Consider the following 72,089-nt stretch of genomic DNA (forward strand, 5'->3'; position numbering starts at 1 on the left):
ACAAGGAGCCCAGTCTGTTATTCTCTGTCCCTCTTGCCCTTGTGTTTTCTGCTCAAATTTCTTCTCCCTCATTCTCTGAGTTCCAAGGGGCCTCGTCTGTCTGGCTTTCAACAGTCCGCAATGGATAACCTCTTGTCTTTATTCATAAACTGTCCCATTAAATGCTCAGTTCATCTTCTGTTTATTGATATGGTTGAAGGCGGGGGAATCAGGGGGGTTTCTAACCTAAAGGCACGCAAGTCCCCGTTCCCATGGTACCCCACCGGCTCCACATTGGGACCGAGGCATGCCATTATTCTCCCCCTGTCGAAATGTGCCGCTTCTTCTGACTCGGGTTATTGTGGAGCACACAAGTGGCCCTCAGAAGAAAATAGCATTGCAAAGAAAGGCTTAGGTCAAGGGTCACATTAGAGCCTTCCCATCGCGAACTGCGTTTTTGTGATCAAATTTGTTGGCTACACAAAAAGGAGCCACAGTCGTATCTCAAATACAGCTCAGACTAAGAGAGTAGAGTCTCAACTCTATTAAACTCCACAGCCTCCGAACAGAAGCTGCTGGTTTGCTTTGGCTTTTCAACCAGCTGTAAGAACGTCCAGGCAGCAGAACTCCCTCTCCTTTGCTCTACTCGACTCCTTCACTACTGCACGGGCTGTTGAGGGATCAACACTCTGGTGAGTCTCTCATAGACCTAATTCTTTTATAAACTTCATACTTTCTCTCAGTGTCTGCTGCTTAGTTCAGTTTTTTTTTATAGAATGACTATAATGTTTTCCTAGTTGAAGTGCAAGCCATTTAAACTATTTATTTGATGCACTTTTTTTTTAAATGGTTTTTATTACTATTTTTATAGAATTATTATATTGTGCTTTTCCAGTCTAAGTGCATGCCATTTAAATGATTTATTTATTTTTGTTAATGTATTTTATATTTTTATAGAATTACGGTTTTCCTAGTTTAAATGTATGCCAGGAACTTTTTTTTTTTTTTTGAGAGAGAGAGAAGTAGATAGATTCATAGTAGACTTAATCAAGGCAATTTTATTTATTCTAAGGTAAGTTTATTTTGGTTAGAGGGTATAAAGTCCCTAAAAGGTCATTAAAAACAGTCAAAATCACTTCAGAGGATCAGATAAAAAAATGTAATATGAAATGTACTGCATTTGCTTTCATGTGCTCATATTTCATGTGGTTGTGTAATACTGTAATCACGTAATATTGTAAAAAAAAAAAAAAAAAAAAGAAGGGTTTACTATAGCTGTGTTTCACCTTGAGTTTCTGTAAGCATGTTGGTCCACACTGAGTTGCAGTTTAGCTTTAGTTAATCTGCAGTGCGCCTCATGCCTGTGATTACTTCTGCTTCTTTTGTGGATGTAGTATAGGAGTATTAGTGTCACATTGCAACCCCAGCCTGACCCCCACTTATTTCTTTAACACAAAAGTGATTTTGTATTGTTGGCAGCCTGTGGAGGTGCCTTGTTCTGCAGGGCTTTCGGTTTTGGAGCATGTTTTCCAAGACAACCACGGAACACTTGGCTGGTGCTGCTGGACTACATTTTTTCATTAGAAATTCTCATATTTTATAAATGTGTTTTTCCTGGACCACACAGTATAGTTTTAAACCACACACCAGAAAACTACCAGAGCCATCTATTAACATCTGGATTTCTCAATCGCAATCACGCCTTTTTGTCTCTAAGCTCTAGTTTAGGACAACTTTTTGTTTTGTAGTACTGTAGTACTTTTATCTGTTTAAATTATTTGAGGGTTTGGCATGTTCTGGGACTTGAGGATTCTCCTCCCCCTCAGTTACAAATGCACTTTCCTATAGCAAGATCTTGAGACAATCCTTTGTACTATACACACCCACTTCGTGTTTGTCTGTACTGATCTGAAAATATTGATAAAGTGTCTCCCTATTATTATTAACTCAAGTGAGAGGTTATTGTGAAATGTTTTGGGAGCTGATTTTTTTTTTTGTACATCATTGAAATGGAAAAAAGATCAATTTAAGAGTTCCACAGGGTGTGGAACTCAAGTATAATATAAAATTGTTTTCCTTTCAGTAAAATATTTCCGGTATTTATAAATTAAATAGGTCCACTCTATATTTTAAATATTATCTTTAATACTGATAAAGAACAATTTATCGTTATAATCATTTTCTCTTTTTGTTTTTTCAAATTTTTATTTGGAAGACAATAGTTTTTCAGATTTTTTTTTTTTTTTTTTTAGCAGTACAGCAGATTTGTTCAAATATTGTTCTCAGAATTTTTCTCAAGGATGTCCTAATAAGGCTTATTTTCTTAATTGTGATATTAAGACAATTGTGACCTTATGCACCCCAATTAATTTTAATTCAGAAATTAAAAACATCATTGAACATGTGTATTAAAGTGTTAGTTCACCCAAAAATGATCGATCATGTCGTTCCAAACCCTTAAAACTTTCGTTCATCTTCAGAATGCAAATCTTTTTGATGAAATCTGAGATCTTTCTGTCCCTCCAGACTGCTACATAACTACCAATGTGATGCTTCAAAAAGTTCATAAAGAGATCGCAAAACTAATCCATATGAATTGAGTGGTTTAGTCCAAATTTTCTGAAGAGACATGATCGCTTTTTATGATGAACAGATTTAGGCCATGTCCACACTTAGACAGCATTTTTGTCAAGTGTGGATGTTGAAAATGGAGGTATTTGAAAACAATGATGCATGTTTAGTCATGTGACATATATTGTATGGATATCTATAAACCGAGCCTGCATTTTTGTGGCTGCTATTTACTGTAACAGTGCTCCTTTATAGAACTCCGTATTACATTCCCGCAAAAATGACAGAATTTACTAACATGCACTGCAAAACATGATGACAGCTGCGCTTTAAACCTTGCGAGTTTGGGTGTAACCTGGACACAACAGTGAATTATGTGATCATATGCTGATAAAATGATTGTGTCAGAAGAATAGCATGTAAACTTTATTATATCTGCCCTTTTTCCATCATCTCGTGAGCTTTTAGTATGTTTTACACATGCGCAGTAAGGGGATTTAAGCGTTTCAGTGTGGATGAGCAACTTTTGAAAAACGCTTGAAAACGCTTGTGTGGATGGGCAGCGTTTTCAAATGTCTCCGGATTAATGTTGGCGTAGCCTTAATTTAGGCTATTACTCACATAAACATTGTTCAGTGAACATAAAAAGCTCAACCGAACCTGAATGATGCGCGAAAGCAAACTTCTTCTGGAAGCTCAAACGTGCTGTGTAACCAATGAGGTTCATTCTCGCGTGTTTGAGCTTCCAGAAGAGGTTTGTTCTCGCGGTGAGTAATTAATTATAGAATTTTAATTTTAACTAACCCTTTAAGTCATTGTAAGTCATCGTATGAAATGCATTTTTAAATAGATCCTGACAAAAAACAAGCATAATGTCATTCACCCTCTTTAAATGTATTGAAAAATCAACCATATGCAATATTCATACTCAACAAGATTAAAAAAAAAATCCATATTGCCAGTTATAGCTCATGTAGTAACCTATACGTTGAACCTTTCTTAAAAAGGTCTTCATCACATCCATGCAGATGCTTCATTTGGCCTGATTATTAATAGAGCAACTGTTTGAAATTGCTCATTGAATGTGAAGCAAGCTGCCCTATGTACCCGCCAGTGATTTGACAAACAAGAATGCCATGAGGACAGCTGGGTCAGACTGAAAGCAGATAGCTGGGAGTGACTCTGGGGTCTCATGACAAAGGTGTGGCCACCGGATGCACTAGCACCTTCATGCCGCGTGTGCGGAGGTGCAACTGCCCTGCAGGGACATCTGCTCCTGACTCCAAGACACACAAATATCCAAGTAGCTGAATTGCTGCCAAACAGCCAGACAGCTGTAACACTCCCTCCCTCACTACTCAAAATAATTGGAGGATAAATATTTACTGCAGCCGTACTAAAAAGTATTACTTGGTGTATCACTGGTGTGTCCTTTGCTCCATTTTCGTAAACATATTTTAAAGACAGGGGAGTTTGAACACATATTCCCAAAGGCAGATTTAAACTGCTCTTTTCTCAGTTTTTAATACATTTAGATTTCTTATAGCAAAAATGAAAAGCTAAAATGTGCCATATGTTGAGTTAGATGTGAGATGGAAGTGTGCGCCAAAGTGCATTTTCGTTGATCTGTCAGTTTTTGATGTTTCTTGTAGAAATCATAAGTACACACTAGGGCTGGGCGATGTATCGAATGCTTTTGTCACGCGCATTTCTTCAGTAGAGCCGTAGTTCACTGATAAGACACGCAATATAGCGTTCAATATCGACGGCGATACATATCGATATTGAACGCGATATTGCGTGTCTTATCAGTGAACTACGGCTCTGTCTATTGAATGCCGCTTCATTTGAAAGCAGGTGATGGCGATTTAGCGGTAATCAGGGAACCGGCTTTACTGAAGAAATGCGCGTGACAAAAGCATTCGATACATCGCCCAGCCCTAGTACACACTATTTTTCAAGTTCAAGTCCACCGACGTTAATCTACCATGGCTGAATCCCTAATGGCACCCTAAACCCTCACAGTCTTCCTCTGAGTCCGCACATTTGCCGGGTAAAGTCCTCTGCGTAGCTCACAAACTTGCGGGCTCAGCTGACGTGCACATCAGGGGCGCTCGCGAGAACTCTTCTGAAACCTAAGATGATGAATGGGACACTCATGGTCTCATGGACTTAACGGACACGTGCACGTGGCAGCCATTGTCCACAAGACTGAAAGTGTGTGCCATTTGGGATTCAGCATAACTCCCTTGACTGCTTTGTCGGACAAAATGGCAGATTCGGTGTTATGATTGGTTAGATCGCCTGTCAATCAAACTCCTGGTGAAGGGTCAATTGGCGTATAAATATGAAATTCAGATTTGAAATGCTCCACTAGAGCAGAAGACATTATTTATTTAAGTTCAAGTTCAAGTTTGGTTTATTTCTAAAGCACATTTTAAAACAGCCAGGGCCGACCAAAGTGCTGTACAGCAATGAGAGGAGTAGAGTACATAAAATATGCAAGAAACCGTTCAATACACATATATACATACATATATACACATACAACTTACATACAATATACACACACACACATGTATAAACATATACACATACATATATACACATGCATATACAGAAATACCTACATATTACATACAAAATGCAAGAGAGAAAAGATGAGTTTTATTTAATTATATAGATAAGTTTTATTTAATTTTATATTTTATATTGACCTACCGTTCAAAATGATTTTGAAAGAATTGATCAAATATGCAGTAAACATTTTAAAATATTAAAATGTAATGAAAATTCAAAGCTGAATTTTCATCATTGTTACTCCAGACTTAAAGGGATAGTTAACCCAAAAATGAAAATCATTTACTTACCCTCAAGTTGTACCAAGCAGATCTCGCCCCCCATTGACTACCATGGTATTTTTTTTTTTTTTTCTTACTATGGTAGTCAACAGGGGGCGAGATCTGCTTGGTTACAAACGTTCTTACAAATATCTTCCTTTGTGTTCAGCAGAACAAAGAAATGTATACAGGTTTGGAATAACTTGAGGGGGAGTAAATGACACAATTTTCATTTTTGGGTGATCTGTCCCTTTAAGTGTCACATGATCCTTCAGAAATCATTCTAATAATATTTTTTGAACTACTGTTCAAAATGCTTTTGAAAGCAGCCTCACCAAGGCTGCATTTATTTGATTAAAAATGCAGTAAAAAAAAAGAACAAAAGAAAGAAAAAAAAAAGTAAAATTATGAATTATTACAATTTAAAATAACTGGACAAAGATATCTGTGCATTCGTGGAATAGTGAAGTAACATCTCATAGCAAGAACTTAAAGTTAGATAGATAGATAGATAGATAGATAGATAGATAGATAGATAGATAGATAGATAGATAGATAGATAGATAGATAGATAGATAGATAGATAGATAGATAGATAGATAGATAGATAGATAGATAGATAGATAGATTGATTGATTTAGACGGATATTGTTCAGGTACTCATTATTACATTTCTGTTCATCAAATGTCTGAAATTTGTTCAGTTACATAAAAAAGTTATGTTATTTTATACAAATGAATTAAAAGTGAAATAAATTTTTCTTTTCCTGTTTTTACAGTTACAAAGATGGAGTTCCCCATTACAGAACTTCCCACCTTGCTGCCCAATCGATCCATGGAGAGCTGTCCGCCTGTGGACAATACAGTGGAGAATATGATCTTTGGATTATACTACATCATAGTTTTCCTTCTTGCGCTGAACGGCAATAGCCTTGCCCTGTGGATCTTCGCCCGCCAGAGAGGCAACTCTTCTCCAGCCAATGTCTTCCTGCTCCATCTCGCTGTGGCTGACCTGTTTTACATCTTCGTTTTACCACTCAGGGCCACTTATCATTTAACCGGGGGGCATTGGCCTTTTGGCGAAATCCCCTGCCGTCTCGCAGGCTTCTTCTTTTATGTCAACATGTATGCCAGTTTGTACTTCCTGGCCTGTGTTGCAGGCGACAGATACCTTGCTGTGGTACACGCCGTACGTTCCCTCAAGATCAGACACCCTCGTTACGCTCACATCGCCAGTTTTGCGCTTTGGGCCTTGGTGATAGTGTCTATGGCGCCCCTACTGGTCACCAAGCAGACAGCAGAAGTCAATGGCTCTACCGTATGCTTGCAGCTGTACAGAGAAAAGGCCTCACGACGTGCTCTCGTCTCCCTCGCTGTAGCCTTCATGCCGCCTTTCATTGCCACTCTTTCTTGCTACCTGCTAATTGTGCATAGTCTGCGAAAAGGTTCGAGGCTAGAGCCGGTGCTGAAACTCCGAGCTCTACGCACGATCGGTCTGGTCATGCTCATCTACATAGTGTGCTTTTTGCCCTATCACTTAAGCCGTGCAACCTTCATCTTGGGTTACGGACACCCAGACCTATCCTGCCAAATCAAAAGAGGGCTAGCCCTGGCTAACCGTCTTACTTCCTCTTTAACCTGCCTGAATGGGGCTTTGGATCCACTGGTCTACCTGTTCGCAGCTGAGAAGTTCAGGGGAAGTGTTCGCAGGCTTTTCTGCAGAGACAAATCAGGGGGGTCCGGCGCTACAAGCGGGGACCTGAAAGGTACACATGAGAGCTCTATGAGTGCGAAGTCTGAGTTCTGAGCAAACAATTGAATATTTTTCATCAGTTTAGGTGATTCAGCCCACACTTCCTGGTCATGTATGGTCAATTAAAGGTCAGGAACTTCAAACAGCCTCATGTATCACCAAGCATGTTATTTGGGCATGTTAAAGTAAAAGTTATTTGGGACGGTACTGGTCACTGTTATGTATCAGTCAGTTGTCAAATCACAACTGAGATAAGACTCCATCAAGTTTTAAGAAGGCATAACTTATGTATAAGACTGTGTGCTGCCTTTTAAAAATTAATGTTGTCTTCATTAGCATATTACCTGTTTGCTAATGACATGCTTTGACTCGTTCTTTGTAAACTGAAAGCACTTTCTTAGTGCACATTCTTAATGAAATCAGTGTGAAGCTAATGAATTTCATACTTGGTATCAAAACGAGACTTATAAGTAAGCAATAAGGTACAAGAGGCTTCGCTTCACATCATGCCTGACAACACCCTTCAGCCATGACTTATTCATGATTACAGCACTAGCCTTGAGTACCTTGTTGCTTTTATTAAACGGTTACCACACAATACAAATATTAAAGCCAGAAATATGTATCAATGCAACTTTCATGAAGTAAACTTTTTCTAAAAGTCTTCCTTCTGCCGGAAAAAAGTCCCTAGACTGTGAACAGCAACAGAAGTTACATTTACACGCCATTAGATGGCGGCAAAGATGAGTCTTTATGAGTGTGTCAGTCATTAGCGAAGACTTTTACATTGAAAAGACTGAATTGTTGTGAACACGGAACAAGACGCAACTGACAAATGCTTTGACTAGCGCTGTCAGTCATGGGAAAACCCCTTAACTGTTAAAAGGACAAGATAATTCATCGGACATTTAAACTGATTTTTTATTATGAACATGGGACTGACCTGAAGGAAAATGCTAAATCTGAATGCAGGTAATAAACTCGTTCAATCGATCTCTTTCTCTCAATACTCTTCTACATAATACAGTAAGCTTCAATGAACAATATAAAATTGAGAACAGTTTACGTGGTTAAGAGTGGTTGCTAAGGGTGTTGTGTAGTGATACACAGAACCGTTCATAGCGGTCATAGCCTTGTTTTATCGTGAAGAAAACACAGCTGTCGACCATCAAAATCAAGGATAGGAACTAACCGTTTTATAATAAATTTTAACGGTCCTCGGGGGGATTTTCTGCATGGTTATAGCACTCTCAAGCTGTGGTAAGAATGTGCGAAGGGTAACAAACCAGAGAGGAGTTGAAATGAATACTACTATTTACATTCCTTGACAGCTACTTGTTACTTTGACTATTTAGATACTTGTGCACTTCATACTATATAGTCATTTAATTTTCTAAATGTACCTTTTAATGTTTTAAGGTATTTACATATTTTTGGATGGCATAAAAATACTTGTTTTGTTTTCACTTGTTCAAATGAAGTTGATATGCATTCTTATTTATATGATTTTAATTTCTGTAACCAATGGTAATGGTAAATATATATTATATTTTTGTGGTTATTATACTTATATCATTAATTTTTCTGTATTTCTTAAGTAAAATTCACCCATGAACCAATTTGTAAATGCATTTAAGTCAACTCAATAAATGTAAATAAATTTAACCTCAAATGGTTATCAGTTTTTTTATATCTATATATAGGCATCAGATAGATTTTGGTGATTACACTTACAACACACCCCTCCCCCCATTCTCACCATCACTGCCACCAAAGTAACAAAGAACATTGTCACATCTCATACAGCTCCAATTAGTCTTTATAACTCTTGACATTTGAGTATCATCTCATGTGACAGCTGCTACTGACAATAGGCAGAGTCTTGTAAAAACGTACTTTATCTATTATATGCATCGCACACGCTCTGTCCCACCACACTGTGGCCGTCACTGCTGAGCTCTTATTGGCAGTAGAATATAACCGCATGTGAGTGTGCATATGTGAGAAAGACACAAGATGGAAACCACCAGGCTGAAGTGACTGTGGCACTATTCAGGTTCTCTTTTCACATCATGTGACTCATAAACTGTGAGCTGTCAGCAGATTATTTTCTCTCTCTCTCTCTCTGTCTGACTTTCTCACTTTCTGTCTCTCTCTGTCTTTGCTTCTCTTTCCTCATTTTTGTGCAAGGTTTCCTGTCCATTAACGTAACATGGCATCTTCAGTGAGTGAGAGAGAGAGAGGAAGGGGAGGACTGTAATGTGTGTGCAGTGTATATTACTCAGGATTACTCAAGAGTACCTGGAAGTATGTTCCCCAAAACAACACATAACAAAACAAACATAAACAAAACAAAATGAAACAAAAACATTTCAATTTGAAAACTTTCTTTCAAAAGAAGTTTAGCAGGAAGTTTAATACCTGGCAGTACGATCACAAAACAGAACCTTTTCACTTTATTTTAAGGTGTCCTTATTATAGTGTAATTATACATTTAAGTACCGAGTAATATTAATTAACTACATGTACTTACTATAGGGTTAGGATTAAGTTTGATTTAGGGTTAGTTGCATGTAATGATGCATATTTTTTTTAGTTATTACTAAGATGGTAACTACATGTAACATTAAAGGACACAAAGTGAAAAGGACACTTAAAATAAAGTGTAACAAACAAAACAGAACTTAGTTACACTTTATTTTATGGTGTCCGAGTTACAGTGTAAGTATGCATTTAAGTACTGGGTTGGGGAATTGGTTTAGGGTTAGTTGCATTTAATTATGCATAATTTATAGTTATTACTAACTATGTAACGTGTAACAAGGACACCATAAAATAAAGTGTTACCCAAAACTTTTCCACTTCCGAAGCTATGCAAATTTATGCTATGCAAAATTTAAGACATTATTTACTGATAATCTCTTTCCCCATGCAGCTTTCAAACCTCATTCAAGTTTATGTATATTCAAACATGGCAAGTCATTTTATTTTATTCTCATGTATCTTGCATTTGCATGGAAAATTGCAGCTTGAACATCTAGCCTAATGTCTCTTTTTTGTTGTTCGACAAAGGATTTGAAACAATATGATGAAATGACGTAATTTTCATATTGGAGCAACGGTCCCTTTGAATAATGCAAATATTGTGCCTTCAAGGGTACAACAGCATGTCACTGGAGAAGTAACCTTAAAAGGACACCTTTGTACCTTACCTTCCCCTGAAAGGTACAATTAGTACCTTAGAGTAGTAATAAGTATCCTTACAGTACTACCAAAGACTATAGAATAACACAAGACACCTCACTCGTATCTTTTTGAATGGGAGAAAGTGCAATGCTCAATATGGCGGAATAAGTCCCGCCTTCTAAATAAGAGCCAATCGACGATTGGTAAAGTCATTGAGTCACTGCAGCGGCCGTTAGAAGCTCCGGTTCCTATAGAAACAGTCAGATGCGCACTTCCTATAGAGATGCGCACTTACGACTGCGCATGCGCATTAGCTTGATCCAGCCTGAAAAATACAGTACAGTTGCGTCCCAAATGACGCACTATACACTACGCGAATTGGGACGCACCTAGAGTTTTTTGTCATAATTCAAGCATTTAGAAACAAAATTTATGAGACAGTTGATGCCAGATTTCACTGGTGATTTCAAATATGAAATTTAATCGAAAGTCTGGCAAACAACTTTTGAGAATTTGATGTTTCCCCATTAAAAGAGATAGGAGCTGCAGTTACATGCCCAAGAGGCTTTTCAAAGATGGCCACCGAGTGAAATGACTTGTCTTAAAGGGACTTGGCTACTACTATGAATCTTTTAGGGGTAAATAAGGTATACAGATGCCCATTTAAGTGTACTGCCACAAGGACAAGCTGTTGTACCCTTAAAAGTACAATTTATTTTTGGAGAGTGTATTACTGTATTCAACATACACCTGCATTAAAAGGGAATTTGCTCTTTTGCATCATGTTGAATTTTTTCCATATACATCTAATATAAATGATAGGCCTATAGATATAGATAGCACCCAAATGCAGTGTGACAAGTGTGCTCCACAAGTCCCTTTTTCTTTCAGGACCAGTGGTTTGGTCAAAAAGATAAACTCATAATCAGAGCCTTGTACACTCTAAATGTTTATCTGCATTTCTCTACTTTGCATAATGGCCATTAGGAAAACGCTTGCATGGGTTGTCCTCGTTTTGGTTAGCAGGCTTAATCATTGACTTTGTATGAAAGAACACACTGTCAAATTCCTAATACCACATACATCTTTTTCATCTCTTTTGTGTTAAAAAAGAGGTGTTGGAGCCTTGTGTACGTGTGAGAAGCCATCTGTTCGGCCTCCTCTCTTGCACACTCTCTTTGAGTTTTTAAACTCTGTGTGCACAGAATGAGGAAGTTCACCCTTGTGTTTGTGGCAGCTTCCTTTTTGCAGCTTTCGCCCCTCTAACAGGAAGAGAGAGAAGCAGTGAGCCTACAGCCAGACAGAGCAGGAGCGGCTATTAGTTCTAACAACGCCATGAAACAGACCGTGAGACTCTAAAGCTGGCCTCATGTTGATGTCCTCTTGAAAACTGCCGGGGCCAAAATAACCTGGGTGTCTTCAGACTGAGGAAGGGAGAAGTCTTTGGAAAGGATGTTTTCCCACCAGCCATGGTACCATGGCAATATCACTCGGTCTACAGCAGAGGACCTCCTCTCCAAAGCAGGCAAGGATGGGAGCTTCCTCCTGCGGGACAGCGAATCCATACAGGGAGCTTATGCTCTCTGTGTTCTGTGAGTATTGCTGCTGTACATCTCAGGTGGAAGGCCGCATATGTTGTCAGCAATATTAGATGTAACGTGAAAGTTTTGGATGTTTGAGTGCGCTTGAGTTGGAATGTTGTTTAAATGTGACATTTGTAGTGAGTTTGCATGAGGTGACAATTGAGTCTGCCATAAATATAAAACATGCTTGGTTTTGTAGCACTGGCCCTGCAACCTTGTTATATATATATATATATGTTATATATATATATATATATATATATATATATATATATATATATATATATATATATATATATATATATATATATATATATATATATATATATACATAATGGTTTTTTAAACATTTCAGAAATGGCTTCCTACTTCCTACTCTGGGGGCTTATTGTCAGTTTAATGATATCAAATGTCAACTCCATATAAACTTATTCCAAAAATGATTATCATCGTTGGAATCAGTATACAAAACAGTGGCTCATTTGTTTGCAAACTGATCTCAGTTTCCCTGTTTCCTTGCAAATTGTACAGTTTGTGTAGTTCTATTGAATTGTGCTTTGTGAATGTAAGTCCAATATGATTCTTTGTACAGTGAATTATCAAACAGTGCTGACTGAGAGTGAAGGAAGTTGGTGAGGGGTTTCCCATTATTACTGCTTTCAGCAGAATGGCCCAAAATGGTTTCACTGTTTGTTTAAATTGTGACACATTACATGGAATTTGTTTTAATATGCATTATTTATGTTGCAGTTATGCAAATGAATGTTTTGTTCTTCTTAATGTTTTGCAGGTTCCAGAACTGTGTGTATACCTACAGAATATTACCAAATGAAGACAAAAAACTATCAGTCCAGGTAAGAATTTCCCAAATTTGTACCTGGTAGTGGTTACTGACCTCTGGTGAGAATATTTTGTATTGATTTCTTTGGCTTGAAGCTTCCTGCAATGGCTCTGCTTTCGTACTCGCACAGACAGGTGTTGCGTGTGCTGGGGGACTATTTTGAGATGTGCACTGAAACACTTCTCCTTGTGACATCAAGACTTAAAAGTCACCAGAATTGTGTTTTTTGTTGTTGCTTTAGTGAAAATAAAGCTTTTGGTGGACCCCAACAGTATTTGGACTCTTTGGACGTGTAAAACACACTTAAAATCGCATTCATTAGGAACAAAATATCAAACAGCGGCATCTGCGAACATCTATTCATTTTCACGAAACTTACTTCACTTTTCGCCCATTGTTCCTCTCAATTTCACAGGAGAACCACAAGTGTAGCTCATCACATTAACTATGTTCTACTCAAGTTTGACAACTGGAAAATGTTCAAACACTTTTTTGTCTCCAGTGTATTTAATTATTAAATATAATTTATAATTTTTTAAAATGTAATTTTAAACCTTTTTCTGTGAAAAGTGTTTGTACTTTATTTTGCGATATTTCGTTATCCATTGAAATGAAATCCGTCGAATTTTTGATCACACTGTATGTATTATAATATTCATGTGTTTTAATCATTTTATTCTGTCTACAACACCATGGTGCACTAAAATGGTGGTCAAGTGAAAAAATAATAAAATAATAAAAAAACGAAAAGTAGTGGCAAATATACTCAATCCTCTGCTAATTCCGTGTTGCGCTCATAGTCTGCTGGTCACTTGACAAAACACTGTCCATTTTTATGACTAGTTGCACTCAACATCTGGCATCCAACAAACCATTTACTATCTTGTGCTTGGTAATGAATGTGTGACCTTGTGACAGTTGGTTCTTCAGCTGCTGAAGACTCTCTGAGACCGTTGTGTGGGTGTCTTGTCTTTCAAACTAGTATCTATTATGTCCTCTGCATTAAAGCAAGCATTGGTCTACCAGCGTGACAGTGCAGCTGCAAAACCAGTTGGTGGTTTTATTCAAGCTATACAAAACTCTTATCCTCGTGACAAACAAAATAATGGAAGCAAATCAGTGACCTTTGATTATAATTTGCATTGTTCTCTCTTGCCGTTACATTTCAAAGTAACCTGCACTCAAGGGACGAGGCTAAACCAAAAACTGTTGTACAATGCCCGTCAATGTTTCTCTACCACAGCTCTTCCTCTTTCAAGCCTGCGTTGCAGCACAGCCTCGGTTTTAATTTATCCATCAGCGTGGGTGTTAAGCAAGCCACAGGGTTCCTCTTGCACCCCGCCTTGAATGGAAAGTTTCAAAAAGTGTTCATGTCAAATAATTTTATTAGATTAGCAAAATTCAATTAAAAGTCATAGTTTGTGCTGACCTTAAACCATTGTAGGAGAATGTGGGAGGTTTTTCATGCAATGATTATGCTTGTTTCCTATTGCCAGTCGGACATCTTGTGATTTCCAGGCTAAGATGCATGACGTGTTGAGATGATTTTGTGTGCAATGCTAAAAACGTTGCCATTTTCCTTACCCAGCAAGCAATAGCCGCCATTTCACTGTCTCGGTTGACTATAGACCCGCTATTCCGGCTATGAGTAACCATTACATTTTGTTACATGTAGTTTTTGCCAAAATAACTTGGCGATGTATGATGTATGATATTGAGATGTATGATATTCCATTAGGCTATGTAAGCATGTAAGTCAACAGTGATTACAAGGTGTTTGGTTTCATTTCTTTGACATGTTCTATGCTATTCATAGCCCACTTATTGTCAAAACTGATTCATTGTAGTTTTTGGCCATGCAGCACATTTAGATTGTTGATATCCCATCATGTTCGCAATGTCAATAATATCTACAAGATGTAAGTGTCATTTCATGACATCTGTGGTCACGATTTAGCTATTAAACAGACATATTTTAAATGCAAATTGCTTGCTGGGTAAGTTTCTCCATAGCCAAAAATATAAAGACTGTTTCATTTTAAAATTAGGGGCTATACATTTTGGTTGGTTGACGGAGGACAAAGTGTACTGTACAGTATGTGTGCTGAATTTTTCTGAATACAGTGTGCTTTTCTACATCCAATACCAAATCAAATCATTATAATTAGTTTTAAATTTATTTGATTTTTTTTTTCTTTTTTTTTTTTTTTAGATCTTTGTATAGTATTGCATATAATTGGGTTAAAATATTTGCTCAGCATCAAGACATAAGTCAGATCAGGTGACTAAGAGCTTATACTCCAAATTCCTTTGGAAAAAGTAGCTTATAAACCCTTTGTGGCACCGAGTGAGTACATTTTTAAGGAAACCATGCTAAATTAAGAAATGCAATGTACTGCTATTGGTTTTGGATAAAGGAAGAACAACTAAGAGAGTCACTGGAAGTATTGCTGGTAGTGTGGAGCATATTTATGCAAATAATTATTTTGTATATCGTAAAATGCCATAAATATTGTTCAGAATAGCAGATCTTTCTTGTTTATCTGGTTTCTTTGCTTTGTAGGCATCAGAGGGGGTGCCTATTCGGTTCTTCTCTTTGCTGCCAGACCTGGTGGAGGCATATTATAAAGAGAACATGGGTCTGGTGACACACCTTCAGTATGCTGTGCAGAAGGAGGAGGAGCCGGAGGAGGAACCAGGTAAGTGAATTACAGTAAGCACTTTGATGGTTGCTGTTATGATGGTAATGTACAAAACCACTAGAGGAAATATTCATTTTTTTTTTGTTTTCTCTTTTTTTTGTTACAAATTCTATCACTGTATTATATTCGTAGATTATACTATTTGATTTTATTACATAGAATATTATTAGCTAACAATATGAGTGAAAAGCTTGATTAAAGGTGCCCTAGAACCAGTTTTTACAAGATGTAATATAAGTCTAAGGTGTCCCCTGAATGTGTCTGTGAAGTTTCAGCTCAAAATACCCCATAGATTTTTTTTAATTCATTTTTTTAACTTCCTATTTTGGGGCATCATTAACTATGCACCAATTCAGCGCGCGACCCCTTTAAATCACGTGCTCCCTGCCCCCCGAGCTCTCGACTAAAATACAGTGCATTTACAAAGTTCACACAGCTAATATATCCCTCAAAATGGATCTTTACAAAGTGTTCGTCATGCAGCATGTCTAATCGCGTAAGTATAGTATTTATTTAGATGTTTACATTTGATTCTGAATTAGTTTGAGGCTATGCTCCATGGCTAAAGCTAACATTACACACTGTTGGAGAGATTTATAAAGAATGAAGTTGTCTTTATACATTATACAGACTGCAAGTGTTTAAAAATGAAAATAACGACAGTCTTGTCTCTGTGAATACAGTAAGAAACGATGGTAACTTTAACCACATTTAACAGTACATTAGCAACATGGTAACGAAACATTTATAAAGACAATTTACAAATATCACTAAAACTATCATGTTATCATGGATCATGTCAGTTATTATTGCTCCATCTGCCATTTTTCGCTACTGTTCTTGCTTGCTTACCTAGTCTGATGATTCAGCTGTGCACAGATCCAGACGTTAATACTGGCTGCCCTTGTGTAATGCCTCGATCATGAGCTGGCATATGCAAATATTGGGGGCGTACATATTAATGATCCCGACTGTTACGTAACAGTCGGTGTTATGTTGAGAGTCTTTTAAAAAAATGAAATTTACATAAGAAGGAGGAAGCAATGGAGTTTGAAACTCAATGTATGTCATTTCCATGTACTGAACTCTTGTTATTCAACTATGCCAAGGTAAATTCAATTTTTGATTTTAGGGCACCTTTAAAGCATTGGTTCCCAAACTCGGATTTATAAAAAGGGGTGCACGGTCAGGTTAAATAAGTAATTAAACAAAAAATATTATTTTGTCATATTTTAGGCTATTACCTGTAGTTTAGATGACACACAGTATACACTTGAGCAGTTTGTTATCAGTGGTCATACTTTCCTTATTGTATAGTTGCATACGCACAAAAGCTAGATTCTGCGTACGCACAAAAGTTTTAAGATGTATAAAATCATGCGTATGCCAGAACCTGCAAAATTCCCTTTATAAAACCCTGTCTGCAGAAGATTGTGCGAACATGCTGCATCTCCTCCCGTCTCCTCCCTGAAATAACCATATATGAAGCTTACAACACCTAGTCTACTATGCATAATGTCATCTGCATATGATTTCCATGTATATTCCCATCCACGTGATACCATGTTTAAAGGGATAGTTCACCCAAAATAAAAAATTCTGTCATCATTTCCTCACCCTCAAGTTGTTCCAAACCTGTATAAATTGTTTTGATTTGCTGTACACAAAAGGAGATATTTGTAAGAATGTCAGTAACCAATTAGATCTCTCCCTTTATTGACTACCATAGTATTTTTTCCCCTACTATTGTATTCAGTGGGGTGTGAGAGCTGCTTGCATTTTTGCAAACTAGACCTTTAAAGGTACAAGACATTAGGAAAATATGTGATAGGCTACAGACTATGTTCCACCACATTATATTGCTAAAAATCAGTAAAAAAAAATCAGTATCTTTGCCTTGTTTTAAAATAAATAAATCAAAATTGTATAAAACACTGTTCAGAGAAAGTTGTTCTCATTCTTTTCCACTGGCCAAATAGTATTTTGTTTTAAACAAATCAAATTCATGCAATTTTGCCTAGCTATAAGGTAAACATATATTTTAGGATGTTTATATATTTGTAATGGAAACAGATAGGCCTTATTTTTGCATTGTAAATTAGGCTTTTGTCTGAGTTAGCGTGTCACTGACAAAATATATAAAAAAAAAAAAAAAAAGTGCATATCTAACCCGTTTACTGCGAAATCTATAATTCAAATACAATGGTATTTTTCATAATATTGGGAAGACCACGAAACGGGTTATTTTTGGTGTGCACGACTCCAACAGCAAACCTGCGTTCAGCAGATGTTGTACAGTAGCTACTCGTCGGACGACCATAGATTGATTTCTTGTCCGTCATTATGCCATTATGTTGCTAAGCCAACTGCTTAAACAGTAAGTGCATCATTGGTCATTATTCATATTTCTATGCAATTTAAAGAGAGCTATCATGCGGCAAGCAATCCTTGCTGTATAAACCATTAAAACATAACATGCCACAGGAAAAGTGTTCAAAAGCAGCGCATCCCCTACACATATTTCTATTTAAATTAATATAAAAATATTGTAACTTCTAGATAATGATTTCATGTAATTTCAGTTCAGCTTAACTCCATTAATGAGATGTGAAAATGGAAATGTTCAAATGTAAAAGAGTAAAAGAGTGCATGCGCGCGGTCACATTTATGCTAAGTTTATTTTTTTATAAATCCCGATATGCGCATTGAAAATTGAGTACGCTAGCGCGAGACATCACTGCCGTTGTCAGAGCATGATCAGACCTCACTAACCGAGTTGGACATAGTGGTGTTTTAGAGGTAAAAAATAATATAAATACTGTTCGTTTTCTCGCACAAACCGATCGTTACGTGTCTTAGGACATCAATGTGTCGTCACAAGCCGCAGGGTTTAATTTGGAATTGTCTGTGCACGTTTTTTCAACTCTTATTAATAGAGTTCCCATTGACTCGCATTATTTGACGAGTCAATGCGACGGTTGCAGTTAAAAATCATCATTTGTGTTCTACTGAAGAAACAAAGTCACCTACATCTTGGATGCACTGGGGGTAAGCAGATAAACATCAAATTTTCATTTTTGGGTGAACTATCCCTTTAAAGGTGCTCTAAGCGATGTCACGTGTTTTTAGGCCAAAACATTTTTTGTCACATACAGCAAACATCTCCTCACTATCTGCTAGCTGCCTGTCCCCTGAACACACTGTAAAAAAACGCGGTCTCTGTAGTCGCCACAAGCTCCGAAAACGGCAAATAAAAACAAACTGGTGCAGCCTGGACCACAAAACATAATAAACACGCTCCAGCCAATAACCGACAAGAATAATTTTAAATGCGCGTTCATGACTGTTTCAAGGAAGCACGGAGGGGAGGGGGAGGAGGAGGAGGAGGGAGGGTCTAGCTAGCCTCTGTTTTGTTTGACAACACTTCGAACCTCAACAGGAAGTTACTCCGCCCAGGATCACCAAATCAAGTTGACACGTTTGTTAACTATAGGATTTTGCAAGCAAGGTCATGTCTTAAAGTGTCTTTATGTGGGTGTTGGGCTTAAAAATATTTTTAAATATTTTTCTCTACAAAAGGGGGGCAGAAAAAATTTGGGAACCACTGTTTGTTTGTTTTTTCTTTGCTTTTTCATCATTATTTTCAATGTGTTCTCAGACTTTTTGTGACACTAAATGTAAGCTTTAATATTAATGGTTTTATTCAAAAACACTATTTGGTCAAATCTCCATTTCCACAGAACAATTCAGTTTGCCGCCTCAGTTACCACCCAGGAATATCGCAAGTAATGAAGGTAAAGAATGCCACAGTGATTCATCCAGAGGAACTGATAGAGGAACTGAGCTTGCCCGTCCCTCCATCTCAGACACCTATCTCCAGCGTTTGCAGCAAATCGACACAACAAAGTACAATTTAATACAATACAAGATTTATCTGTCCTACTTGGATCAGTACAATTTCTTGTTAAACACATTATGATTTAATTCTGTCTGATGTAATATTTTTTTTGACTGTGTCAGTTTAGAGTCATTGTACTGAGTAGCTTTGTTCTGGTGTGCTAATGATTCTGATGTTCGATATCCAGTCTACCAGAGGACCATCAGAAGTCCATTCAGGAATATTTCCGCACATCTGTGTGTCTGGATGCAGAACAGGTGCAGAATGGGAACCCAACTCTGCCCCACTTTAAAAAGCTCACACAGAGTATCTGCAAAAACCTAAACAGGTACAATTGTTCTGAAAAATGTGTGAATTCTGAAACCTTATCACACTTATATGACCTTATTTTGATATTGACAGTTTATTCATTGTGCATTTAACTGACATTCCTATTTGTTCGTAGTGAAATAGCTCGCACACTTCCGAGTCTTGAGGCACTGCAGAAAGTTTTGGATCAACCGCTGTCTCCTGGAGCTGGGAGACTAAGGAGTCAGGTAAGTAAGCATGAATCAAGCCAGGAAGTGTTGTTCCTGATTTTAAATGTCTACCACTCTTATGAGGTGACATTAGGAGGTGTAAGTCTCTGTCTAATAAATATAAAAACTAATTTAATGCAAGAAAATAAAATTGATTTCATATTAAACATAAGAAAATTCAAATTAAAAAGACCAAAACTCACTAGGTATAGTGATAGCTTATAACAGCAGTACTCTTTGTAGCTGACTTTTTACTCATTTACATAATTTAGGGGTTAAATAGTAGATTTTAAATTATTACATTAGAATATAACAATCAATCTTGAGACACATTGCACAATAAACCGCTAAGTTACAGATGTTAGAACCAAAATAATGTTGCAACACTTTGCTGTTTCCCCTACAGACAAGAAATGAAATGAGAAACAACAATAATATTTACAAAAAAAGTGGTTTGTTAAGGTGCTTTTACAAAACTTCTAAACTTATAAGCTTGATTTTACTCTTTTCCAGCTGTCTGGAGATGCAAATCAGTCTGTGGCTTTCAGACTGGAGCAACTGACTAAGCTTATATATTCAATAGAAGACAAGGTACCTCTGTTCTATATTTATGGATGACGGCAAACAGAGAAATAAAATGCTTACCTGGGAATTTTATTGTAGACTAACATAACCTCTTATTTACAGACCAAGAATGCTGTGTTTGAATTTGTCGGATATGATGGAGGGCACAGAAAGTCACTTATTCCTCCGGTTTTGTTTGAAGTAAGAAATTCAGTTCAACAATAATTATACCATTTTTAGTAACACTTTACAATAAGTTTTCATTTGTTTATTTCAACTAACACTACATTAGTTAACAAGAACAATACTACTACAACATATTAACCCCTTTTAAGATCAAAAGTTGTATCTATTAAGTTTAGTTAATGGATCACTGTGAACTGAACATGGGCATTTTTATTAACTAAATAAATGCTGTAAAAACAGTTTGTTTATTGTTAGTTCATTGTAACGTGTTACCTTTTTTTTTTTTATTACTTAGATTAGTACAAGTATATAAATTCCTGTTGTTTGATTACTGTATATATATCCGAAGTGAAAGTCATAACCTGTAACCTTCTTCCTGCTTGTAATGATGTCATAATGATGAAAGCATGAATGTTTGCGACTGCTCTGCTATCCAAAACCACATGCAAATTAGTGTTATGTTTGCCTATGTGGCGACAGGCGATGGCATTTGGTTGGTTGCCTCTGCACACAGCTATCGTAGATAACCTTTGTAACTATTTTAGGCACAGAAATGCTGAACTTAATTTTACTTTATTGTCCTTTTCTGTGTTAACAGGTAAAATTTGACTCCCTCGGTATTTCAAACAAAATGTACCTCAAAGTAGATGTGGAAGGCGGGAAGGTTTACTTCAAGAAGTCCAAAGATGGACCTGAGGATAAATATTTTGTGCACAATAAAAGTATGCTGAACTTCATCACTTACATAACCACATACATTTGAATGTGACAACAGTGTTTCAAGTCAGCAGGCCTTCATTGCAAAATAAACCTTGATAGGATGATCAGGACCCAGATGCAAAGCGGCCTTCCTCCTGAAGGGTTGCGAAAATGTGCATTATCCTGCTTACTTTGACTTATTTTTATTATGTTAAAGAAATGAAAAAGAAACACTGGTTTCAAGAGACGTCGGTTGTGGTCAAATATACAGTACAGTGGTGGTCATTATACTAAATATTTGACCACAGAATTTTGTGTTGGACCCAAGAGCCGTGTAACCAAAATGTGTGAAATTACCTATTAACCAGTAAATAATGGGAACATGCCAACCATGCTTAATTTTCAGTCTTGCAGTTGGTGAAGTCACAGAAGATGCATAACAGACTAGCATTGGTGGTAGAGACAGAAAAGGAAAAAACTCAGCGCAAAGAATTTGTCTTTGATGACACAAAGGTAAAAATCCCACTGTGTTACAGCAGCGATGAAAAGTTTTTGGATGGAGTTTTTAGGAAGTCACATAAATGAACAATGTGAACAATAATATACAGTGTGTTTTTAATGTCCCTGTGTGTAAATGTGTATATCAAAACACATTTTCAGAAAAGAGAAGGATTCTGCCAGCTTCTACAGCAGATGAAGAACAAGCACTCAGGAAAACCTGAGCCGGATATGATCACCATCTTTGTTGGCACCTGGAACATGGGTAATATGCATTTAGCATTTAGCCTATTAGCATTTTTTATTTTTTTTTGTCCAAAAAAGCTTCTGAGGGTCTCCTTAATTCAAATATTTTTGGAGCTGAAGCACAAAATATTGTGATATAAGAGCTGTACATGTTTTTTTTTTGTTTGTTTTTTTATAATGACAATAGCTTACTTATGAAAAAAAGAAGTTCACTGTAGCATATTATTTAAAAAAGAGAACTCAATACAGAAGTAATATACTTTAAAAGAATATACTTAAGTGTGAACTGAATGTAATGTTTCAAACACTTAATGAAAATGTATAATGGTTAAAATTTATATGAATTGCAATTATTTAAGTGTTTTCTTTACCCACTTTCGAATACTTATATGTTAAATTATATGTTATTTCATAATTCTGTTGTCTTTGAAATACGGTTAAAGTGTACTGACAAATATACAGATACGTGTACAGTATATGGTAAACTAAAATACATTTCAATGTTTTTTTATGTTATATCATTTATACAAGTACACATTTGTAATGATTAAATTACAATTTAGTACATTTAAAATATATTTAAATGTAATGTCAAATAACACTATACAGTTCAAATTATAATCAGATACTTGCACTTTAGTATGTTTAAGACTTATTAAAGGCTTAGTTCACGCAATAATGAAAATAATGTCATTTATTACTCAACCCTCATGCAGTTTCCCCCCTGTAAGACCTTTGTTCATCTTTGGAACACAAATTGAGACATTTTTGTTGAAGTCCGATGGCTCAGTGAGGCCTCTATTGCCAGCAATGACATTTCCTCTCTCAAGATCCATTAATGTACTAAAAACATATTTAAATCAGTTCATGTGAGTACAGTGGGTCCATATTAATATTATAAAGCGACAAGAATATTTTTGGTGCGCCAAAAAAAACAAAATAACGACTTATATAGTGATGGCCGATTTCAAAACACTGCTTCACGAGCATTATGAATCAGTGTATCGAATCATGTGTCAAAACCGCCAAACTGCTGAAATCACGTGACTTTGGCGCTCTGAACCACTGATTTGGCACGCTGATTCATAATGCTCCGAAGCTTCATGAAGAAATCTTTTAATTTGACATTAGTTACACAGTCATGAAAGTTTGCTCTCTTTAAGTGCATATAAGTGGCTATTGATTTAAATAATATTGTATTATCTGTAAGTACAGTTTCTGGTATAAGAGATTAAATGTACATTAACTAGAGATGAAGTGAACTTGTTCTGTCCATTCAGGAAATGCGAATCCACCACAAAACATCACCTCCTGGTTGCAGTCAAAGGGTCAGGGAAAAACCCATGATGACACAGCCAATCAAATCCCACATGATATCTATGTAATTGGGACACAGGAGGACCCGCTGGGAGAGAAGGAGTGGATAGAAACCGTTAGGGGAGCCCTTAGGGACATAACTAACATTAGCTTCAAGCAAGTAAGTGACACAAAACCCAACAAGAAGGTTTTTTTGCATATTATGTCAGCTCAATGATGACAGCTGTGTGTTTGGTTTTTAACAGATAGCCACTCAGACACTGTGGAGTATAAGAATTGTGGTTCTAGCCAAGCCGGAACATGAGAACCGCTTCTCTCACGTCTTCTCTGATAGTGTTAAGACTGGCATAGCTAATGCTCTAGGTTTGTTTATAGCTTTTTTTTCCAAAAACATTTAATAGGAAATGTAAAGCAAGCTGTATATCCTACTTTGTTGTATGTAAAAAGCTAATTATGTGTGTATATGTGTGTTTAAAGGGAATAAAGGAGCAGTGGGGGTGTCTTTTATGTTTAATAGAACCTCCTTTGGGTTTGTCAACAGTCACCTGACCTCAGGAAGTGAAAAGAAACTGAGGTAAGCCACAACCCAAAAACCTGCCGGTGTGACAAAAAACATTGACGTAAATACACATGAACAATAATAATAAATAGTAAAATTTAGTAACTGATTACTCTACCTTTTCCAGGCGAAACCAGAACTACATCAGTATTCTGCGTTTTCTGAATCTCGGAGATAAGAAACTTAATCCTTTTGACATCAACCATCGCTTCACACACCTCTTCTGGCTGGGGGATCTGAATTATAGGGTTGACCTTCCATCACAGGTAAGTTCACATTATGTATCAAACATATAACAGTGTTATATATTTTAAATAGAACTCTTCATGCTGATCAGATAAAAAAAATCAAAAGTGTCTATGGACACATTATGCATCAGTTACCCACATTATGATACCTTGAGGCATGAACTGCCTTTGTGGTTGTACATACTTGTATTCAGAGCAGGTAGTTCCTCTATTAAGACAAGAGCTGTCACGTACTGCAGCTCCTGACATCAACTGACAGGAAAAGACAGAACTTTTGCATAGTTGTTTGCTCTTTGCAGGAAGCTGAGAACATTGTGATGAAGATCAAACAGCAGCAGTACCAGGAACTGCTGGCCAGAGATCAGCTGAACATAGAGAGGGAAGAGAAAAAGGTCTTTTTAGACTACGGTGAGTTTTGTGCTCATAGAATAGGAACATGTACAATGATAAAAATGTTATCATTATTTTTAGTTACTTGTCTCATTATTGGTTATTAACTATTATTGGTGAGGTAGCACTTGTTTATAATTTACTTATAATTTTTAAATAACTGATTATTTAACTACAAAGTTACTCAATGTCCATCCCTAGTCCAAACAGGTAGTCCAAAACACCTAGTTGAGCCATTGTTGCTACAAATAGAGCAAACAATGTTGAAATAGCCACAGTGTTTACACTTCCACCTACGAATGGCTCACTTATAGTTTCTCTACACAGATGAGATGGGATATGAGAGTATTTAAAGTTTTTTTTATCAAAAAAAAAATCACACACATCAACTTTGAATCAAATAGAAATGCAGGACCTTATGCTGTTAACTGGAGGTTTACCAACTTTAATCCAAAACAGGTGTTTTAGGATTTTCTTTTGATAGTTTGTATTATCATTTTTGCATTTCCAGTGGGTTTTAGCCTACTAACATCATACTACTATATAAGGTAAATTTAGAAGAAACACAGACACTACTGTTCAAAAGTTTGGGGTTGGTAAGATTTTTTTATGTTTTAGATAAAGGTCTCTCATGCTCACAAAGACTGCATTTATTTACAAAAAATACATTGAAATATTATTACAATTTTAAAAACTCTATTTCTATTTTATTATTTTTAAAATGTTTTTTCTTGTGATGGCAAAGCTAAATTTTCCAGCCATTACTCCAGTCTTCAGTGTCACATGATCCTTCAGAAATCATTCTAATATGCTGATTTGGTGCTTAAGAAACATTTCTTATTATTGTCAATGTTAAAAACAGCTGTGCTGTTTAATGTTTTTTAGTGGAAACCATGATACGTTTATCAGGATTCTTTGATAATTACTGTCTCTTTTAAGATTAATTTAATGCATACTAAATAAAAGTATTATTTTATTTTTCAATCAATCAATCAATCAATCAATCAATCAATCAATCAATCAATCAATCAATCAATCAATCAGTCAGTCAGTCAGTCAGTCAGTCAGTCAGTCAGTCAGTCAGTCAGTCAGTCAGTCAAACAATCAATCAATCAATCCTGCTGACCCAAACTTTTGCACTGTGGTGTATGAACATACATATATATGGTATATATGTCATTGAGGTATATTATGCCACAGTTGTTGAGGAATAGAGGCATGCTTAGTATCGGATTCCATTCATATGTTTTATTTTACAGTGGAGGAGGAGATTACATTTGCCCCCACGTATCGTTTTGAGAGAGACACACGGGAGAAATATGCCTACACTAAAGCCAAAGCCACAGGGGTATAGCTTGAAAGCCACCATACATCTGAACAACCTTTGCTATGGAGCAGATATATTATAAAATTTAATTTAATGATAAAAATCCTCTTTACATAAAAATTTTATCTCACTAACAGACAAAATACAACTTGCCTTCATGGTGTGATCGTGTACTTCGCAAGTCCTACCCTATGGTGCATGTGGTTTGCAACTCCTATGGTTAGTTCATTACATTTTAAATGCATGTTTTAAATTCTATAAGAAGTTCAATGCAGACGTCTTTAACCAATATTACTCTTTGATTTTTTTTTTTAGGATGCACCAATGATATCATGACAAGTGACCATTCCCCTGTATTTGCCACATTTGATGTTGGCGTGACTTCTCAGTTTGTCTCAAAAAATGGTAAGATGTTGTAAATATTTCACTATGGCAACAATCCCCTTTGCATCCCGGCCAGCTGTCTTGTGCATTGTGCCGATGCACTAATTATTAACTATTTTGCTCTTTACAGATCTGTCAACGGATGCTCAGGGTGCTATAAAGATCATGAATTGTGTGGCTGTTCTTTCCACTAAATCAAAGACCAAGTTCTTCATTGAGTATCACTCAAGCTGCTTGGAGAGTGAGGAGCTATATCCATTATACTTTCACTTAAATCTTAAATGATCACAAATCATTTGAATCCCACATTTTTTTTTCTTTGTAAGTTCACATAAGCTACTGCAAAAAGAGAAAAGTAAAGTTAAATACTTCAAATACTTTTTCTAGAGTTTGTGAAGGGTCCTGAAGGAGAAAACCAAGAGAACTCAGAGGGCTCGATAAAAGTTCGATTTGGGGGACAAGTTGAGGTAAAAACTCTATTTGGTAAAACATTATGAATAAAAACATACATTGAAAGCTCAGCCGTCATGTTTACATTATCTTTGTGAAATCGCTTTGCAGCTTACGCCCATCATTGCAGACCCAGAATACCTCCTTGATCAGCACATCCTCATCTGCGTTAAATCTACAGATTGTGATGAGTCATATGGTAAGGTTACCTAAAATGTGTGAAAGTTCACTAGCACTCACATGCCCGTAATTTAGCTGGCTTAGTAGTTTATTGACCCTGTTTGCAAGTACTTCATTTTCTGATTTCATTTTTAATGTTCATAGTTAAAAGGTGGAAAACTATGCACCACAACTATTGGAATATTCCTGTAAACATGAAATCGGAATATTCCAAATGTTATAAAGAATGTTCAGTCATGGTGACTCAAAATTCTGAATAATATAGGCATTATGGCATTTGGTTTTAGATTTCTAAAAACTGGAATATTAGCTTTATCTGGTTATATCATGTGTTTATGTGATGCTTATATAATCAGAATAAGCCATATTCTGATTAGTACTGGAATATTCATATGCATGTGTAAACAGTCCTGCTGCACTCTCTCTGTAGGTGAAGGCTGTGTTGCTCTGCGTTCTGCTGAAAACTCTTACTATGAGTTCTCTATCGAACTCACCCATCATGGTGAGCACACAGGCCTGCTAACAGGTGGCATTCAACTCCCCAAATCTGAAGGAAAACAGACAGAGAAGCTGTATGGTGAGTGAACTGTACAGCAATGCCTGATATAAAGCATTCCAGAATTGTGATATAATGTTTTCCTTCCTGAGTAACGAGGCTATGTTCCTTTCCTTAAGATTATTTTTCTTTATTCCAGATTTCATTAAAGTCGGAGATGACACAGGAGCTGGTAAAGGCAGATCAGGAGATAATACCAAAATGTAAAATATTCCCATTTTCCCTCTTTGCTGTTTACATTTATTCATTTAGCAGATGCTTATATCCATAGTGATATGTTATTATGTTGTGATGTTTTATTACATTTTTCAATCAAAAAGACATATTTTCTTATTCACTTTGACATTCTTCACAAAGATTATATTCGGTTATTTTTGTACAACTAAATAACTTGGACATTCTTTGACAGATCTTCTTCAGTCCTCGCCGCCACTGATATAAGTAACCCCAGTTATATGGGTGTAGGCTACAAGAGCAGTAACCAGGCAGACAGGGGCCCCGGCAACATGTCCCCAAGATCTGGGCCATCATCAAAGGACATGACGCATGGCAATCTCTCCCCAAAAAAGAGTAGTTATGACCATGCTACATCTAGCCCAACTGCAAAGACATCAAACCCTATGTACGTATATTTTGACATATTTTTATCTCCTTTATCTCATCAATAAATCCATCATGTCATCTGACAAATGTCTTTGATTTAGTCAAAGATAACAAAGGTTTTTACATTTAGACCATATTTACTGTCATGCAACAAACAAAGTTAATCACTATTAGTTTAATAACACTGTTAAAGCTGCAGTCCGTAACTTTTTTTGGGGTTAAAAATGATCCAAAATCAATTTTTGAGCATGTACATAACCAGCCAGTGTTCAAAACTATCTCCTTACCTTAGCCCGATTCACAACGGTAAGCTTTTAATAATGTTTTCTAATAAAATCAGTATTGGTGGGTTTCCGTGGGAAATCCTAGTATGCAGCCGTTCGTCTTTGCGTCATTACGTCATGTCTGTTTACATAAGAACGAGTCCCAGCTAGTAGGCTATATGTGAGGATGTCACGCAATGTTGATGTAGTTAACATTAACATTTGAGAAAAAAAGTATAACAATAATAATAATTTGCACAGTTTGACGTGATCCGAGCTAAGCGATCGTTAGATTTAATCACCATAGGCAGCACAAGTTATTGTAATGCTTTTTTTTTTCTCAGCTGGTCAGAACAAAAGTGGCAGACATGTTACTTACTTGTTCAGATGACATTTTCCGGTGAAAATTCTTATTTTGGTCATACTTCCAAGACATGTAATCTGCTATTCCGAAGTACAGTATCCACACCGATGCATGACTGACAGCAAACATTAGATTCATCCACGCTGAGGAGCCATGCCGATACACAACCCACATAAAGATGATAATTCCACAAATAACTGCAATTGCAGGTTTCAAACAGAGATGGCGACAAAGAGGCAAAACTTATGGACTGCAGCATTAAAGGGTTAGTTCACCCAAAAATGAAAATAATGTCATTTATTACTCATCCTCATGACGTTTTACACCCGTAAGGCCTTCGTTCATCTTCGGAACACAAATTAAGAAATTTTTGATTAAATCCGATGGCTCAGTGAGGCCTCTGTCACTGAACCTCTCAAGATCTATTAAGGTATGTGGTACCTTCAGTGGTTCAGTGGTTCTACCTTAATATTATAAAGTGACAAGAATACTTTTTGTGCGCCAAAAAAACCAAAATAACGACTTTAAAAACAACTTTCCGAAGATGAACGAAGGTCTTACGGGTGTAGAACGACACAAGGGTGAGTAATAAATGACATTATTTTCATTTTTGGGTGAACTAACCTTTTAAATATAGCAAATCTCATTTTTCATATTGTATATTATATGGTATTTTGTGATGTGCATATTCACTTTTAGCATTTAAACAATAATTTTAGTTTTTAGTGTTTTATTTTTTAGACTTTAGACAAGATAGCATAGATTTTTAACATCTGCAATTTATTGTCAGCCATCATTAGAAAAATGATCAGCTTATGGTTTAAGCCACATTTTTAATCATTATGCATCTCTAATATTTTTGATACATTTAAAATAATGTTTAGACAATTTTCTTATTTTTCAATTTTGCTCTGTTACTGAGACTAATATTATTTTTGATTACTAAAACAAAAAACTGTCTACAAACGACCAATTCTTGTTACATCTGTTCCAAATTATTCTACTAAATTAAGCTTTGCATGTTTTATTTTTGTTACAGATCTGAGGATGGGCAACCACCGGAAATGTTTGACAATCCCCTTTATGGCTCAATGAGTGGATCACGAGGAGGGAAAAATCATCTATCTCCTTCAGATCCTCACTTCTCCTTTCCCAAAACAGACCTTGATGTCGACCGTCAGCCCCCTGTTCCGACTCCTCGCTATCGCTCCTTCACCTGTTCAGAAACCAAACCTCAGTCATCATCAGCCGCAAACACCAGCGGTCTACAACCCCAGAGCATCACCAAGAAGCCTGTGGTGCCTTCTCGCTCTGAAGGGGGCATGATTGGGCCTAACAGACCTCCGGTACCTGTGAAGTCTCGCTCTGGTCAGCCACAAGAGCTTCAGCCAAAGCCCAGAGACTACAGAGACAGCTCAGAGCTCCCATCCAAGATAAGACCACCAACCAGACCAGGCCAATCCAAAGATGGTAAGATAACTGTATGCTCCACATTCCTTCCTTGCGGAAGACTGTAGATCAGGGCTCTCACGTTGACAGCTCCATTCCTTCAGAAATCAATTTAATATGCTGATTTGGTGCAAAAACCCCTCAATTTCTTATTATCAATGTTGAAAACAGTTGTGCTGCTTGATTTTTTTGTATAATAATATTAATATTAGGCTACTATTTTTACTATATTTTTAATAAAATAAATCCAGCTTTAGAGACATCTTTCAAAAACATAAAAAAAAAAAAAAAATCATAATTATTCCAAACTTTTGACTGGTAGTGTAACTAATACAAAGCTTAGTTTAAAGGTGCTCAAAAATTGAATTTACCTCAGCATAGTTGAATAACAAGAGTTCATTACATGGAAATGACATAAAGTGAGTCTCAAACTCCATTGTTTACTCGTTCTTATATAAATCTCATTTGTTTAAAAGACCTCCGAAAAACAGGCGAATCTCAACATAACACAGACTGTTACGTAACAGTCGGAATCATTAATATGTACGCCCAAAATATTTGCATTTGCCAGTTCATGTTCAAGGCATTACAAAAGGGCAGCCAGTATTAACGTCTGGATGTGCACAGCAGAATCATCAGACTAGGTAAGCAAGCAAGAACAATAGTGAAAAATGGCAGATGGAGCGATAATAACTGACATGATCCATGATATCATGATATTTTTAGTGATATTTGTGAATTGTCTTTCTAAATGTTTAGTTAGCATGTTGCTAATGTACTGTTAAATGTGGTTAAAGTTACCATCGTTTCTTACTGTATTCACGGAGATGAGAACCGTCACTATTTTCATTTTTAAACACTTGCAGTCTGTATAATTCATAAACACATCTTCATTATTTATAAATCTCTCCAACAGTGTGTAATGTTAGCTTTAGCCCGTTAGCCACGGAACACTATCAAACTCATTCAGAATCAAATGTAAACATCCAAATAAATACTATACTCACATGATCCGACGCATACATGCAGTATGCATTACAAACACCTTGTAAAGATCCATTTGAGGGTTATATTAGCTGTGTGAACTTTGTAAATGCACTGTATTTTAGTCGAGAGCTCGGGGGCAGGGAGTGCGCTATTTAAAGGGGCCGTGCGCTAAATCAGTGCATAGTTAATGATGCCCCAAAACAGGCAGTTAAAAAAATTAATTTAAAAAAAAATCTATGAGGTATTTTGAGCTGAAACTTAGCAGACACATTCAGGGGACACCTTAGACTTATATTACTCTTGTAAAAACTGGTTCTAGGGCACCTTTAAGAATTAGATATCTGATACTACAAAGCATGTATTTGTTTATATAATTGTAATTCATATTTAATTATTCAACATTTATTTAAATAATTTCCCCTTCTTTTTCATTTGCAACATCTGTCCTCAGTGCATCATGAGACGTCACAACCTCTGAAGATGAGTCGGCCTTTAAAATGATTTTCTATTGGTGTTCCATGGCAAGAGACCTTTCAGCGCTGGTGTGATCTTCATGTCTGATACTTGAGACTCTGCACTGGACAAAAACCATAAGCTTCTCAATCTCTGAGTACTCAAATGAATAAGTGCATAAACAATAAAAGGAACTTGGATATTGATTTTAAAATGATGATGAATGTTTCAGTTTGAATGTTACTGCATATAGTCATAAATAGAGCAATCATTTCATCAACCTGTTTCACCATTTCTTCTTGCTTGAAATATTTTATTAAATAGAGAAAAGTGAAAAGTTTTAATCTTCTAATAAAACCAAGTGTTGTACAGTCATTGTTTTCTCTCTTTTTTTGGTCTGGAAACATGCATGTTATAATGACTCAGTTTTAGCATTTAGGTCACCAATAGTTGTTGTTCTTAGGAATCCAAGCAGTGTAACACTCTGCAAAACGTTTTTACAGAATATGGCATTGCAGAGCCAATATTGTTAGTGCAATGCTTACCTCGTTTGATAAATAACAAGGAACAGTTCATAGAAGAGTATGGGAAATCCTGACACAAGATAGACTGTGCTTTTTAATTATTTGCCTCCATCTGCTGGTGAGAGAGGGAATATACCAGAGATTCTCTTATTAAATAAAGGAGGGGCAATAAGCTTGCTAGTAAAAGTTGAGCTTCTGGCATAAATTTAATTATGTTTTAAAATATTTTATTTAAAAATAACAATCATTCGTTCATAACATTCAATCGACGATTTATTTATTCCATGTTTGTGAGGGATTTACCGAGATGCGTATAGATGACGCAAAATCCCTCCACCAATGGGACAGTTACGTCTTCATTCGTTTAGCCAATAGAAGCACGAAGAGAAAAAAACCCGGCAGCTTATTGATGACGTATGTGAACTGAAGCACAAAACCGCGTTAAAATGGTAAGTGTTGTTATTTAGCAATAACATATCATGGTTACCTTTAAAAGGTGTACAAATTTTGCAGCGACCAAATAAATCATTTTGTAATATTTAACATGTTTTATTGGTTACTGTTCGCCACTGTTGGTGAGGAATAAACAATCACCGCAGCCTGCTAACGGCTAGCTCTCTGGATAGCCCAATACGTCTGTTTAATAGCAAACAAATTATTATTATCATGTTAATTAAATTCCCATTAGAAACAACTATTATGTACATCGGATATTATTACATTAATGTATTTTATGTGGTCTAATAATAGTGTTCGGTCATTTAGAGCCAGTGTAATTTATCAGTGTATTGATGGATTCTCTCATCGTCTAAAATTTCACAGATTTAATCACATTTTAATATACTTTAAGCAATTATTGTTCTCCTATCAGAACATAATTTGAACGTAACATATTCAAACATTTAATTCCTCAGCTCTTCTACTCGTTTTTCAAGTCATTGGTCGGCAAAGATGTTGTGGTGGAGCTCAAGAATGACTTGAGGTAAGCACTTTATATATATGACGTATATATATGTGTATATCACATACATTTAAAATATAATATGTGCACAGTGTAATGTGTGTGGAAACTCATAACATTCTGAATATCAACTTTGCAGCATATGTGGAACATTACACTCAGTTGATCAGGTAAGGCAGCAGATTCTTCTTTATTAAAATAGAAGCAAATATTGTGTACTTTTCTTTTTAAAAACTGAACTTGTTCTCTCTTCACAGTATTTGAACATCAAACTGACAGATATCAGTGTCACTGATCCAGAGAAATATCCGCACATGGTGAGAACTAGTCAAGTGTGTTGTTTGTTATAGATTAGGAAGTGTTGTGTGGATGTGCAAAATATTTAAACCACATAATCAGTCAACAGATTGTAAAGAGAAGTAATTAAATGGCAGAAATCTTGTCTGTGGCTAGAACCTCAGGCAGTTGAATTTCTGAAATGTTATGTTGAGCTTAAGCAGGTGCTCAACAGATTTTCAAAACCGTATCTATACAAATGACTCTTTAATATTTGGTTTTTGTTTTAGTTGTCGGTGAAGAACTGCTTTATCCGTGGATCGGTGGTGCGGTATGTACAGCTGCCTGCGGATGAAGTGGACACACAGCTACTACAGGATGCTGCACGCAAAGAAGCTATGCAACAGAAACAATAATGCGTTTACATTTGAGAAAAGGTTTTGTTGGACTGTTCACACGCACCATCTGTGGAGTTTTGTAGATTTAAATATATCATTTTCTTAACTGAAACTTTATGTAAAGTTTGGATTTTTTTGGGAATTTTTCCTTTTTCCTCTGTTGTCATGAGGCCCATTGTTGAGAGGGTGTGACATTTTTTCAGTTAGTGGTTGTGTGCTTTTTAATGAATGTTTTGGTTTGGTTCAAGGTTCTGTACTGCATCCAAATGCTTTGTTTTAGTTAAGTTCTTCAGACCTACTGATACAGTAATAAAGTATTTTTCCATCACCACCTTTTTGATGAAAAAGCTTGTGTTTGTTGTTTTTTTAGTTCAGCCATTGACAAACTGTACATTGCACAGCATTAAATGTTAAGGTGTAGGCATGAGTCTCTATGATTTATGATTTGTTGAATATGGGTAATGTGGGCTGCATATGTTTTTGTATTTATTATTTCTCTATAGGGTGGTAAAGATTTGTAGCTATTTAAAATGGTAGGAGCCTAAGTCATTTGGCATATGACAAGTCATATGATTTTTTAATAATTTATTAAAATGATTTATTCTTATGTTCCACTATGCAACTTATTTTACAAATTTTTCAAATGGAATCCCTGCAAATACAGATGAGATAGGCTACATAAAACTGTTCTCTTAATTTTTATGGCCTTTCTTATGATTAAATAGCTTCCATCTAAATCTCTTAATCATTATGTACTATAACATTCTAACAAGTAAATAATGCATATATTACAGCATTTGGCTATAGCAGTGGGAGTGCATTGCTTCATTGTAAAGTTTTAAGTCTAAATGTATGTAGAAGTAATATCACAAGATTTTTTTAGGAATATACTATATTTTATAGTCTCAAACTGACTATTTTAGCAGTCTTATTGCTAATGTTCTGAATACTCTTGAAAGTCACCATGGGATAAAATGTTTGTATGGAATATTGCAGTATTTATTATAAATGATTTACCCGTGCACATTATTATTAATTTTTATTTATTTATTTATTTATGTATTTTAAATTCATGTATTAGTAATCTTGAATCGAAATAACTCCCCTTCCTACTTCCAGTGACAACTTTGAGGTGTTTCCTGGCGCGAGGGCGGAACAACCTGTCACTCACTAGCAGCAATAGTCAATGACAACGATGGACAAAATCAAGTCACGCCTTACATTTTGTCTTGTTCGAGAAGCCGTGCCACTCAGATGTATGTTCCGTTTGATGAGTTCCGAAGGATTTGCTAATTAGCTAACTAATGAACTTGAAATCTGTTAATTTTATTGAACCTTGTGAACCACTAATTAAGACAAATTGCTATCAGCCGTTTGTTAATTTTCCATTTTAGGCCTTACTGACACGCTTGCAGATTACTCTTAAATTACACAAAGAGTTTAATGAGAATGGTAGGTGTGTTTTTTTCTCCTCCCTTTCCATAAAAGTGTTTATGGTTCTTTCAATACCTAGTGGTATTAAACACTCTAGATTTTAACACTTCTGTAGTGTCTTTTTTTCTGTAGCATACGTTTCTGTATCCTTCAGGCGCGTTCCGATTGATCTCGAGCTCCATGATGTCCACAACAACACTATAGGCCTACGTTTTGAAACAGCCTAGAAGTAAAAAATAAGTTGATTTTATTCCGACCACCTTTTCTAACTTTCATTGGTCTGTTAGTGTTTATCACAAAGATTAATAACTATTACATGGTATCTGACAAGCACAACATTCTTTCATACTGAAAAGAATACCAGACAAGTTCAAGTGGTGTTCGTCTGTGTTTTCAGGAGAAATTCATGAACGAGGGCTCCTTCGACATGGAGTGCTGCTCTGAGGTGCACCAAAGCAAAGTAAGTTGAAAGAAGGACCTTGGGAAGATGTCATTTATTCAACGGTTAGCAAAGTTTTAATCTATAAGTGACCAATTTAGTTTTTCATGATCCTGCTTTGACGTTTAGATGGACGAGCACATTCGGAAAGGTTATGCTCTAACCTCTGTACTCAACGAGCTGTTTGAAGAAAAGGTAGGATTTTAGAGAACTAAAATGAATTGGATGTTTTTTTTTAATTTTAAGTGATCAGTTTTTGAATCCGTTTTTGTAGATTTCTACTCAGAAGAAACATCACTGGATACTTGGACCTGAGGACCTCAATGATACTCTTGTTCATGATTTTGAGATGGAAGAAGCAGCATGAGCTTTGCATCAAGTGCCTGCATGGTTGTGCATTTACCTGTGAACCAAAGTTGCAGGTGAAACTGCAGTTTTTAAAAATAACTTCAACTAATCGTAAACTGTTGTAAATATGTTTTGTGTTATTAAGCGTATTAAAATGCAGACCCAGAGTAACCCAGCTACTTAAAATTGTATTGGTGAGAGATCCCTCTGTTGCTTGTAAATCATGTTTGACAATATTCGGTTTGGTGATCTGTGTAAAAGCTAGGTGATGCTTGTGAGGCCCAAAGTGTCCTCACTATTCAAAATGTCCTTTTATAATATAGTGAAACCCGTTAAACACTAACTCGTGAGCTGGACTTAAATAAAAAAATAAAATAAAAAAAAAGCTTATAACTTAGCCAAATCATTTAAGTGAATTGCAGTTTTTCTGTGAGGTTTGTTTTGAGGCTGGGTTGAATGAGGTTATCTTATTAACCTGGGATAAAAACAATGGAAGTCTATGAGCTGTCTGCACTTACTTAAACAAGCATCTGTGTACTTAAAGGATTAGTTCACTTTCAAATAAAATTTCCTGATAATTTACTCACCCCCATGTCATCCAAGATGTTCATGGCTTTCTTTTGTCAATTGAAAAGAAATTAAGGTTTTTGATGAAAACATTCCAGGATTATTCTCCTTTTATAATGGACTTCAATGGCCTCCAAGCGGTTGAAGGTAAAAATTTTATAGTGTTTGTGCAGCTTCAAAGGGCTGGGATAAGACCCTTATTTCTCCTCTGGTATCGTTTTTATTCCTCCTCTGGTATTGTTTTTGTAAAAATGATAAGTTTTCAGTTAAGGTTAGGCTATAGTGTTTATAACTAGCTGCATATGAAAACCGTAGACGTCTGTGTCCCTATTTAAGTGTGTGGGACAGGATCAGGTTTTGCCTATATTGTCAGGATCCTTCACAAGGGATACTTGTACAATAGTAATAACAAATACGGAAGCCAAAAAATCGTAGCAATTCCAATATTTGCTCAGTATATTAGACAATATTTGCTCAGTATAAAAATTTAAAGAAGTCAGTGGAAATTCCCCACCATGGTAGAAAAATGTGCGTGTGTTGTATTGTTGCATTCTGAGCTATATTGTTGCGTTTTTGTTTTATTGGTTTCTAAGAAGGAAGCAAGAGAATCTCAGACCTGTTCCAGAGTAACACAAGAGGATCTGATACCTTTGGTTTGTAATGGATGGTTTTCTGATCCCTCTCCCCAATTTCTCATAATGAATTATGGTGCAGACTTGCTTTATATGGCCTTGTGTTGAACTGATTACTAAATAAGCCTATAGATGAATGGACATCTCTTATCTGTATGATGCTATGCAGTATGTACTGTACAGTACTATGATGTGTACATTGTAGGTCTGAGCATTAGTTGTGGATTCAAAAAATTTTGGTGGATGTTTTATATTATCAGCATGAAGTGGTGTAAGTCTGGTTGTGGTTGTTTTAGACGGAGCAGTTTGTCACCTGTTGACTGTGAATTATTACCGGTGTAATTTGGAGCAAATGTCTGTGGGGGGAAAACAAAAACAAAAATGTTGTAGCTGAACAGTTCTGTTGTGTTTACTGGGGTTTGTTCTTTCTTTCATAGTACTCTATTCCAGTAAAAGGAATTGATACAACAGAGGTGTGGAGCTTCCAGCGTTGCTTTTCACTACCCCAAGATTGTGGTGATTTGGTTCCCTGCTTTTGTCTCGACTCTCTAACAATTCTCTCTTTGTTGTAGCATGCAAGCATTCCCATAATGCTAAGCTTTTAAATAATAAATTAATACAAAAAAATAAATAAAATGGGGAATGAAATATAATTGATGTAAAGAGAATTGTGAATGCACTTCAAACATAGTGTTAAATAAAATGACCCTGACAAAGGTCTTCATTGTCTTTCACTTTCATATTGCCTCTATATGAAATAAATAGGCTATACACAGGTGTTGGACATAGAAATCCAATACTTTTATTTTACATTCATACATCTATATTTTACAATAAGCTTAATGCATTTTTTTGAAAAAAAAAAAAAAAAAGCCCAATCCCAAAACAAGTCCTGAAGATGTATAGCTCACGCAATGAGTTGCATTTTTTTTTCTTAAAGTGTGTGAAAAGCATTTATAAAGCACACATGCACACACGCGCAGTCACATCGTCCTTCTGTCACACATTCTCGCATGTCTACACACTCAAAAAGGAAAAAAAAAGGACACATGTTGCCCTTCAGTTGTACCTTAGTAGAGATGGGCTGAATGAAAAGAAATTCAGACACCATTGAGAAAGGCACCTTGAGTACACAGTGTATACACAGACAAAAAGAAAATAAAGACAATAGTATAACCTTTTACTGTAGCTTCTAGAACAACGACAAAACTGTAAACCTTCACTTGCCAAAAGAAATAAAAAGTCACATTTCTATACAAATACATCTGAAGCAAAATATCTCCTTGGTCATAATATAGCAGTACCTTTTTCTTTTTTTTCTTTTTTTATTATCATTATTATTACTTTTGAATGCATATGTTACCATGTAATTTCAGATCGGCTCTGCCAGCAGAGAGCAATCTTGATGTAAAGTAATTACACTTTGTCACAATATTTATGCAGTTGCCTACATAGTGAAAGGTTATCAGCGGCAACCCTCCTCATGCATGTTTTCCATTTGAGAGAGCAGCCATCATTCTCAAAAAGTACACAACAAAAACCAAGTAAGATATTCAATGCTATAGTCACAGTTAGGAGTTCCTCTTACAAGACAGAGGTCGTTCCAACATAGTGTAACCTGTACATTTATATATAAAAATCTATAGACAATTCTTTGCGAGAAATGCGTTTGACTTAAAATATTCCAACCTTGATCAAAATCCCCAATACTTTCAAAAAAGTATGTTTTGTTTTGTTTTTTTCATTAGAAAATACTGTATTTTCAAAAACCGGATTTAAATGTTTTACATTCCATCCTTCTTCCAACAAAATAAAGCTTTTTATAACTCAAATTGTAAAAACACTCCCAACATTAATATATATTCATATGTAAATATAAACAATAAAGTGACTACAAGAGACCATATTGTGGTTCTATGTTCAAATGTAGAGGAAACCCGTTTAGACTGGCATTTCATGCCAGTTTTTTTTTTTTTTTTTTCCTTGTCCGATTAACACAGTGTGGCACTAAAATTTTGAATGATTGTACAAGTCAGGTCATATAATGCCATGGTCAGGTCTGCCCCAAAGTGTCTGCTCAGCATGCCTTCGTCAAGTCGGTCGGTAGGTCTGTCGAGGACATGCGATATTGGATCTTGGTGTTGGTGATCGCGCCATGCTTCTGCCGGAGGTGTAACCGCAGCTGACTCTTGTGGCGAAAATGCAAGTTGCATTTCTCACACTGAAAAACAAATGCAAGAACAGCATTTAGGACGAGGATGAATGCTTTTCCACTTAATAGATATTGCTGTATATATTCTTACATGATAGGGCTTTTCTCCTGTGTGTATTCGCAGGTGGCTTTTCAATGTCTGCAAATGGCGGAAACGAGTGCCGCAGATCTCGCATGGATATGGCTTCTCTCCGGTATGAATCAGAACGTGAGCCCGAAGGTGAGCGACCTGTGCAAAAAAGGTTACGTTATTCTTTCAAATCTCTTTTTCTATATCTCTACAATTGACTGTAACTCAAAGCACTCACCTGCACAAATCTAGCGCCACATGTCTCACACTTGTATGGCTTTTCTCCTGAGTGAATCCGTGTGTGGGTTTTGAGGTTTGCTGGTCTGTTGAATTGAGCCCCGCAGATATTGCATCTATATGGTTTCTCCCCTGCAGCGCGAATGAAAGGAGGTTAAGCAAAACATCGAACGTTGAAGCCAAAATTACATTTGTAGCAGTAGCTGTTTATTTTTACCGGTGTGAACTGTTTTGTGACTGGCAAGGTTTCCCTTGTAGCGGAATGCTGCTTGGCAACGGTCACATTTGTATGGCTTGTCGCTGTGGACCTGAAGCGTGTGGCGTTTCAAGGCTTCCTCCTCTGCAAACTTGGAGTCGCATTCATTACAGAAGTATGTTCCATTTTCTGTAAGGCAAAGGAGAAATGGATTTAGGTTGGTTTTGGAAGATGCAAACAGGTTCTTAGGAAACTATTTAGAAGAGTATCTTACCACAGCTGGAATCAGAGTACTCAGAGTGCATCTCAGACATCTCCTCGGCCAGACGTGAGGCGGACGTGTTGGGACAGATGTCAGAGTGCTGTGGAGACTGAGAGCCGCAGGACGAGCATTTTAAATGGCTCATATAGAGGGAAGAGTGGCTGTCGCTGTTCCTCTGCGATCCCTCCAGAGTTCTGATGAGGAGAACGCCACATTTTAGGTCTTTATGCAGAGGAATTCACTCTAATTTTTATAGGATATTGAATGAATTTCACACATTCCTGCTAAGAGGTAAATCCTCTGTTTGCTTTAAGAGGATTGGAATGGATGAAGAAAAATTCAATCTGGCTTTGTGGAGGTGGTGGGTGGAGAACCGTTTCACAAAATACAAACCGGCAGTTGAAAACTTTATTGCGTTAGGAAACAAGATCTTATAATATGTTTCTGTATACATACTACAGAAGGACACCTTTTCAGCTGTTAAAAAGTTTCCATAATCAACTCACCTGTTGATTATGTTGTTCAGGCGACTGGCCTGAGGCACAGTGAAGTCCTCGCCTTGCTCGCTAATCTTTGTCGTTGCCTTTGAGTCGGGATGTTCGGAGTCAACGTGGTGAAGGAAAGCAGACAAGCCCGGCCTTGGTGGGGAGTGCATTCCAGGGTCACGAGGACTGGTCTCCTCCTCCTTGGAGCTCTGATTGAGCACGATAAACTTGTATTTCTTCCAGTTGCGAGCTTTAGGGTCTTGTGTACCTTGAGAGGTTGGAGGTTGCGAGGCCTGCGTGAGGGCGGCGTTTTTGCTGCTGCTCGATTCTGTTGGGGAATTGGGCTGGCAGTCTGATTTGAGGGGGCTCTGGGGGCTGCTCATCAGGGTTTTGCGTCCATTGGAGGATATGCCCATGGAGTAGTGTTGGTGGCTCAAATGTTCCTCTGCCAGGGAACTCTGCTCTTTCCCAGTATCCCTCTGCTGCTCTTGGGCCAGGCTGGTGAAGCCATGTTTCCTGGAGCTCATCCCAATTGAATGAACCACTCCCTCCAAGGTCTCCTGCTTCATTTCTGCATCTCTTCCCAGCTCCCTTGAGGAGTACGAGCTTGCGTGGCAAGCGGTTGAGCTCCCGCCGGTAGTGCTGCGGGTGAAGTCAGCCAGCACAGGGTTGTTACTGTCGACCGGAGAGCAGTGTTTGTGATGGATGATGCCTCCCTTTGAGAAGTCTGAGAAAGTGTTTTTGGTGTCTGTAAGCTTGCAAAGAGGAAAGGGGAAACCTTGCATGGGAAACTGGCTGTATAGGTATGAGCTGTTGGGAGCGTTGACCCCGTTAAACATGCAAACACCATAGGGTCTCCCATCTCTGAAAGTCGCTGTCCGTCCAGAAACGTTTTCCATCATCTCGTGGGGTCTGTAACTGTGAACGTCTTGAGGTAAAAGCAGGGGGCTGACCAGAAAATCCTCTCTGGGAAGTTTGATGGAGGAGTCACTGCATGGAAATATGGAGCAAATTAAAGAACCTGTTTTCTCTCAAAAAACTTTTTCGCATTCTGTATTTTTAAACACTAAGGGGTCATTTATGAACAAAGCTAATTATACCTGGACTTTATGAATCTGTGGCAGGTGTCGACAACGTGGTCCATCTGTAAGTAGATGGCTGTGTTCATGATGGCCATGATAAGGCTCTCCTTCAGTGTGAGACGTGAAGTGTACATAAACTCCAGAAGGATTGCGAAACCCTCTGGGTCCACCTTTGGGTCCAGACTGATGGCGTTCAGGTTACATTTGTGTGAATCCGTAAAGATTGAGTAGAAGAGCCCACTGTTGAGAAATTATTTTAGTTTTAGTCACACTTTAACATATTTCCACCATAGGCAAGCATGTAACAGAAATACAAATAGCCTTCATATGCACCTGCAAGCCATAAGGACCGTTTTGTGTGCTCGGAACTGTTGTCTGTTGACCAGAATCGTGACATCTGTGAGGATATCTCTGCTACGCAGTCGGTTCAGGTTGAGCAGAACATCACTTGCATGACGTGTGAATTGGATGCAGCTGTCGGCTGCACAAGCCATTTTTTCGAGATCTGTTAGGAAACACAGTGAACATGAATGATGTAATTGGTGCTCACTGAACAACGTGCTAAAATCAGAAAAGTTGAGTATTATTCTAACATCACAGGAATCTTTAAAGCTTATATTAGCTGTTGAAAACTTCAGGAACAAAGGCAATGCTGTTGTTCTTTGCTTTTTTTAGGGAGGTATGTCAAAACATCTATTAAAAATATAGCTTTAATCAAGTTATGCATCAAAAAATTGTCAATGTGTACCTCCTCTGCTTTTCCTCCGACAAAGGAACACAAAAGGAGACGTTATGGAGAATGACAGCCTCAGTCGCCATTCACTTTTATTGCAATTTTTTTTTTTTTTTTTTTTAATACAATGAAAGTGAATGGTGACTGAGGCTGTCATTCTGTCTGACAACTCCTTTTGTGTTCCACTGAAGAAAGTAAGTCATTAGGGTTTGGAACAACACGAGTGTGAGTAAATGATGACAGATTTATAATTTTTGAGTGAACTATCCCTTTAATCTGAAAATCAAATTACATGTATGGCTCTCTCTTTCCGGTAGGTGGCGACAAATGATGAAAATATTTAGTTAGAGAACTGACGTCCATCCACGTGCAGTATTGTCAGGTCTGAGAATCAATTTTCATCCTACCTAAAATTGTTATCTTTTATCTGAGCACCTCAATCAAGTTTTAACAGCTAAAATAACTCGGGTTATTCACGAAAAATGCACATTTATCGTATTACTTCCCAATTTCACTGAAATGTGCATTTATACAGCTTTTGCCTTCTGAAGAAAATTACTTATTTCCCTGCGATTCTTTATGTTTGGAGAATAAACTCGAATGAGTCATGGGAAAATGTCGTTAGGCTGTTTATTGCAGTACTGTGGAAAGATACACTTCACTATTGAGGAATGAGTGTAATAACAGACAAAGTAGAACAGACAACAAACACAACCCAAGAAATAGATTAATACTGTAGAAGAGTTTATTTTTTTTAATAGATTAATTTTTTGACACATTTTTCTGCTCTCTTACGTTCAAATATTGAACGAATCACCTCACACGGCTCTCCCAGTCACATCTGGCGCTTTGACATAAATATATAGTTTCACTGGACGCCTTTAAATAGTTAGGCGAACATTTCTCACATGTTGAACATTCAGTATTAGAGATTCTGTTTCCATTTGAGCCTACATAGCCTAATATCAATATCCCCGACCGCGCGCTGTCATGATGCCAAAGCAGCTTAATCAGCCCATAACTCTTGTAATGCTCTTGTATGAGGAGGCAAATCACCCAGATGACCGGGAAAGGGATAGGGATTTTAACCAATGGACAAACAAAAATGACACAGAAAACACAATGAATATACCGCCTCTTTACAACGTTTATCAAATTGCATTCTACAGCCCAGAAGAACTTTTGTAGCCACTATTGCATGTTTTGAAATACTTTTCCTTTAAGAAATCTGAAGTTTTGCGTCCACGAGATGTCACCCAGTGACCGTTTTGAAGTTCAGCGGCAGTAAACGACAACGACAACACCTGCAACTCGCATATCAAGTCATATCTGGCAGTTTCGCCAGCATTTAGCTGTGTTAAATCACTAACAACTTATAAACAGAACGTCAACTTCTCACGAATACAGAAAAGTGTCGTATGACAGTAACCTACGCGAGCTCGCTCTTGAGCTCTTATAGATCTCGCATTCTTACTCTCAGTTTCCATCGTCTTATTAGGCTAAGTATTAAATCATATTTCACACTTTTACCCTATGTAACTGAACGCCAATAAATGTGCTCACTCCAGGAATAGGATCACTTCAGGACTCACAACACGCAAACAGCGGAGAAATTTATGAGCCACTTGCTCAATGCCAAACAGCACTTTGTAGCCGCTTTAAATATATAGTCGATTTCTTCTTTTTACTCTATTATGGAGTATTTCTGACGAGAACAACTTATTTTAATATGAAACACCCACCACATTGGCAACAAATCACAAATGTATACACCGAGAGAAACTTGTGCTGGTCTGTTACGCTCGTGTTGTTACAAAGTGACAGCAACCGAACGACACAAACTTTTCTATTGCATATCTACTGCCAAACGCCGACTGATCTCGTTAAAACACGAAAAAATGTAACAATTCATAATTCTCTGACACTTTTTAAATAGCCTAAATTGATGGCTTGTGCACTTTAGAAAAACAATAATGACAACATCAGTCTCCGCGCACCAGAAAATGGTAAAAACTTAAAAGGCAAATACCCTCAACTGTACAACTAAATCAGAAGCCAACTCTAAGCTTAGGATGTGATTTATCCCAGCATACACACACTAAAAACACAACGTACACAGTTTTTGGCACAGGACAACAAGACCGAAACGTCAAGAGAAAGAGTGAGCGAGCCGAAGTGCAAACTCTTCTTTCTGAGCTACTTTTAAAACATGCGCTGAGGAAAAAGGAGCGAAATCGTCGGATGTCTTCGTTAACGCTTCTATTTTTGTAATTGAGCACGCAGTGCATAAACCTTAATGTATAATCGTATCCCCCATGTGCTATTTAGGCAACTTTGTACGCCGTCTTGTTTGGTTGTTTTGGCAAAAACGCGCACCACATCTAAATTTTCACCCCTCTGCTGCACGTACTATTTTACGACCCCACGATTCCGCAGTGAGGACTGACAGAGCATTGTGGTTCTCATGCAGGACAACCTGAACTGTCAAAAGCATTTTCACCAGACAGACCCACTACATAAACACTCTGCTCTAAAAACTGTCCACAAAAACACCTTCAAATCAGCCGAGATAAACATTTAACCATAAAATCCAATAAAACAGCCTAATGAACATGTGTGAGTAATGGCAACAGCGCGCCAGAGGAAAAGAATGTAAAAAAAATCACCTGGTAGTGCTTTCCTAGAAACTTCTTGCATCACCACTTCTAAGAACCCCAGTTCTAAGAATCAGAAGAGCTCAATTCTCGGAATTTGAGCTGGCGACCATACCATTTTTAGAGGACAGGGGAGTGTAATGTTTTGCTTTAAGTTTGTATTTCTTTAGTTATTGTCAATAATTTAATTTCATACCATTACACTTCAATAATAAACTACAATGCTTCTATATTTGATGTTAAAAATGTAAATGTAAGAATCATTTTAGCGTTATGATTGAGAAAAATAGTTGCATTCAGTGTTTAATTCCTCCTTTCGAATGGACGCGTCCAGACTGAGACAGTCACGTGGCCAGAGAAAGTAGCTTACGTACGTTGTCTCTTTAGCCCAGCCTCAAAATACTCAGAACTAATTTGCTATTCCATGACATAAGCAAGGTGTCCATTCGTTGCCTTTCCCTGTATTAAACCCACGGCCATAACCTAGTCTATACAGAACATATCTGGATCGCTTATTCACACGGACACAGTTTGTTTATTTATTGTGTTATTTTTTTATTTTTTTTCCCAGTGATATCGTTTTCCTATTATGTTACCTCTTCAAATCTGTGGACCTGCTGGCCAGTGTGCACAAGGGTTTGTTTGAACGGGATTATATATATATATATATATATATGAACATTGAGACATTGTGCTTGAATACTGGTTTAACTGGAATGTCGTTCATTTAAACTTTGATTCTAACTGCTTTGTTCTCGTCGTGGTTTGTCTCTCACCTGTATATAAACGATACGCTACTGACGAACTACCCTTATTAACGGTTATTTGGCAAATAACATGTGTTTAGGTGATTGTGCTTGTGAGGAATATTGATTTAATATTTATTGTGCTTTTTAAAACCACTTCGTTTCGGAATTGTGTAGTATTAATGATTTAACTGTCAGTAGGCAGCTGTAAAGTAGAACCTTACAGCAGCGGAGCGCGAGCGCTAGTCTCGTGAAGATGCCAGTGACAGGCAACAATTGACTGACGAATTAATCTCATTCTTACGCACAACTCCGCATTACTGAGCCGTATTTTTGGAGCCGCGCGTTCTGTACCAACTGATGCCGCATCCTCTGTTGTTAAAGTATCCATATCCGCCACGTTGAAACTCAGAAAAGACAGCAGCACACAAAAACTGTAGTTCGTACAAACACTTGTTTAGGCCCACGAATATGATGCTATTTTTGTCTAATGATACATAATCGTGGTGCGTCCATTTTATTTTTAAACCGTTATTACGTGTGCTTAATTATGTTTTGAGCAAAAGTTGAATGCAGTTTTATAAACTACTGTTCTAAAGTGTCTAAAACTTCTATAAACTGGTAACTTGAACATGTCAATTAAAATTAAGCTGCCAATATCGAAATGTCAGCTCCTGTTCACTCATTAACCTCAGGCCTCCGTTCACATAGCCTTTAGGTCACACGTAATATTTTTAAGAATGCATTTTAGTGTTTTTATAGAGAGACAATGCTGCAAAAATGGCGAAGGAGAATTTGAAAATATTTGAAAATAACAGGGCTTTAAAAAGCTCTGCATATTTTAACCTTTGGTCGTTACCTCTTCGAAGTTTCTCTCGTGTTTTAATGAGTTATTATTATTTACAATGCTATTATATGGAGATTGTTTATTCTGTCATCTGGTAAGAAGGTGTTGTTGAGAAGAATCTGTCAGTAAACATAAGGAGAAGACGGTATTTTTCTTCAGCATATTCTCTGTCAATCAAACATGCATGTTTCGCGGTTTTTTTTTCTTCTTCTTCTGCTGCACTAAACGCGTACAGTCAGCGCTGGTCCAAACGCACGTCCGGCGTCGTGTTTTTCATCCAACTGCAGAAAACACTCAAAGTGTCTGTGTAGTCTCTTTTTCACATTTAGGGAAATCAGTAGTTTCTGCTGTGTCTCTTGAGACACATATCATCGTATTAGAGTTCCTGATAAATAAATAAATAAAATTAAAAAAGTAGTTAAATTGACCCTTCTGATATAATGGATAAGCAGAGGCCAACATTAAGAATGCAGGTTACGTCAGTAATGAAAGTTCAGCAAACACTGGCATTGCGAGCACTATCTTCGAAGTTTGTACGAGAGATAAACATTTAATGTTCTGTTTTTAGCACGCATTTTAACATTAGCCTATATTTTAGCAAATAGCCTATATCGTCTGTAATTTATTACATTTTCTGTTTTCAGGTGATTTATTATCATAAGTTAAAGTGCTGAGCAATACTGTTGAAAAAAATGAACTTAATAGCCTGTGTGAATATTCCCCAGGGCAGTTTATAATCTCACATTGTTATTGCTACTGCAATTAATTATATTAGTATGTAATAGGCTATATATAACAGACTCTGGAATGCAAGGAACTTTTCCGCTGGGTTGTAAATTTTGGCTGGCTTGTAGTCTTGGAATCTGTTTTGCTCTTGACGTTTTTACATTTCAGGCCTGTTTGCAGCACAGCACAGGGAGTAGGTTTTGAGATGATGTCCTTTCATGCTGGTGTGTCAGCATGAGTTTACATTAGAATCATGATGAAGATTGCTTGTAAAGTTGTTACTGTGGAAAAAACTATGAAAATTAACTGCATAGAACGAGTTATGTACTATCAAAGCCTGAAAATAAAATTTCCTGCTCCACATTGATTTTACAAAGTGTTTTTAATAACCATATGGTATATATTTGTTGCTCTTGTGTATTGTAAATACATAGTTTTATTTAAAACTGCTTCATGGAATTCCTGTAGATCTATAATGACAAAGAAAAAAGATAATAAAATAGTTTTTTTTACTGAATATTGATGTCAAGACTTTGATTTGCTTTGAAAGTTCTTATGTGGTGCATACATGTGTGGGCTTCAATCTACTGAGAGATGTGAAAAATCAAAAAATATGAGATAGTATGTGATAGTTGAAGGAGTAAGAACTCAGTTTTCAATGTGCTGTAATCACATTTGTTCTCATACTTCTGTAAAGCTTACTGTAATTGGACAGCTCTGACCTATATATACTAGGCTACTTCTTGCATAATTATCACCTGTAGTTTTAAGCTTGAGCAGTTGAGAGAAATGTCACCAGGAACACCTTTTTTTTTTTTTAATTATAATAATAATATTATTATAATAGTTTCTTTTCTAGGGAAATATTAGGGGGAAATGCAACAAGTAGAAGTAGTGCATAACCAAATACTGTTGTAAAAAGGATGAAGGGAAGTACAAATTAAGCCACTTACTAACTAGATCTCTTAAATCTTTATTACTTCATTCACTTTGCATTTGCTTTTTGGTTTGAAACGTCGACTGCTGAGTGATTGACTTTCTGACATGCTTACCTGAGTAACTTCGTTTGTGGCTCCAGTTGGGGGGAGCTGGTCCGTTCTCCCTTGAGCCGTTTATACCCTGACACAGAAGGAGCATCTGTTGGGCTGTGGTGGAAAAAGGAAGAATTTCAGTGCACATGTTTCCCCCCCCGAAACAGATGAAAATGCTTTTGTCTGGTTTTAGTTGGTCTTTTTGAAACCTTAATATTCTGCTGATTAATTTGTCATCATAAGTCAGAAAAAAAAAACTGATTTAGCCTAATGATCATGAAGACCAACACACAGTATCAAGTACGGGATAGTAACTGCAAATATTATAATTTTATTGATAAACTGACTGCTTATGGCCTCATTTTTGTGATTGTTGTTTACCTGTGTTTCTTAGGCCCACATTCATGCATGCCATTTATATTTCAACAAAAATACGACACTCCTTATAAATTCACACAACAGGGCAGAGAATCTACCATAAATATATTTAGTGAAAAGAAAAAAAGGTCTGTACTTAAAAAAAACATCAATTATTTTTCTATTTTTGTGACGAGGGTACGCTCTTTTTCTAAACAAATCAAACTGTTAAATGACCTGAAGTGAAGAAATTCAGGTTTGTACTTATTGTTCTCCTTGATATTTATCTCATTTCATTAGTGTCTTGACTCATGCTTTGCATTGCTCTAATGCAAGCATTTGATGTAACTGTGAGTGCTATTTTTTTTTGTAGTTCTGCTGAAGAGCAACAGTTGTCAGCTTTGCACTGTTTGGGTATGTGAAATGGTGGAACGTCTACAGAAAAAAAAAAAAAAAAAATCAAAAACACAGATGAACTCTTGTGACACCATAGTGTGACTCAAAGGAAAAAGATCTCACAAAGTAGTGAGAAAGAGATCAAATCAAGAAAGTGAAAAAGTGACAGAACTTGAAATATGGTATTCCTTTCTTACTCTTGGAGTACTGCTTCAAAACAAGGACTATCAAAAAGTTTTGACTTCATTCCAATATGAATCTTCACCTAATATACATAAGTAATACAAGTAACAAATATGTGATACAATAATACTTGGAGAGAGATAGATTTTTTTTCTATTTACATATATATATTTTGGGGGGGAATATACAGTAATATTCAAGCCAACTCACAAGAATCTTCACTAAAATGAAATTACTTTGTGTATTGTTGAAGTGTACAAGACAGGAAAACATGTTCCAAAAATAGTTTGCCTCTGTGCTACCTTGGCTAGTTGTACCCCGGATCGAGTGGGCTGATTTTTTAGAACAGAGGTGGAACAGACATACGAGATGGAACGCCTCTATACTTTCTTGTGAAGATCATGTCTAGGCAGTCATAATAGAAGCATAAATCGAAAGCATGATTTTTTTGACCTTCTCGTGACAGCCCACAATGTAAAAATTTAATTTCAACAACAACCCACATGAAATGCATTTAGTGTTGTGAAGAGGCAGAAGTCATTTACTTTCTTCAGTTTAACACTGATTGACCTACTTTGTTATTTTGGCCTGAGGAGAAAATTGAATCAACGTAATAAATTGATTTTTCTGACCCACTAATATATTTTACCAGCTTTGATTCAAGTGTGTTAGTTTAGAGAAGATATAATTGTTGTAGATGGAACAGGAAGACAAACTTGTCTTGATAGATTTCTTTCGGACCTAAAGCTGTTCTCACAATTTTAGTAAAAGACTCATTCTACTATTAGCTAATGTCAAGCACTTAAGGGTACAGGATATTGTTCTGTCCATGATGACATTTTTAAACATCTTGTTTTAAACACATTCTTAGAAATGTATTCTTTATTCACATTAGTTTCATATATTTTATAAAAATGTCATGTGGTGTAACCAACATTCATAGCATATTCTCCTTGAATGCCTATGAGTGCATACATCTCAATTGTTTTAGTGTATACATATTTTTATTTTACAAATCATTGTTATATATATTTTTTAACAAATATCATGACTTATTAATTATTATTAAAGTTTTTAGTGAGTCACACCACATGACATTTTACACCCTGAACTAACATTGCCTTGTTGGAAAATGAAATGAAATATTAATAGACTTTCAGTCATGAGGATATGCAGGGGTCTTCCCTATGATATAATTTCCTTTTGGTCGCACCATGTGACTTTGCTTTGTCAGACATGGGTTTTCTCATATATTAATTAGCATTAAGGCAGTTGTGTTAAAACATGTTATGCTAAATTACTTAAGGTTATCTTTTCAAGAATTACATTTTTTTTTTAATGAGCCTTTTTTCTTTATTAAGATATCAGGACTTTTTTTTTTTACTTTATGCCCCCCTCCCCTCGTATGTATAAAATGCATTTTAATGTATTCATGAATAAATGAATAGATAGAATAAAAAGTAAGCATGCCATTGACCCAATATTTTAGAGTATAGTTATGGAAAACAGGATTCACCCTGAACTGAAGAAGGTGATTTGAAGTTTTCAGCCAAATTATGTTGGTAATTATTTACAGCATCACTTGGATGCTGTTTTTCAACCTTCACATAACTGCTGGCTTCATGATAAAAAAAAAAAAAATCTCTTTCCTTAATGGAATCACACGGATATCCACCCATCTGGATCCGGCGCCCCACTAAAAACACCCCAGGTGTTCGCTAACCAACAGGGGAAAGTCTCTTAAATAGTTAAGGCCCTCCTTCACAACAACCACCGATTCAGCACTGCCAAACAAAGAGCATGTTGAGCTTCAAAACAAAGAGCAGCGTCAACTTTATTTCAATCCACTGGAGGGTTGTTTAAGGCCCTCCGATGTGGTTTTGCATAACACACGGCCGTAAAAGCATCCAGGAGTTTGTAGAGAAATGTGTAATTTACCATGGCCCCCTGCAGTGCCCAACCACATGCGCATGAGATAATTACTGCAAAACCTTGGCAAACTTTTAGCCAACGAATTCCACACAAAAATAAATGACCCACTTAGAAAAGCTGGATGGGGTAGGGGAGTCTTGATCAATACTCTGTGCTGAATGGTTAGCAGCTACTGAGCAACAGGCGCGGATGACACAGGGTTAGGGTGACATCATTGGGTTGTTCCCAGGCCACTTTGTCACTGATTTCAGTTCATGTTAGAAAGGGAAATGAGCTAGTGATTACAAGAGATTACCAATACTTATTCTTTATCAATATTCCAGTCTGTTTGAACAGTAATCAGCATCATTAGCAGTGACCTTCTGTTCTGCTCCAACTTTTACTTACAAGTTGTAAAACAACTGTTTGATGATGCTGAATAGGCAGGATGTGCTGCCCATTAACATTAGTCTGGGCGCCGGAAACTGCCCCACAGTCTTTTCTACATGAGCGGCAAATTTTTACCCCCATCTGATAGCAACTTTTTTTTTTTAATTTATTTTTTTTTTGCCAGCTTCAGCCTTCATTGTCAGCGTAGTCTTGAGCCAACCGCGTTCATCAGAGGAATGATGCAACGGAGCTGTAACACGGTGCGGATCCGCTGTTAGCAAGTGCACTGAGGTCCTTTTAGTTCTTTAATATAAAAAGACTGCTTTTGGGTTGTGAATAAAAATTCTAAAGGAAGCCTTTTCTTTTCTAAATTTCCATAGAGAATAGAAGACGTGTCACATGGATAACCACTTTTTAAGATCAGCAATTTAATGCTTAGTTCATAGTGGTATCACACTTTACTTTAAAATACATTACTTTACACATTACTATGCATATGTACGTATGTGTGTATGTATGTATGTGTATATATATATATATATATATATATATATATATATATATATATATATATATATATATATATATATATATATAATGCATACATATACACATACACACACACAAATATATATGTGTGTGTATATATGTATATATATATATATATATATATATATATATAGTGTATATATTTGTGTGTGTATATGTATGCATATATATATATATATATATATATATATATATATATATATATATATACATGTGTGTATATGTGTATGTGTATTTTTTTCTGCAATACCTATAGTACCACATCAACTTTTTACTTGCATATAAAACAGGTGACCTCACAATGTCAGAGAGATATTCAAAGCACTGTTGCATCATGATATGCTGAAATATGAGTAAAATTGTGAGTTTAGAGTCGTGACACTGATGTAAAGTGTGATTAGAATATAGTACCTCTTTGTATGAATGTGCTATTGCACAATTGTTGAATGACCTGTGCACTATGCTTAATGATGCAGGAAATTATTTGGATATTTTACTATTATTGAAATTACAAATATTTTTATAATAAATGTTGTATATTATATATAACCTGTAAACCAAAATCTTAGTTGACTGTGAACTGAAAGAAGATTGGCAGATTCCTGTCTGTGATGAAAGAAACCCTGAAGTGTCGGTACTGTTATCACTCACTCTTGTATCTGTTTGACTACATGCTAGGCTCACAAAGCCATGAGAACCGCACTGGTCTCAGTAAGATGTAAATATGGCCTATTTACAGTTATTTGATAACATTTCTCAAAATAATTTCAACACAAGCCACTGTCTCAATGCACAATTACAAATATTGCTCAGGCGATTTTATACTTGACTAACATTTATTCAAACAGATATTGAAAAAGAGTGTGGGATTTGAACTTTGTCATATTAGGATGACATTTTCTTATCAGGTCCTCTAACATCTACAAAGTTGAATTATCAAAGGTTTCGATCAAATAAACCAAATAATTTTTATTCAACGTTTCAAGGCCTATAATTTGTGTCCACTTTATCTCTGAAACAAACCTCAATCTTTATAAACTCATTTAGCTGTCCTTGAGAATGTTGTACCGGATATTATGATGAACCTAGCATCCTCACATGATGGATGTCTGGATGTTGCAGACTGAAAACACTGAGTCGTTTGCTATTCTTTAACATTTGAGCCGAAGAACAGAAGAAACAAAGCTGGTATGTATTTAACGCCTACAGTGCTTCATACTCAACTCCTCAACTGCGGTGAGAAAACCAGCCTCTTGTGGTCTGATCTGATGTTTCGACTTTCTTACATCCCACGTCGAATTTACCATTCACGTTCTCGTAGTTTAAGTTGGCGCGATGATATTTTCGTTATATTCAAAGACATTAATAAGTACATTAGTCATATTTAGTAAGTTCGTTTCAGGCACCAGATGCAGACTCTGACATAAATGAGGTAGATCAGATTTAGACTAAGGCGTGGGCCATGCCGTCTCGAGGTTTTGCATGTGAGCTGATCAGCACAGGATGTCACAGCCCAAACAGCAGTAGGCGGGGTGGGGTAGGGAGGGGAGGGGGGTGTAGAGTGGTGGAGGTACTGCCGCTTTGCCTACCTCAGTAACATTACAGATGTGTGGGTATGCAGTCTGTAAGTAAGGCCTGGCATGGGGGGGGGGGTTGGGGGATGGGCGAAGACACACAGCTGCCACATTGACACCATAAGCATCCTCGACCAACTTGCTACTTGCTGAAGATGCACGTCATGCTATAAAATGTTTAGTTATTGATTCGTCATGGGAATGACCATTTATTTTAGATTAACTCAGTTAAAAGAGGCAATCTGCAATTGATTTGTTCTGCCTTGTTTTCAAGCCTAAAACTTTGTCTATAACATAAAAAGCACTAGAGTATCCATGAGGTTAAAAAGAGAATGAAAGATTCTTTATAAAGAAAGAGTTAAATTCTTCTATTTCAGCAAAAAGCTGGTGTGTTTCAATATGACGGTGGGATTTGATTACTCAAACACTGGCATCTTCTTTTTCCACAGATTTGAAAAATGACTTTTTAAAGGAACATATTCATCTACAAAAGCAGCTGAAAGCAGCAGCAGTCCTCATGGAAATTAGCACAGTCACATGGGGAAAGATCTTTAGTGACTCAGAGACAGTGGCAGGAAACTGTTTGCATCACACCTTGGAGGGCTAATAGAGTTTTCGAGTTTTAGTTTATGAGGTGAGCCTGCCAAAACTCAAGTGGAAAATTTTCACATTAGCGTAGAGTAGTTTTTAGCTTTGCGATCGGCTGGTGATGAATATATCATGTTATAGCACAGGATGTTAGAGTGTGTTTCTACAAGTGTAAACATGGTGTCTTTACAGCATTTACACACATTCTTCTTCTTCTTCAGGAAAAGGGTTTAGTCACCTGCATCACCTTAACACCCTGAAATAATGTTCCCATGGTGCCATCAAGTGTTTTGGTCTCGTTCTCTTTCACACTTCTGCATCCAGTAGTCCTTCTAACCTTCCCTTCACTGGCTAGATTAGTTTATTTAGAAAATAAACTGGCAAAAAACAACAGGAAAAAGTCTAAACGGGGCCAATGTGCATCTAGTTTTGCCAATTTAGAGATATATGGCAGCCTAAAAGCAAGATGGGGTGAAGGAAGGAGGAGCTGATGAGGAGCCAGAGAGAAAAAAGGGGGCGAGCACAAGAATGAGAGAAAGAATTCAGTGTTTTGGAATTTTTCTGTTTTTCCCCTCAAGTACAGGATGTTTTCTGAGTCCTGCGCCACCTGGTGGATTGCAAAAAAGAGTGAAAACAGACCTCTGACATGTCAGTTGGTGTAAGTTACGCACCCGGTCTGTATTTGTATGTAGGTTAAGACTGAGCCATTATTCAGAGCGCCTGTTTCGTCCTCCAATTACAAACATCACATAGATCACATTCAACCTTTTGAAGCAATAACAATGACTCATACTTTTCTCATTTCTTGTCGTGCTTCAGAGAACACCGAGCGGACTGGAAGGCAGGGCGCAAAAAATGTGAAAATATGACTCCTTTTTTTTCATAATCCCACCCCTTTAGCACCCTCTAAACCTATCATGAACTAGTTTTTGAAACAGCCCATTTGTTGTTGTCATTGTCTTAAAGTGTCAAGGGAACTGGCTGATCATTATCAGAGAAATGCAGTACACTGTGTACTGTCTTTAGCATTCAGATGCACAAATTGAATGGCACAAACACATGCTTTAAGATGCACTTATGTTTTTGTTGCCTTTAAAAATATATTATGTATTTCTGAAGGCTTATATGTTGTGTAGTTTAAGGTTATGTATTTTCACTCCTCCAGATTTAATTAGGCGTTAATTTCAGGGAGAAGATGTCTCGGATCCATTCATTTTAATGTGTGCTATTTCCTTCCTTCCACACCTTGCCTTAAATTGTGGCGCAAGACTAATTTCTCAAACGGCCTAATCCCTTTAAGAATCGCGCTTGCGATATCATGCTCTCTTGTGGAATTGGGATTTGGAGAAATATGTTGGACTACATTTTTGTGCCAAAGAGAGTGCTTCTTATCATTTGGTGTAAATGGGACTTGCTGCTACTGGGAATAAAAATGATACATGGTTTTTCAAGCTCATCCGGAGTTACTGGATCTCAATTATGCGGCATTTAAGTACCAACTCCTAAAATAAAAAGCGACACAAATAAGACAACTTTTGTGTACTAAAGCCTGTGGTTATAATGTTTACTGTATATGGAAAGAAAATTTTGACTTGAAGAATCTAATAAGAAATCAGATCATTCTGCACAATCATTATGAAACCTCTGACTTTTGATGAGACTGAACTGAAATATTAAAGCAATCTTATTCATGATATTCCTTTACTACTGCAGCTGTTTTGAAGGTACATGCTCAAATTATATGATGATTTTTTATTTTATTTTATATTTGATAACACTGCTGTATTATATACAGTGCTGCTTGAAAGTTTGTGAATCCCTTGCAGAATCTGCAAAATGTTAATTATTTTAACAAAATAAGAGGGATCATACAAAATGCATGTTAGTTTTAATTTAGTACTGTCCTGAAAGATATTTTACATTAAATATGTTTAAATATAGTCCACAAGACAATAAAAGCTGAATTTATAAAAATGACCTGCTCAAAACGTTATGTACCCTTGATTCTTAATACTGTGTGTGGTTACCTGAATGATCTACGGCTGTTTGTTTTGTGTTAGTTGTTGATGAGTCGCTTGTTTAGCAGTTAACTGCTAGACAGACCTTAAGCCTGGGACGTAACAGTCCTGAGCAGTTAAACTGCCCAACGTTCTTCAGAAAAAACCTCCAGGTCCTACAAATTCTTTGTTTTTGTAGTGTCTTTTGCATATGTGAATCTTTTCAGCAGTGACTCTTTGATTTTGAGATCCGTCTTTTCACACTGGTCACAACTGAGCGACTCAATATGCAAGTATTACAAAAAGTTCAAACATTCACTGATGCTCCAGAAGGAAACACAATACATAAAGAACCAGGGGGTGTAGACTTTTTGAATGTGAAGATCAAGGTAAATTGTACTTAATTTGAACTTAATATTTACACAATATAAGACAAATCTGGACATCTTCATCATGTTCAAAAGTTTTCACCCCCCGGCTCTTAATGCATCATGTTTCCTTCTGGAGCATCCGTGATTGTTTCAATCCTTTTTAATAGTTGTGTTTGAGTCCCTCAGTTGTCCTCAGTGTGAAAAGATGGATCTCAAAACCATACAGTCACTGCTGGAAAGGGTTCAAATATGCAAAAATGTTGGAAAACTGAAGAATTTGCATGGATGATTTTTCTGAAGAACATTGGGCAGTTTAACTGCTCAGGGCAGAGTTTCCCAAAAGCATTGTAAGCTTAAGTTGATCGTAGCTCCATTGAAACCAATGGAGCTACGATCAACTTAGGCTTACGATGCTTTTGGGAAACGCTACCCAGGACAAACAAGGGACTCATGAACAACCATCACAAAACAAAAAAACAGTTCTGGATCAGCCAGGTAATGATGAACAGTATTAAAAATCAAGGGTATGTTAACTATTTGGCAGCTATTTTTTTTGTTTTGTGGACTATATGTAAACATCTTTTATGTAAAATATCTTATTCAGGACAGTACTAAATAAGAAGTAACATGCATTTTGTATGATCCCTCTTATTTTGTTAAAATAATTCACATTTTGCAGATTCTGCAAAGGGTTCATAAACTTTCAAGCAGCACTGTATTATGTTTTTCAACATACATTATATATTTGCATGGTTACCTTCATTTCAGTAATTCTAGAATTAGTAGCATGCGGAGTGCAGTGTCTTATATGGAAGGTAAGACATATACACGAGTTATTTAAAGTTCTAACATGCATTCATTCATCTATCAGTTCAAATCTCCAGCCATTGCCTGCCTGTAAATCCACCAAATCTCTTTATTTTAAGTCACTGGCTGTTTTTTCCCTCCTCTTTTTTTCATAGCTTACTGGTGGTTAAAGTGAAGACTTTGGTTTGCTCAAACATTTCTTAAATCACAGAAGTCAGGATATCAGGAAATCCAATCTGGCCGAAATGCCTCAGTGGAATATCCATTAGGCCTGTGGAGGGGTGTGGTTCTGTGCTGCCTATTTTTGGCTCTCTCCCTTCTATCCATCAGACGGAGCAAATGGAGTGTAATCCATGATAACATGGATGCAGGGGCTTTTGGCATGGATGAAAGCAATTCCGCCCAGTCCCAGAAATCAGCCCCTCTAAAACCTGATTTTATTTGGATGGTCTCCAACTTTGACCAATTCTAAAAACCCAAGAGGTGGATAAACATGTATTTCCAGAATTTTTTTAATAACATATCAATTTACATGGGATTTTGGGGTAGGATTTGCAGAAGTATATTTTGTTGGGTGACTTACAAAATCCCTGCAAAAATACATATTTTAAAATTTATTCCTAAGTGCGCTCAATTGGAAAATCTTTGGCGGATCATTTTTCGTGCGTCAAAGTTTTATGCAAGGTTTATGACAGCTTGAACTATAAAAATGATCAGACTAGTATCGATGCAGATTATTATTGTTATTGTATAAGGGTATCACTTTTGTAAGACACATGTTTAGAGTTCATCTGAAACAGAGGGCATGCATTCTCTGTTGCCAGGTAACTCACATATCCCTGCTGGAACAAGTTATAATACCAGCTCTCTGGTAATATGGAAGTGTAGCCTATTTCATTTCCAACTTAGTGAAGAACTTCAGTATTAGACATGTTGACTGAGAACTTTCAAAGCACCTAGCTCATTTACGACCATGTTAGAGAAGATCTAGAAAACTTGTTTTTGGTTCAGTTTTCTGTATGTGCGAATTAAAAATGAGTGCACTGCTTTTAAATCATGTGAACCATTGTTATCTTGACAATATAAGGGTGATTTTATGAAACTCTAGTCATGTATGATCTGAACTTAGTTAGTTAGGGTAGAATGAACATATTGCTCTTCCATTTTCATGCAGCTTCTAGAGGTCCAGATGGCATTAACATATGCATTTTGTTCTGCCAGCTTTCAGATTGCGTATGAAACCACCCACCCATCAACACTCACTTGCGCTGGATCTGACTCCAGCTCCCTTAAACTGCCCTGCTAATGTTTACAGCAAACAGATCAGCCAGAGTCAATGTCACATCTGTGAAGCTGCGCTCCTTCGGCATTTTCTCTGCTATGGCGAGAACCTATGGTCATTATGGGAAGAGTGGTGTTGGTCATGAACTATGAGGGATATAAGTGCAAATAAGCCAAATTAGCCCAAATGGTGATTTGTAGAGCATAATGCTAATAGTGATTCCCATGAACCAAATACAGATTTATACAGATTTTAGTGACTGTCTCTCCTGGTTACATATTACGGCAGTAGGTGGCGACGAATCAAGTCTTTGAGTCATTCATTTGAATAATTTATTCAACCATTTTGTTTAGCAATATTGTGTCTAAAATGTAAGTTACTCAATATTTACTTCCCTGTAAATGTTTTTATTATTTTTTTTAACTTAAGTTCAGTTGTTGCCTTAAATATTTTTTAAGTATAATCAACTTGGATTGTTGTTGAAAGTCATTTCAACTTAAATTATATTAAACTATTAAAAAATTAAACTATTAAATTGTGTATAACTTATTTAAAAAAGTTGAAATTGCTTAAACAACTTTACAGTGTTCTTGTTTACTGAACTGTTGTATATAAAAAAAATAAAAAGATCTACCCCTTCAAGGCACGGTCACTTTAACCGTTTCTAAGTGAAATTTCGTGCGCGAAATTCAGTCGTTGCAGATTTTGCAAATTTGTTAGCACAAAAATATTATGTATACATTGTTAAAGGAAGTTTTTATTTTTTCTGAAACATTTTAGTTGGATGTTCATCTAGCATTTTTAAATGTTACTACTTGTTTCAGAATGTTAAAAAAACATTCAAAAGTAACATATCAATAATGTTTGCAAAATAGTCAAATGGAATGTTTTTTTAACATTTGCATAATCAAAGAAAAACGTAAAAAAAAATGACATTTTGAAACGTTCTTGTTAACTGGGTCATGCCTATGGCTGAATCTCATCCGTGCTGACATATGGCCATAATGCACTGTGATTTTTGCTTAAAAAGCGTATAAACAAATGTATGTCACTCTGGTCTCTGCCTGCCTCTGACCCCAAGAGAGACATTTATCTACACACAGAAACATAAATAAAGGCGAGTAACCTGGTCTTGATATTACTGGCAAATCATGGTCAAGCCAAAGAGAGACAAAACAGTGATTATCCAGCAGAAACCTCAAATCAATGTCAGATCAGTGCTATTTGTCCCATGAGCAGCTGCTTGTGCATTTGTTCACTACAGCTGATGATTAGTTTCTGCAGAGAAATTTGTCTTGTCAATGCAAGGTTGCTTTTACAAGTACACTCAAAACTCCACAATTTCACCAATGATTATTATTTAATAACTGATAAAGGTGTATACACAATGTAATCTGTACTTTTCCAGTAGCATCAGCTCTTGAAGGATGTGATCATGACCAGACAGAATTTTCCTAACCCACAAGGACATCTCTTCCAGCTACTCATGCTCAGAATTTGAGAATTTATTGTTCACAAATAATCAACATTTGTACAGGCTGAGGATTTATGAAGTAAATGGACTTTGTGGACTAACACATCACACTGATGTTAGGGGTCCACGAACCCCCAGGAGGCTGCAAACGGGTCTTTGGTGAAAAGAAAATAAAAAAAATAAATAAATAAAAAGTTAAATAAATGAATAAAAACAAAGGTATCATCATATTAGGCTGTCTATGTAATCAATAAGTTTTCACAGAGTTATTAAATTAACTACTACAATGTGAGATCTCATAACTACCCTAATTCTCAGTATTTAAATTGATTAAACTATTGTTACTTCATAGAATTTAGTAAAGTAGTTGTTCTCATAACGACTTCAACACTTATTATTTGGGAGTTAAATCCCACCATGTAAACTCAGCAGACCGTAACTCATCAGAGCGCACAGAGAGCCGTCTTCAGCACGAAAGGTCCTTTAGGAAGTCTTTCTGAATGAGACAGTACAGTTGGAGCAGCGTTTCTGATGTGAGCACATGAGTGGAAAATGAGCTTTAACTAAGCTTGTAAACATGACCATCTCCTTCCATGGCTTTTAATCAGTGTCCTGACCGTCCCACTCCAGAGAATTAGACGAGAGATCTTTGTGGCTTGAGTAGTGCTCACATACAGATGCACTGTACATTAGTAAGTGTATCTTTAGTGCTGTTGCATTCATGTCTCTCTAGAACAAAATTGGTTTTACACACGACATGGCGTGAGAGCATTTTATGGCTCTTTTTATCTATGTCTATAATGCATTTACATGTAAAAATAGAAACACCCATGCTTTTAATGGAAACCATGTTGTTTTAAGTTCATGATGTTTGCAAAGCACTTACATAATAACTTCTGCACACAGATTCCAGGTATAAATTATGCTTATGGAGCGCTACAATGATGCTTTTGTTAGTAATGTGTGCACATGCTTGCTATCTGTCTGATTTATTTGATTAGTTCTGCTAGAAAATTCAGCTTTAACATCATTTACAAATTAACTAAGCTTGTGCATGTACAGAATATATGTATTCAGAGCTCAAATATTTGTTCAACAACTAAAATAGAATTTTTTTTTTCCCCTCCTCCCACACTTACCTGTGACTTTCACTGTCATGTTGCTGGAACTTGAGACATCTCCACTCTTGATTCATGAGCTGTTATTGTTGCAGATACCAAATCATGTTGTTTTCATTTTTGCAACAGTTATTGCATTATCTTTTCTCTATGCAAATTCATGGACACCCAGGTCTCATGCGTTTTGATTTGTTAATATATCACAGTAAGCAGTGTTTTGAAATTGGTCTGAGCCCACTTGTAATAAAGTACACTCGGCAGAAAACATGTAAGGGGAGGGAGCCCCTTTTTAAAATGATGTCAAATACTTGTGAATTACATCAGAATGAATAAATAAGAGGGTCAAGCATTTTCTGTTAAGACTGTTTGAGCAAATGCCAAGAAGAGAAAACACTCAATCTAAGATTAAGAGAGGGTGCCGAGTCCAAACAGCTACAGGCACTTTCTTTGTGTTCTCCGCTTCTCTCTCCTCTCTGGTGCCTGCTCATTTTGCTCACACATTTTACATTCTTATCATATTAAAAATTCATTTCATCTTGAGTAATGGGGCAAGCTCTGGCTTTTTCCTGTGAATTTTCCAGACTTTACATTTCAGGGACTTTTTCTTTAAAAGGATAGTTCACCATGAAATAAAAATTCGCACCCTCATGTCATTCCAAACCTGTATGAGGCAAAAAACTTCAGAATGTCTTTTGTGTTTTACAAAAGAAAGAAACTCCTATAGGATTGGAATGTTAGGGTGAGTAAATTGTCAAATATAGTGTATAAAAAATATTCCTTTAAGGCTAAACTAGCAGTCCTTTTGAGGCTTTCAAGAACTGCACCACAGATGGTTGCAGCTGACATTGATTCATTTGTGACCAATTATCTGGCTTTACTAACCTCCAACTACTAATTTAATCAATACAAGTGCATTACTAATGCTACAAAAAAGAGTTATGAAACAAATTCAAAGACCAAAAGAGCAAACTTTCACCTATAACAATGAATATTTTGAACTCTGACCTCTCCTAATGTTTCAGTGTTGGTTTACTGAGCATATCAAATAAGGAAATTGCTCTGCTGGCATCTCTTTCGTTTTCTTCCCAGTTAATGTGTTTGCTTTTTATTAATTTCCTTTGGACAACTTTACTGCAACCCCAGCAGAAAAAAAAAAAAGAAACAGAGCTGCTGGGAGTGTGAAGTCATGGAGGAGGTTAAGAAACAAGGTAGTAAAACTGAAAATTCTCACCGTGTTTCTGCTGCATGGAGTGGGGCATGCTGGGAGATGAGGGATTACTCAGCGGCAGAGAGGAACCCCCAGCTTCACCACGTCTCAATCTCTGGAGCAGGAAGTGGGACACCTCTGGTCAGTCCAAAAGTTGCCAATGGGAGGCAGGAGTCTCTTTTTTTTAACAGTCAAAGGTCTGAAACGTTGGTGATGCCTTGGGGGAAGCGGAGGACATCCGGAATTCAACGAGAGAGAAGAAAGTGGAACAGATTGTGACAGCACTTCAGTGGAACACGAGGATCGGCGGCAACGGAGCCTGAGATTGCTCGGGAAAGCTGGCACGAGGCAGAGGGGCTCAGAGCTGAGCGTACGTGATGGCAGATATTGAAGATGCTTGGCTGGATTGGGGCAGCTTAGTAGGTGCCGATTCCTGCAGTCTCTTCTTTCTTCTGTCTTACAGGCAGTCGGCGACCCCCAGAATATCCCGGCGAGCGGAAGCTGTCCCTTGTTGGATGCGTTTGAGAGTGAGTGTGTGGAGGAGGATCGGCGTAGCAGAGATCTGAAGCGAGTCGACTGAGCGTGCTCAGCGTTACAGAAGAGGTCCACAGGGCATCGGTGGCACTCTATGCTGATAGGCCAACAGTGATCTAGCGTACATTGTTTGGTGTGCCTACTTGGTCCACTTTCCTTGAATGCTAAAATTATGGGGCGTGCTCCGTTTTGTTTTTGTTTTTTTTTTGGTGTGGAGGGGGGAACCCTACAGATTAAGTTATCCTTGTTGTTGTAATCCCAGTCCTCCTTTGCTTTCTCTCTCTCTCTCTCTCTGTGAGGTGCAATCTGAAATCTCATTGACTCGCATGAACTCTAAACCTTGTGATATTCCCATTAATATGGAGCAGCTCTGGGGCTTCAGGCCATCTGCCAGATTACAGTCTTTCATATACTGCTGTGATACATTGTTGTATAAACTGAGGTTTTATACAACAAACATTTCAGTCCCCTAGCATTAATCTACCTAAGCTCATCTCAATCCACGGAGCTGGATATTGCTCTTTATAACTCGTCTAGCAATGGAAGCTGATATTACATCACTCCAGATGTCACATTTCTTAACCCCTGCTATTCATGACAAGCATCTTGACTGCATGGGATTGAAAATTGGACGATAACTGTACAGCACGTTAAAGGGTTGGTTCACCCAAAAATTACAATTCTGTCATTAATTACTCACCCTCATGTCATTCCAAACCTGTAAGACTTTCGTTGATTTTTGGAACACAAATGAAGATCTTTTAATGAAATCATATAATCAAAATATTAAACCCCAACGCACTTTCACAAGAGCACCACTACACATGCGCATTGTGTTGACGTGAGAGCAGACGTTGTTGCGTGAATGTGTGTTGGAGATTAATATTTTGTAAATAAGTGGTAAATTATGTTTTTTTTTTTTGAGCAAACAAAGCAGTCGCGTTGCTTCATAAAATTGCGGTTAAACCAATGGAGTCACATGCATTACTTTAATTATGTTTTTACTGCCTTTCTGGGCCTTGAAAGTGGTAGTTGCGTAGAATGTCAATGGAGGGACAGAAAGCTCTCAGATTTCATTAAAAAGATCTTCATTTGTGTTCCGAAAATGAATGAATGTCTTACGGGTTTGGAACGACGTGAGAGTAATTAATGACAGAATTTTCATTTTTGGGTGAAGAAATTGAATGAATTATGAAATTCTATCATAATTTTCTCACCCTCATGTTCTTTTTTAGGTGGAACACAAAAGTAGTTATTTAACGCAGAGCTCATGCTGTTCTTGTCCATTAAATGGAAGTGAATGGTGGCCAAAGCTGCAAAGCAAGATTTTCAGTGAATAAAGACTAATAACCTATTGTAGAAGACTTGGAATATAGAGCATAAGTCTTATGGACACTTAATGGTGTTTTTTTTTTAGAGCTGGACATTCCCTAGTCCCCATCCACTTTCCCCAATTTTGTGGAAGAGAGCATCTCTAAATATCTCCTTTTGTGTTCCATGGAAGAGAAAAAAGTCATAAGAGTTTGGGATGACATGAGGTTGAGTAAATGATGACAGGAGTTTCATTTTTGGGTAAAATATCCCTTTAATGTCACTTTTTATTTATATGTTACTTTAGATATATATATATATATATATATATATATATATATATATATATATATATATATATATATATATATATATATATATATATATAATATATTGCATTTTCAAGACAATTATGAGATAATTATTAGCTTTCTGATTTATATTCTGTTAAGCATTGTAATGATTTTATTAGAGTTATTAATTAAAGTTATCTGTTTTTTTTTTCTGTGCACTGACATTAAACACTGCTCTGTATTTTTGCATTTATGAATTTGTCAGGTGCTTTGTCCAAAGAAACTTGCATTGCATTCAAGGTTTATATTTGATCAGTTCATATATGGGAATTGAACCCATGACCTTTGTGATGCTAGTGCCATACTCAGCAACTTCAGGTACGCATCCAAAAATGACCAAAAAAAAAAAGCATCTTAAAAGCATCCATACCACTTTTAATTAGCATTTATGTGTTTGACCCATATGTATCACACATTTGTCACACATTTGCATTATGAGCTTACAAAAATGACAACACATATTGCCTCAGGCTTTGTGTCCAAACACTGTTAGATCCTTACAAAAAGTATTGTCCTGCTTTCATTGAGATATTCTCTTTGGCTGCACACTAGAAGAGGCTCACATTCATTTAACATTTGAGGTTGAAAGTCAATATGAGAAGTCTCCAGATGCGCTTAAGGGATCAGAATACATGGCTTATGTCAAAATGTGTTCTGACAGCTGCCTGTATCTCTTATGCACCTGATGTTCTTGATATTATATATTTCTGTGTTTTTATTTAGAATTTATGCCATGAATTCTCATTTTGTGAATACAATTTCTCTAGACATCACTTTTTAAGTGAATCATTTGGTTATTAAGCACTGAATGGATTTGTGTGTGTGTGTGTATTCATGCCTTGTATTGATAATTCTTGAACATTTGACATATTTATTTAGATTTACTCTCTGACTGAATGATCATCAAATAATTATATATTTATAAGTGTGTACAGTATGTAGGTGTTCTGGAGCCTTTATGTTAGGTGTAAAAAATGTTCATCTCTAAGTACTCAAAAAGACAAATTACATATTTTTTCATTCTTACAACAGATTTTCAGAGAGTTCTAGATTCTAGTTACCTTGAAAAAACAAACAACAACAACAACAAAAAATTATTTTTATCCATAAAAAGATTTACTTTCACTGATAACATATAAACCTTTCAAGGCAGACTTGTGATGATCTCTAAGGTTTATGCTTTTTAATTCATTCATATACATTACCCACAATCCTGCAGCGGCTCTACCAATCATCATGGAAGCGGGAATCGCGGCGGTCTGACTAAACAGGCAGCACCTACTGCCATAAACTATTGCGAATTTTCAGTATTCCGACATTATAATGGATTCCTAGATTCTGACACTATAACGCCTACTTCAAATATGATATTTCTTAATTATAATCAGTGATTTACAACCAATATATTGCATTGTCATTTCTGATTTGTTTATGTCATTTACTGCCCCATTTACACTAGTGCGTTTTCATTTTAAAACGGCATTTTCAAATGAAAACGATCCTCGTCTACACTGGTGTTTCCACAGCATTTAAGAAACAATCTCCGTCTACACTACACGACCGAAAACCATGTGTCACATGACCATTCATTCACACTGGGTATGCACATACAAGTGTAAACAGTTGCCTCTTGCGCAGGTAGCTAAAAAATGCATAGCTTAACTGCACTATGGCTGCTAAAAATGACAACAAAGCCAGCAAAGACTGCAGTCAGTTTTGTTCATGTCCATGTCATTGTTTACATGGTCATCAAGGATATGCAGAGCAAACGTGGGCAGCTACGCCATCGTTTTTAAAAAGTCTGTTTTTTTCTTTTACACTGAAACACAACCCCAGCATTTTCAAACTAAAACAGGCTCTGCAGCCTTTTCAAAAGTTTCCATTTTTGAGGGTCTAAAATGGTGGAGTAGTGAAAACGACAGGCGTAACCGTAGCAAAAGTTATGCGTTTTTAAATGAAAACACACTAGTGTAAATGGGGCCTAATTTTCCAAGCACTTTTTTAGTTTGAATCGACTGTTGTAATGTTCTGATTCAAATCAATTCCTGAATGCCTGTGGGAATGGGAAAATGAATTGGAAAAGTACTTCCAGAACAAAGGATGCTGGAAAAGTGGATGTTCACAATTGCGTTATATTAAGCGTCATTAGTGATTTGTGCCGGATCTGTGCATGTTTGCAGAAACTATTTTCTTTAGCACAGCTGTAATGAGAGAGATGGTGAATAAAGACAACAGCAGTTAAATTGATCTGCTCCTGATAAAGTTGCTGGCTTATATCCCTCTTTTTTCTCAGGCATGGCTGAGTGACTTCTGAGTGGTTCTCTCAATTCTGTCGTGTCTCATTATAAACACCATCTTTTAAATATTTTATCTCCTTATATAGATGTTGTGTGCGCACGCTGCATGTCTAAAGACGCTAATTAGTGCTGTCATAAACACACCCACATGCCTGGGTGTTCACTTCACATCATACAGGGCGAGTGGGTGGAGCACCTCCCTCTGAGTCTCGGGTCTCAGACTGAAGGTTTGGCAGTCTGTATTACCAATGACCTTTATCAAATCACTCAGCAATGACTTTGTCAGCTTATGGTAATGGGATTTGTAGGTGAATCGCTATTGTGCTTTTTATTGTTCTAATTCAGTTACAGGTGTTCACCCAAAAAAAGAAAATCTGTCATTTTCTCATCGTGTCGTTCCGAAGCCATGAGACTTCTGATTACCTTTGAAACAACAAATGAAGATATTTTAATGAAAGCTGAGAGATTTGTGTCCCTCAATTGAATGTCTATGCAACCAAAACTTTGACACTTCAAAAAGTTCATAAACACATTGTAAATGTAATCCATGTGCTCTATGCATGTTTATATGTGAATAAAAGCCTAAGTTAAGTCTGTTCATCATATAAAGTAATCGTGACTCTTTAGAAGACTTTGATGAAACTGCTCAATTCGTATGGACTAATTTTACTCTCTCTTTATGAACTTTTGAGCATCAGTGTTTTATTTGAGTGGACTTTTTAATAGAGCCACATACTGTACATCTCAGGTTTCATTAAATATATATTAATATATATTTTTTTAAAGCTGCAGTCTGTAAGTTCCATCTCTGTTTGAAACCTGCAATTGCAGTTGTTTGCAGAATTATAGTCTTTACGTCTTTACAACTCCTCAGCGCAGATGAATCTAATGTTGGATACTGTACTTCAGAATCACAGATTGTAGTCTTAAAGTATGACCAAAGTAAGAATTTTCACTGGAAAATATAATCTGAACAAGTAAGTAACATGTCTGCCACTTTTGTTCTGACCAACTGAGGAAAAAAAGCATTACAATAATTTGCGCTGCTAATAACGATTGCTTAACTCGCATCACGTCAAACTGTTCAGATTATTAGGGGCCAAGCACCGAAGGTGCTTAGGCACCTATTGTTATTGTTGGCGTTCCGTACGCTTATTATTATTCTTCTTCTTCTTCCGCTCTTGAAGTCTATGGCAGCCCATAGAACCGCTGGCGGGAAAGTTGTGAAATTTGGCACACAGTCAGAGGACAGTCTGACCTTTGTCCATAGCAAATTTGGAGTCTCTAACTCAATCCCTCTAGCGCCACCAGCTGTCCAAAGTTGCACTTATGTTTATGTTAATAACTTTTGAACCATAAGGGCTAGAAACACAATTCTTTTTTCCTCTTATTCCTTGGCTCAAGACGAATCGAACGCACCATATGACGTCATTTTCCGTCATGAAAATTTTTCCGCCATTTTGAATTTTCTGAAAAACTTACTTTTTCGAACTCCTCCTAGGCCGTTACTCCGATTTTCATGAAAATTGAATCAGATCATCTTCAGACCATGCTGACAAAAAGTTATGGAATTCAAGTTGATTCCTCAAACCGTTTTCGGAAAACTAACGAACGAATTGTACGTAGTGCTTGCGAAAACAGAAGTAAGGCTGTATCTCCGCAACGCTTTATCGTATTCAGACCAAACTTGGTACATGTCATCACAAGCATGACCTGAGGTACCATGCAGTGTTTCGGCGCAGCGCCACCTACTGGTGCGGAGATATGAAAAATGGGTATTTTTGCTTATAACTTCTGATGGGTTTGTCCAAAAATCATAAATTTGGTCTCGTTGGATTCGGGGAATCATGCCGAGTCGAATGATATCCAATTTTCCCAATTCGGCCATTTTGGCCGTCGGCCATTTTGAATTTTGTGCTAAAATGCTGTATTTTACGAACGCATTAACGTATCTTTACAAAACTTGGTATGGGTCATCAGCACAATGCCCTGAAGGAGCCTGAGAAGTTTCGACACAGCGCCGCCTTGTGGTAAAAGGTTATAACAAAATTTACAAAAATGCTAATAACTTTTGACTGTATTCACCAATTGTAATGAAACTGGTCTCAGTAGATTCCTTGGGTCATGCTGAGAACAAAGATATCAAATTTGCCATAGTCAGCTAAACTTCCTGTCCGCCATATTGTTTTTCTTTAAAAACCTACTTTTTCGAACTCCTCCTAGACCGTTGCTCCGATTTTCACCAAAATTGAACCATGTCATCGTCAGACCATGCCGACAAAAAGTTATGGATTTCAAGTCGATATGTCAAACCGTTTTCGTATACCAGAGCAAAGAATTTGAGGCATGATGCAAAAACGACTCTTGAAGCTGTATCTCTTCAGTGCTTTGACATATTCAGACCAAACTTGGTATGTGTCTTCACAAGCATGACCTGAGGCAGCATACTCTGTTTCGGCGCAGCGCCACCTACTGGAGTGGAGATATTAAAAATGCCATTTTTGCTTATAACTTCTGATGGGTTTGACCAAAATTCATAAATTTGGTATGGGTCATCAGGACAATGCACTGAAGGAGCCTGAGAAGTTTCGGACCAGCGCCACCTTGTGGTCAAAAGATATAACAAAATTGACAAAAATGCTAATAACTTTTTTTCTAATTGCTCACTACTGCTGTTGGTCTGATGCTCCCAGCCATGTTGGCTTGCTTCTTGTGCCATTTTTGTGCTTGGCCCCGTAATTGCTGCTTGCAGCTATATTTATTATTATTATTTTTTATTCTCAAATTGTTAAAGGATTAGTTCACTTTCAAATGAAAATTACCCCAGGCTTTACTCATCCTCAAGCCATCCTAGGTGTATATGACTTTCTTCTTTCTGATGAACACAATCTGTGAAATATTAATAAATATCCTGACGCGTCCGAGCTTTGTTATGGCAATAAGCTAAGTAATATCTAGCTTCGGCCAGACCGCCTTCCATATTCAAGTTACGGAGAAAATGTAAACTGGCGTCACGTCAGTTACACTTTTTCCGTAAGTTAAATAAGGAAGGCGTAGTACATAGTGTAATCTTTTTGAACGGCTAGAGTTTTACACTTTCTTCGTAAGTAGAATATGGAAGGTGGTCTGGTAGAAGCTAGATATTTTACTTTATTTAACTTGTTAAATATGGATTTTTTTTTTTATACAAATGCATTGCTTTGCTTCAGAAGGCCTTTATTAAACCCCTGGAGCTGTATGGAATATGTATATGATGGATGGATGTGGATGGAGACACTTTCTTCAGCTCGTACTCGTTTGGTAACGCTTACTGCCATTATAAAGCTTGGATGCGTCATGATATTTATTAATATTTCTCCGACTGTGTTCATCAGAAAAATAAAACGTGGCTTGAAGGTGAGTAAAGCTTAGGGTAATTTTCATTTGAAAGTGAACTAATCCTTTAATGTCAACAACATCAGCATTGCGTGACTACATGTATTTAGTGTGTATTAGCGTTACCTGTAGATTTCAGTTTCTGTACAGTCTAAGCTTTAACGTTAATTTGTCATACCATACAATCTAAAATCCAAATGATAAGATTAATTGTTGCAGATGCTGTGTGAAAATGCTATAAATGATCTGCCTCACATGCGATATAGCCTACTAGCTGGGACTTGTTCTTTATGACAAAAGACAAAATGATGACATGTTCGAATTTCCCATGAAAACCCACCAGTAAAACTCGAATTATAAAACATTATTACATGCTTACCGTTGTGAATCGGGCTAAGGTAAGGAGATTGTATTGAACACTGGCTGGTTATGTACTTATGTACTAGGTAATGATTTTTAACCAAAAAAAGTTACGGACAGCAGCTTTAAACATGATTTAAAGTCTTAAGGGTATTGAACAACTTGAGGATAAAAAAATTATGAGAATTTTCCTTTTAAAAAGAAACTAATATTAGGCTTTAAATAATAGTTTACTCAGAAATGTAAATGAATCATTCACACACACTCATGTTGGTCTTTCTTTCTTTCTTTCTTTGGATCATTGAACCTATCACTGTTTCAGAGATAATAATTGTTGTTGTCTTTGCATGGAGCTGATGATAGAAACACTGATACAGAAGATTGTGGTTATTTATACACAATATTTGGAATATTGTGAAGTGCATACAAAGGTTAAAAATTTTTAATAAAATGTATCACAGTTCTTATAATTTTTTTTTGTTCAGAAATAGTTCAGAATCTTCTTAACAGCACAAGTCCAGCTCGTGGAGCACCTTTTGCTGTCGAGAAAATTGAATCAGACAGTGAAACAAATGACCTTATCTCATCACCAGAAGGCCATTTGCTCTGACCACAGCCTCTATCCTACAAAATTTAAAGACTTGCCTCGGTTTACGTGCTGTCCGGTTTTCCTCGCAATATCCAGGACCAACTCTTCACGGATTTGCGTGGTAAAATCACTCAGGTGAGTATAATGTAAATAGAGTAATGTGCTGAAAGAAAGTAAGGAGAGACAAACTGCCAGACACACTGTCTCATCAGCTCAGTATCACACTCTACCTGCTGCATTTACCGCCTCTTTTTACATCAGAGAAACCACATTCAGCTTTTCATTTCTACAAGCATGTCAAATGCAGTTATTCAGGGTTTGCTCAAACTTTTTTTGGCCATTTTCTCCTTCCAACTCTTTTATAGGCCACACTAACAGAGTCAACTTTCAAGTTAAGCTAGTTTTCTAAGCAGACTTCATAAATTACTTTCAATTCTTTTGTTCTTTTTATACACACCTTACTGACTGATATAGACTACAGAGCCAAGGACAGTTGCAACCCCTTCTCCTTTTAGAATTTCAGTTTTTTGAGAATCTGAATATGAGCTGCTCACAAAACCAAGAGGTCACAAGTTCAAATCTTGTTTCACTGCAACTTGTTTCACTTGTCTG

At 36.7% G+C, this 72,089-nt stretch overlaps 4 protein-coding genes across 4 annotated transcripts; 3 read left to right on the forward strand and 1 right to left on the reverse strand.

The window, feature by feature from the left end:
* Positions 1 to 412: 412 nt before the first annotated feature.
* Positions 413 to 8,777, forward strand: gpr17 (G protein-coupled receptor 17). The gene is made up of 2 exons (XM_067373908.1): positions 413 to 671; positions 6,170 to 8,777. Exon 2 carries the CDS (start codon positions 6,178 to 6,180, stop codon positions 7,195 to 7,197), a length of 1,020 nt encoding a protein of 339 aa, XP_067230009.1. The 5' UTR covers positions 413 to 671; positions 6,170 to 6,177; the 3' UTR covers positions 7,198 to 8,777.
* Positions 8,778 to 11,583: 2,806 nt separating this feature from the next.
* inpp5d (inositol polyphosphate-5-phosphatase D) lies at positions 11,584 to 31,963 on the forward strand. Its single transcript, XM_067372981.1, has 27 exons — positions 11,584 to 11,921; positions 12,703 to 12,766; positions 15,317 to 15,452; positions 19,196 to 19,361; positions 19,541 to 19,681; positions 19,799 to 19,889; positions 20,385 to 20,462; positions 20,559 to 20,636; positions 21,220 to 21,343; positions 21,727 to 21,833; positions 21,981 to 22,083; positions 23,345 to 23,541; positions 23,627 to 23,744; positions 23,859 to 23,955; positions 24,068 to 24,206; positions 24,488 to 24,596; positions 25,838 to 25,926; positions 26,043 to 26,124; positions 26,221 to 26,310; positions 26,420 to 26,530; positions 26,677 to 26,756; positions 26,851 to 26,938; positions 27,350 to 27,496; positions 27,615 to 27,678; positions 27,885 to 28,097; positions 29,745 to 30,175; positions 31,593 to 31,963. The coding sequence occupies exons 1-27, from the start codon at positions 11,782 to 11,784 to the stop codon at positions 31,640 to 31,642; spliced, it is 3,333 nt and encodes a 1,110-aa protein (XP_067229082.1). The 5' UTR covers positions 11,584 to 11,781; the 3' UTR covers positions 31,643 to 31,963.
* A 521-nt stretch (positions 31,964 to 32,484) lies between these two features.
* On the forward strand, positions 32,485 to 34,225 carry smx5. The gene is made up of 5 exons (XM_067374078.1): positions 32,485 to 32,567; positions 33,033 to 33,100; positions 33,219 to 33,249; positions 33,337 to 33,396; positions 33,646 to 34,225. The coding sequence occupies exons 1-5, from the start codon at positions 32,565 to 32,567 to the stop codon at positions 33,769 to 33,771; spliced, it is 288 nt and encodes a 95-aa protein (XP_067230179.1). The 5' UTR covers positions 32,485 to 32,564; the 3' UTR covers positions 33,772 to 34,225.
* A 3,812-nt stretch (positions 34,226 to 38,037) lies between these two features.
* bcl6aa (BCL6A transcription repressor a) lies at positions 38,038 to 45,176 on the reverse strand. Its single transcript, XM_067374308.1, has 9 exons — positions 45,117 to 45,176; positions 42,051 to 42,222; positions 41,736 to 41,957; positions 40,657 to 41,625; positions 40,163 to 40,344; positions 39,910 to 40,077; positions 39,694 to 39,824; positions 39,477 to 39,614; positions 38,038 to 39,394 (listed from the first exon to the last, which is right to left on the reverse strand). Exons 1-9 carry the CDS (start codon positions 45,145 to 45,147, stop codon positions 39,251 to 39,253), a joined length of 2,157 nt encoding a protein of 718 aa, XP_067230409.1. The 5' UTR covers positions 45,148 to 45,176; the 3' UTR covers positions 38,038 to 39,250.
* Between the last annotated feature and the right edge of the window lie 26,913 nt (positions 45,177 to 72,089).

This window comes from Chanodichthys erythropterus, chromosome 21 (assembly GCF_024489055.1).
Source record: "Chanodichthys erythropterus isolate Z2021 chromosome 21, ASM2448905v1, whole genome shotgun sequence".
Classification (NCBI taxonomy): domain Eukaryota; kingdom Metazoa; phylum Chordata; class Actinopteri; order Cypriniformes; family Xenocyprididae; genus Chanodichthys; species Chanodichthys erythropterus.

Coding starts and splice junctions, on each gene's coding strand:
- gpr17 (XM_067373908.1), top strand. CDS start 6,178: ATGGAGTTCCCCATTACAGAACTTCCCACCTTGCTGCCCAATCGATCC.
- inpp5d (XM_067372981.1), top strand. CDS start 11,782: ATGTTTTCCCACCAGCCATGGTACCATGGCAATATCACTCGGTCTACA. Junction 19,890..20,384: donor CTGGGAGACTAAGGAGTCAG/GTAAGTAAGCAT, acceptor ACTCTTTTCCAG/CTGTCTGGAGATGCAAATCA. Junction 25,927..26,042: donor CTAAAGCCAAAGCCACAGGG/GTATAGCTTGAA, acceptor TCTCACTAACAG/ACAAAATACAACTTGCCTTC.
- smx5 (XM_067374078.1), top strand. Junction 33,250..33,336: donor CATTACACTCAGTTGATCAG/GTAAGGCAGCAG, acceptor CTCTCTTCACAG/TATTTGAACATCAAACTGAC. Junction 33,397..33,645: donor CAGAGAAATATCCGCACATG/GTGAGAACTAGT, acceptor TTTTTGTTTTAG/TTGTCGGTGAAGAACTGCTT.
- bcl6aa (XM_067374308.1), bottom strand. CDS start 45,147: ATGCAAGAAGTTTCTAGGAAAGCACTACCAG. Junction 42,223..45,116: donor TTCTAGGAAAGCACTACCAG/GTGATTTTTTTT, acceptor GTTTCCTAACAG/ATCTCGAAAAAATGGCTTGT. Junction 39,395..39,476: donor CAGGAGAAAAGCCCTATCAT/GTAAGAATATAT, acceptor TTTGTTTTTCAG/TGTGAGAAATGCAACTTGCA.